A 72,089-nucleotide genomic window follows, 5' to 3' on the forward strand; every position below is an offset into this window, starting at 1 on the left:
CACTGTCAGATGAGGGTATGATTCTTAGCAGTCATCCTTGTGTTTAGAACTATGTATCCAACATAGGTTGAGACATCAACACTATCAGATGAGGGTTGATAAGGTGGATAAGCACTGTCAGATGAGGGCCCCACCGTTCTCTTTTGGGGACACTGTCAGATGAGGGTACCCATAGTTATCCTTACCAGTGGCGCGGTATTGACACCCTTCCAATCAGGGCACAGATTGGACCCCAGCTTAGCTATTCTAGTGCATTTGAGGCATGTCGGTTAAATAACTATTCCCATAGTTTCAGTATCAGTCTCAATAAAAGAACTCAGATAGTTCTTCAGATTTTAGGAATGTTAGATACAGTCAACTCAGTCACAGTATGGAACTCAGATAGTTCCATCAGATTTAAGACTGTCAGACATAGTCACTCATGTTATCAGTTATATCAGTTATCAGAACTCCAGTATCAGTCATGCTGGGTATCAGTAAATTTATGCCATTAGTATATAGATTCAGTTATCATGTTCTCACGATCTCAGTTACTATGTATTCATGTGTGCACTCTCACATTCATATTAGTCAGTCAGTTATTATCATTCATGAATGTAAGCCCCATGTATTCAGCCTATCTCACACGTATACTCAGTACATTCTTTTGTATTGACGTATTTGCGCTATGGAGTTTTCTTTTATGTTACACCATAGGTTCAGCGACACGACTCCCAGATCAGCAGCGTCAGTAGCATTCCAGAGTTCAGAGTTTTAGCAGTGAGTCCTCATTCTCCGAGGACGTGATCTTATTTTATAATATCAGTTCAGTTTTTAGTTGACAGAGTTAGTTGGGGACATGTCCCTTCAACTCCTTAGTCAGACAGTTAGAGGCTTTCAAACAACTATAGTATTTTTTATGTTTTTCAGACTTTAGTATTTCAGTTTTGTTTTGGTATCGAGATACCACTCTATGTCAGACGTTATTGTTATTATTCAGTTATGTTCAGTATTGAACCTTACGGCCTCTCAGTGCATGTTTCTGCATTTTCGTGTCATATTATACAGTATACAGGTACAGATATCAGTCATGGGTTAGCTTGTGGTCCTTCGGGGTCATGAGCACCGTGTAGCGTTCCGGTTCAGATAATCAGGGCGTTACAGAAGCACAAGGAGATTTTACTCTTAGTTGTCAATTGGGGGGTCTGTGGACTTTTGTTTCTCTCCATGGAGCTTTTGTCCTAATAGGTTTCATGTTACGTCAATTTGAGCTTGCTCGATCTGTTCAATTCAGACCTTATAATGCAATCGCATTCTTTGGTCCAATTGTTGATTTTCTTTTTGTATTTCTGATTTATCCACTAGGTCAGTCTAATTGGTTCTTTGCATCTAGTTTTGGTTGCGCACAAAACAAAAGTTAGAAATTTTTTGAAATAAAAAATATTAATTGAGTGACCCGATGAAAAATTAGCTCAGTTAACTTAAACCAAATCACTACAACAAACTGCAACACACACAAAAAAGTCTTCATATACAAATTATTCAGCTAGTTTCTCCATTGACTACATAAATAAATACTTTCAAAAAATAAAATAACTGCACAAAAATATGGCACATTAACTTTCAAACAATCGATAAGATACTATAAAATATTTGTCCCTCAACACAAGTCATCAAGCACAAAGTTTATTCAATATAAAATTAAATGAACAAATATAATAAGTGGCTATTTCCAAATTATTAAATCATGCCATCAAAGACTCTATACAAGAGATTCACCGAAGAATTCTTAAAACCATTTATAAAGATAAGAAAGAATAGAATATTATCTTATATATAATTATTTATTAAAAATATAATAATTATAAATTTTCCACAATCCTAGTTACGGCAGAAAAAAAAAAAAAAGAGCACTATAACGGATAGTTGGGCTTGCTTCCTCATGCATTAGGGGAAGGATAGCTACTGGACAGATTTAATTTTTATAGTAATATTAACCTATCCTAGATTATGTCTTCTTGTCTTTTCAATAGCAAGAAGCCAGTGATAGCAGAAACTTTGTCCTTGTTTCCTTGAAAGACATAGTTGGCAAAGCTATATATTGACAGTGGAACATAGTCTTCTTAATAACAGGCTGCTTGTGTTGATCTTCATCAGTTTTCATAAGTCTTTTTCCTGGTTTATATTGGATGGTCTAGATAGCGTAAAGTGGAATCTTACCTTTCTCAAACTCTAAAATAAAGTTTCTTGGACGCTTTTAAGCCCTTTTTGGTATTAAGAGTAATCTTTGATGAGAAATTATCAACAAAAATGAAAATACAAAAAACTATCAAAAGAAGAGAAATCAATGGCAAATGACAAAATAATTCATATATAATAAAATTCTCTTGATATGAAAAAATGAATAAGTAAATTGAAAAATTTATTTTTAATATAGAAACAAAGTAATAAATAAAACTGAAGAGGACATTAGTGCATTTCCCATCATAGTCAAGCAATGTTAACATATGTCTCTAAGCATATGCTAGGACACTGAATGTTAAAAAGGAAAAATAATCCTTTTTTTTTTTGTGAAGAAAAGTCACGCTAATAACAAAATACCTAATAAAATATTATCTTAAATTTAGGAATTCAAAATACCTAATAAAATATTATCATAAATTTAGGAATCTATCTACAAGTAAAAAACATTTTCTATTTAATGATTATTTTTATATTTTTATAGTTAATATTCAATATTATAAATTGAAGGGAAAAACTGAAAACACAATTTCGTCTAAAGCGCAATCTTCTAATGAAGGATAAAAAAAATTCGAATCATTTTTCTAAGAATCCTAAATCCTTTTGAAACAATACTTTCTTTTTACTACCCAAAGATCCAAAAATATATAAGTATTCCTCCTACTTCAATTTTAAAAGCAAAATACAAATAACAAACACAAAATACTCCCCTTTCCTTTTTCTTAGTTGTCATAGTAAGTAGTAACTAAACGTAGCGAGCATATAAACCAACTGATCCTTTTATATCCACACCGGAGCGTCAATAAATTGGTAAGAATAAACATCAGCTCCACAAAAACTAATGGCTGCTCTTGCTTCATCCTCTCTTCTCCATTCTTCTTTCATCTTTCAACTCTATTTCAACTTCATCATTCTCCCCTCTTCCCCAAATCTCTCTTAAACTCCCTCCTCCTCCTTCTTCGTCTTTGTCTTCTTCTCTCTCTTCCTCTTTCTCCATTTCTCCGTCTTTCCTTGCAATTAATTCAAGGAGTTTTTTCTCCTAATTCCTTGGGTGTTAAGCTTCAGGGTTCTAAAGTAAATGTTATACAAAGTCACATTGTCAAGGACCAACAATCATCTCATTCAAAAATATTAGAGTTGTCCTCAAGGAAACTTTACTGATAGAAATTGTGCAAAAAAAAAGAAAGTACATGTTCCCCATAGTGGACATTTATGTACAAATATGATCTTTGCTTTAATAAATTTAGCAACATAAACATTACTGACAATAAAGTAGTAAGAAGGGGGGCTGGAAAGATGATACCGGTAGAAATTATTATTATTTTTAATCTCACATATAGAACTTAATAAAAGAATGAATACAAAGTTACAATCGGAGAACCAAACAAATTACAAATGGTGAATCAAGTAATCACTTCTACCAATAGCATTTTATAATCTATTGTGATTAGTGATGAACAAAGAAATAACAGAATATTGAAAATATTGAATATAAAACATATACATTCCAAGTTTCAACGGTTAATATAGCCATAAGCAGATGGATCACCTTCAATTTATATAGTAATACTAAAAAAATGTGAAACAAGAAAAAACTCACAAATCCATTTCACAAAACCTCAGCTCTATACGGAACACATCATACTTTTACTCGCATATTCAATTTTAAGGACAAATTAAATAGAGAACACTTCAATTACTATCCTTAGAAATTTTTTCTCAACTTTTCGCAATGTTAGAGTTCATGAATCCAGCTATGTAACTGCAAAATTCTCCAATTTTAATTTATTTGATCATGCAAATGTCTTGTTTGAAATAATTGTGACTGAGCTGAATTTTAACAACTTTGGCATTTGTTTTTAGATTCTAATTATTTCATATACAATACTACTTTGCCATGTAATATTTTTTTAAGGAAGAAATTGACAAATTATAGTTGAAAAAATTTAGAAACACCAAACTCTAATTGTCACGACCCGAGGCTACCCCCTAGTTGCGACAACAATGCTTACGGTCACAAGTGACCACAAGCTAACCCATGAACTAGTTCCTGCTGTGAGCACTAAATAATATACTAATAATGAACATATACGAAAACAACTGAATAAAGCCCTAAGGTTTTAAATACTGAGAATACAACTAAGTACGCAAGATCAAAACATCTGCGAAAAATACTGAAATCCAACTAATAAGTCTGAAAAACTAACTGAATGTCTGAAAAGCCTCTAATTAATTGATTGTCGAGTTGATGGGACAAACCCCCAACTAACTCCAACTGATTGTAATAAAGAGATACTGAAATAACTGAATAAAAGATAAACTTGTCCTCGAAGGATGAGGACTCACCACTGCTGCTGCTGTAACACTGAGCTTATCTAAGTGCAGTCAGGAAATTGAGCGTCCGAACCTATGATATATGACATCATAGTGCGAAGAAAAGTATGCGGTTGGTAATTTGAATGTACTGGTATATGAGATGAGGTGAGGCTATAATTCAAGGATTAATTGTGCATGAAGTAATGACTGACTGAGTAGCATGAAATAGCTGAGTAGGCATTGATGAAATAGCTGAGCAAAATGCATAAGAACTGTAAGATCTGAGATTGCATGACCAAGCATATATTATTTCTGAGATAATCAATAAGCTGAAATCCTGAAATATGATAACTGAATAATTGGTTATCTGTATGCTTTGGTCAAGAAAACCTGAACTGAACTCCATACTGAATACTGAACTAAAATTATGGGAGGTATCATCTAACTGACATGCCCCAATATGAGATAATTGGGGTCCAACCTATACCCCAATTGAAAAGGTGTCAGTAACATGCCATGAGTACTAACATTGGTTTTGTGGATCTACTAAACTGGTGTCTCGAAGGACTAGGAGGTCAGTCCTAAACTGGAGGGTAACCGAGAAAGTCAGTCCTAAACTAGCAGGTGACATCTCAGAGAATGTCAGTCCTAAACTGGCAGGTGACATCTTATAACCCTACGATGGCCACATAGTTTTTAAACTTAGGGACTGCTTCTAAGGACCTAGTCCTAGCTGGCGGGTGAGCCCCTATCCCTAGGTTTGCTTGTTGCTAAATCCTACTCCCAACTGAATTGACACTGATTACTGGACTGAATTAAGCTTAACTGAGCAAACAACTAATCATAAATAACTTGGCTGAATGGAAATGCTCATAGTTTATCTGAAATCATTCTAAAGATACTGAATTTTTGTAAACAACTAGGTATCGGGTGTTCATAACCCACTAGTATTGTATGAAAATAAAAATAAGGACATATGAAAGCTTTGAAAGCATAGTAGGGAATCATTATTCAAAACCCATTACTTTGGCATTTCATCAAACATATAAGAGCCATGAACTTAAACATGGGAATGGGTAAATCATGTGATAATAACATAATTACAATACTAAAACCATGAGTTAGGGATTTAACATGAAAATTTAATCAATTAAACATGTAAAGGCTCATTCTATCAAAACACTTGAGAACACAATACGTAAATAGATATTCATAAGAGCTTCATGGAGATAATTCATCATAATCATGTTAAAATTCATCATTTAAAACATAAAAATGAATTGTTGGACTCCATGGGTGAAAAGAACCCATGGATGAACATCACACATACCTTAAATCTTAAATCTTGAAAGGGAAACACAAATCTGTAAGCTTTCTTGAAAGTTCTTGGATTTGGAAACTTAATTTCTTGGTTTTTTCTTAAAGAAAAGGTTGTTGAATTTGATGAACATGGGGAATAAAGGGTTTCTTTGAGAGGAGAATTGGGGAAAATGGTCATATAATGCCCTAACCGATGTTTTAATTCGTGTTTTTACGAATTGGATTGAAGGTAAAAGACTTATTTGCCCCTCATGAATTAAATTCACAACTAAAATGCAGTTTAAGAGATCACCATGACGTGATGGAGCCTTCACAGCTATAACCATCGCTACGCACCATTATTATGGTGAACTGCTGGAATTGAAATCCAAACACGACCTAATCCTCGTCCAAAAAATCCAAACTCCCCCGAGACATACTCCTTACACCCCTGAACATGAATTAACTCAAAAACCTACATCTTGGGGTCAGGAAGACCAATTTAAAAATCCTCGAAGTTAAGAGGCCAAAAATAAGACTAAGTCCACAACACTTGGTAAAATTTTTAGGATTTAAGCCTCTTATGCTTGCAACTAGGAGCTGAACTAAGCAAAGAAAAGTATGGGGTATTACAATATCTCCCCCATGGGAATATTCATCCTCGAATGAGACTGATTAAGCTAAGAATACTGGGAAAACTGAAATCACATATTGAACATGCATAACTAAGAACATGATTACATGACTGAGCCTGAAACATGATACATGACCAAATATCATTAACTCAACTGATTTCCTGAGTACATGCAATGTCATGAGAATGGTTATAAGGTTAAGATAGAAATGAGAGAGTCATTTTATGAGTAACCAGTGCCTTAGGCTGGATCTGGTTTTGTGTAAAAAAGTTGAGAGGTTTAGAATATGAAAACTCAGGGTAGTATAACAGCTCCCCCTTGGGATTATTCGTCCCTCGATGATACGGACTTGGCTGAAATACTAAGGAAAGACTGAGATGATGCACGAGGCACTTATGAACTGAATCATGACTGAATATCTGAATCATGATGCATGAAGTGAACTGAATTCACAATTAACATGGATGCGAACGTAATATCTCTTGGAATTGCAATATTCATGAAACTTCTAATAGTAAGACTAGATTTAAAAATGGAAGAACCATAGGAACTTGTTGTCTAATTGCTAAACTAAATTGCTAGCTATTCAGACTGAATTATACTAGAAGCTTATACTCAACCGGAGTATTTCTTCAACACTCTTTCTAAGAAGTTATAATAAAAGTAGAAAGCAAATAACTTGGGCATGATCTGAATAAGATATATGCGTAAGGACTCTTAATATTCTTATAACTCTGTAACATGGAGTATAGGCTTATGAAACATAAATTGTAATTGTTATGCATTAGACAAGGCAACTGCTACTCTCAAGCTTAGACATGCTCCTCAAATACTCCCTCAACTATACATTCCACTTTAATACCGTACTTCACTTGAGTTCACTGAGAACGTTCATATGGGCACTGATAACTCTATCTACTGAAGTATAAGCTGAAATGAGTTCTCTCACTATTTACAAGCCTACTCGAATCTACAATGTGCACCCATAACACTGTAATACTAGTCAGAATCGTGAATTCAATACACCCTGTGTTTTCACAACTTCTCATCTCATAAATAATTTTTCTTACCACCTCAACAACTAAATTCAACTTCTTATTAGGAATGCACTAACGCACAATGCACCTATCCACACATATATACAAACATGACATTCAAGCCTAGACTCATAACCACACATGAACTTCTTGGCAAACAACCCATCAAAGTATCTTTTTCGTACTCTCTAGTACCTCTATCATTAACAACTTTCATGCACTATTCTTAAGAAAATCACACACAAAATTTCAACTAACCATGACACATATCAAAAAATAACTTGGCCTCAATCTTACTCCACACTTATAACCCTAGATCAAGCAAGCGTAAACCAATCTTTTCCCCAAACATGAAAAATATACTCTCTCACATCTAAATAACTGTTTATCACCACTGCCATTTCATAAGGAGAGGTCACTGAAAGGTTAGAGCATGAGGACCTGAAGCATGAAAGAATACTATGCATAACTTGTACGCTTAACTGAGACTTGAGAAATAGAGTATCCACGATATGGATTTATTAAAAAGATAAAAACTAAGGATATACATGACATAATCTAAATTTTCATTGATTATTAAGCGTGTAGCATGCGTACTGGAACTAAACATATTGTAAAGAATGAATGCGGGTGTCATGAGCTTCATGACCTGAGTTTGGAGTTCATAAATTTCATAGAATATGATTTGTAAGCTAAGCAAACTAGAACTCCTTATACTAAGAACTGGAAGCGTACATGATTCTATGGAAAGTTCATGAATATGAGTTATGATCACGGGGCTGACATGTAAGGCATCAGTATATATCGTGAGGATTGAAGTACAAAATTTACATTGAGATAAGAATGGTTAGGGCATCTCTCTCACCTTCTAATGTTCTACAACATACTAGCATCACTGCTGGAATTTGAGAGCCTAACTTAGTTACTTATTCTAGCATCTCCCCTTTAGCTATAAGCCATCACTCTAAGTCTGCGGGACCCTTTTGATAAACTCTAAACTGAACTGCAACCACCTTACTCTAAAGTTCAGAATATGACAATACTCATTAGTAATAAATTCACCCTGAAAGACTACACCTGAACGTACAAAACCCGTTGATAATACTCCCTTATGAGATACAACTCTTAACTTTTTAGATCCAATGATCACCACATAATAACTTAAACACTGACTAAAATAGAATCTTCATGAGTATCTCCGTACCATGAGTTCACACTATTGAGAATTTCAGCACTACTTTCTATTAGCTCAATCTTCAAAGATTCAAACTTAGATTCTAGCACTTAATATGGATATCCCCAAACCTTTAATGAACCACACTAACTTCTTTCATAACCTACTAATATCATATCTCTAAACTTATATCTTTATCTAAACCACGAAGATTACCATTACACCAACTTACCCAATATCAATAATATATAATTTTGAATTAACAAACTTCAATTATTCCATACACTATTTCAAGTGTACTGATTCACTTATCATACAACTAACCCCACGGATACAAAATCTACTAAATTTGGATAACACTATCCCCACTTTACTACTGCTAAACTTCTGGGTTCATGCTTCTAACTCTAGATCATATGCTGTCATAGGATTCCAAGAACGGATTTGTAAACATATCTGACCTTAAGCACTGAGGTACTACCCCTCTATTCAATGACTGGTTCATTGAGAAACTGAAACTAAACGACTCTATTCCTGCAATCAATTGAGGAATAACATATGTGGAGCCAATCCATACCTAGAATAACATCAAAATCAGTTATCTCTAACTCCACAAAATCTATTGAAGTAACTTTCTAGGATATTGTGATTGGATAGTTCTTGTATACCTGCCTGGCTATAATAGAGACACCTACTGGAGTACACACTAAGAAGGGTTTTGCTAATGTTTTGGGACTGAAACCGAAATTAACAGCTATATAAGGAGTCACAAAAAATGGAGCTCTGGGATCTAACAAAGCATAAACATGAAGATGAAAGACCTGTAACATACCCGTAACCACATCAGGAGATCTTTCCTGATCATGACAAGACTGGAGTGCATACAATCTATATCGGAGCTTACCACTGGTGGTATTAAAAGTGGTGCCTTGCTAAGTCAAGTGACCTACTGGAGTTGATGACTGATTGGACTGACCTGTTGGGGCAAATCTCTTCCGCTCTGGGAAAGTACTCAACATTTCCTGATCATGTGGCCTGGCTTACCATACCCAAAACATACATCACTTCCAGCTTTACACTCACCCTGATGATTCTTACCATATTTCTCGTAAAGCAGATTAGTACGACTACTGTTTATGCTACCCTGGGCCTAGAGGCTAGAGCTCTATCTCGATTGTCATTCCTGGACTTTGGCACTAGTGCACTAGCTGAAGATGGAGCTGGGGCTGATAATTTTTGGTAGATCTAGGAATGGTTACCACTCTCTAACCTTGACTTAAAACTACCTATTGTTGCCCCCTTATTCTCTTTCTCTTTCTTTATACGCTTTTCCTCCTCACTCTGTTGGGCATGAACCATAAGCCTAGATAGGATAACAACCTATTGATCATTCTGAACAACTACTAAATGAGCTAAGGTAGTGAAAGTAGCTTTAAATTGGAGTGAGAGATATGCTCATTCAGGGGATCTTTTTGAACAGGCAGATGTGCGGGCTACTTCTCATTCCTTCTTCCATTATTTTTTTTGGAAGGCATTGTTTATAGGCAAAATAAAGGATGAGTCAGAAGGAGAGTTTAAATAGAGCTCATGCTCTTTTGCATGACATGAACACTGAAAGAAAGGAAACTTTTCCTAAAATGTCTTGTAGCCTCTTGTCCATAAGTGTGACTGCTTCATACCCATGCGCAAGACTCTACTCAACGAGTCTTTTCAGACTCCCTAGGATACTGTAAAACCTTAAGCTCTGATACCAAGTTTATTTATGACCCGAGGCTACCCCTAGCCGTGACAACAGTGCTTAAAATCACAAGTGACCACAAGATAACCCATGAGCTGGTACCTATTGTGAGTACTGAAAAATATACTGATAATGAACATGGGTGGAAACAACTAAATAAATCCATAAGGTTTTAAATACTGAGAATACAACTGAGTTCACAAGATTGAAATATCTACAAAAAATACTAAAATCTAACTGATAAGTCTAAAAACTAACTCATCACTGTTTGAATGTCTGAAAAGCCTCTAATTTTCTGACTATGGAGTTGATGGGACAAACCCCCAACTAACTCCAACTGATTGTAATAAAGAGATACTAAAATAACTTAATAAAAGATAAACTTACCCTCAAAGGATGAGGACTCACCATGGTTGTTTCTGCTGTAACACTAAACTTATCTAAGACCCGTTCAGGAAATTGAGCATCCAAATCTACGATATTAGACATCATAGAATGAAGAAAAGTGTGTGGTTAGTACTTTGAATGTACCGGTATATGAGATGAGGTTAGGCTTTGACGCAAGGGTTAACCGTGCATGGGGTAATGACTGACTGAATAACATTAAATAATTCAGTAGACATACATGAAATAGCTGAGAAAAATGCATAAGAATAGTAAAATCTGAAAATGCATGTCCAAGCATATATTATTTCTGAGATAATCTGTAAGCTGAAACACTAAAATCTGATAACAAAATAACTGGTAATCTGTATGCTTTGGTCAAGCAAACCTGAACTAAACTCCGTACTAAATACTGAACTGAGATCGTGGGAGGTATAATCTAATCGATATTCACCAATCTGAGTTAGTTAGGATACAATTTGTACCCCAGTTGGAAGGGTGTCAGTACCGTGCCATGAGTACTAACACAGGTTGTGTGGATCTACTAAATTGGTGTCCCGAAGGACTAGGGGCTCTGTCCTAAACTGGCGGGTGACCCCTAAGAGAACGTCAATCCTAAACTGGCGGGTGACATCTCATAACCCTACGCTGGCTATGTAGTTAAGGAACTTAGGGAGTGCTTCTAAGGACCTAGTCCTAGCTGGCGGGTGAGCCTCCATCCCTAGGTTCACTCGGTGCTAAATCTTACTTCCAACTGAACTGATACTGATTACTGGACTGAACTAATCTTTACTGAACAAACAACTAATCATAAATAACTTGACTGAATGGCAATGCTCATAGTTTATCTGAAATCATTCTAAAGATACTAAATTTATGTAAACAACTAGGTGTCGGGTGTTTATAACCCACCAGCACTGAATGAAAATGACAATAAGGACATATGAAAGCTTTGAAAGTATAGTAGGGAATCACTATTCAAAACCCATCACTTTGGTATTTCATCAAACACATGAGAGTCATGAACTTGAACATGGTAAATCATGTGATAATAACATAATTACAATACTAAAACCATGATTTAGGGATTTAACATGAAAATTTCATCATTTAAACATTTAAAGGCTCATTCCATCAAAACACTTGAAAACACAATACGTAAATCGAAATTCATAAGAGCTTCATGGAGATAATTCATCATAAACATGTAAAATTCATCATTTAAAACATAAAAATAGACCGTTGGACTCCATGGGTAAAAAGGGCACAGGGATGAACATCACACATACCTTAAATCTTTAATCTTGAAAGGAAAACACAAATCTTTAAGCTTTCTTGAAGGTTCTTGGATTTAGAAACTTGATTTCTTGGTTTTTTCTTGAAGAGAAGGTAATTGAATTTGATGAACTTGGGAAATGATTAGGGTTTTTTTGAGATAAGAATTGGGGAAAATGGGCATATAATACCCTAACCGACATTTTATTTCATGTTTTTATGAATTGGATTAAGGGAAAAAGACTCAATTTCCCCTTAGAGAATTAAATTCGCAACTGAAATGCGGTTTAAGAGATCACCGCGATGCGATGAAGCCTTCACCGCTATAGCCACCGCAACTTACCACTATCGCAGTGAGCTGCTGGAATCAAAATTCATATATGACCCTATCCTTGTCCGAAAAATCCAAAAATTCTCCGAGATATGCTCCTTATACCCCTGAACATGAATTAACTCAAAAACCTACGTCTCGGGGTCGAGAATACCGATTTAAAATCCTCGAAGTTATGATGCCAAAAATAAGACTAAGTCCCTAACACTTAGTGAAATTTTCAGGCTTTAAGCCTCTTATGCATACAACTAGGAGCCGGACTAAGCTAAGAAAAGTACGGGGGATTACACTAATTGGCTCCTTCTTTGAAACGGCACCCAAATTTCGATTGACATGCAAATGAATCTAAAATCTTAATATCTTTGTTGTGTGTCCAAATTGAGAAATGCTATTTAAACTATTCATAAATACTTGTACATGATACTTATAGTAATCACGTCAATTTTACATTTCTCTCATGACTAAAAGTGATCCGATGATATTTATTTTTTTCCTTTAATGTTGTGCAAATCAAAAACTATATTAAATGCATGAATTTCTGGATTGTTATGGACAAATGTGAAACATGACTGACAAACAACGACAACATACCCACATACCCAATGTAACGTAGGTAGGATAGTGTACATGTAGACTTTACCCCTAATTTTGTGAAGATAGAGAAGTCATTCCTCATACACCTTTGGCTCGAGAAAAATCATTAAAGAAAATCAATCAATAAAAATATATATAAGAATAATACATTATTGAAAAGTAGCAACTGACATTTAAATTGTATAAATAAATATTGGATCTCAAATATTATATCTTACCAAAATAATTTCGAATCCTTGTTGTCATATTTCTTCAAATCAATTTGTTTACAGTAAAGTTTTATTTCTGATCTAGATACAACAACAACAACATCTAAACAAATACTTCACTACCATGTGAGGCAACAAAAAATATTTCTAAATAATCAAATTAATATCGATGAGAATATAACAAAAGGCATCATAAGATGACAACCTTTTAAAAAAAATTTTGGTTAACAACCTTTTCAATATTGGTGAATGTGCAGGTACACGTTAAAGTATAAGAAAAATCTTTCAGGTTTATGTAGGTGATTCTTTCCTGCAAAAAGTTGTGTTTGTTTGTGTATTTGGTCACTCCGGTGTGAGCATATGTATTTGTGACTGTGTGTACGCATATATAATAATGAGAGAGATATAGTGAGGAAGAGCCGCTTACAATATTGATCTTATTGACATCGATAAATCATCTGCATCCTCAGATGATTTAATTTCAGCTGTAGCAAGGTCACTTTGTTTCTTCACGCAAGAAACAATACCATCTGCTTCACGTGGTCCTTTGTAATCTTGAACAATAGGCATCTTGCAGTTTCAAAATATTTGTAAGCAGAATATTCTTTCCCAAAAAAGGAAAGCTAGATCTAAAATAGTAAAAGATCTAAAGTTATGCTATAGCTTCTGTTTTTCTTTTGAAGAGAGATATATAGAAAAATAAAAAACTACATACACAAAAATATAGTAACAAATATTGCCATAAAAAGTGATGAACGTGTTAATGAGTCATGAAATATCTACAATACGATGAAATACTCCGGAGTTGAATTTAATTGGAAGATCTCCACCCGAATCTGCTTTGAATGCATAAACTGATTTGAACTTGTATTTGTCCAGAATATCACGAACCTCCACTTGTTATTGGTCTCATCCACCTAACGACAATGTGAATTCATCGATAGGACCTCTCTCTTTCTTATACAGATGGATTGACCTTGATTTTATGAATTTTGTTGTACGCTCGAAGAGGTTTTTTTTTTTTTTTTTTTGCTTTTTTATTGGATCAAGTGTATTTGAATTGGGAATTTTTTTTTTAAGTAGAATTACTTGACTTTTTTGGTTTGCATGTGATTGACCTTAAATAGAATAGGACTAAATTATAATAAATTTATTATAGGCAATATTTAAATCATAAAAGGCGAAAAGACGATTTTGTTTAAAGAAGACTTTTAATAAAGAACAAAAAGTTCAAATCATTTTTATAAGGGTTTTCACACTTTTAATATATTATAGATTATAGGTTATAGATTATAGATTATAGATATTTATTATTATTATTTTTTGAAAAATATGAAACATAAATATATTTTGAAAGTTGGATTTGGTTAAGTTTATATTAACAAAAACAGCAACATACCCAGTACATTTCCACCAAAAGAGATCAGTTAAGTTTATATTGAAGTATTAAAATTCGTTTGATCATAATCTTTGGAGGTATATTTATTTTAATTTTTTTTTTGAAAACATGGGTATTTTTGAGAAATCAGATTTGATTAAATTAAATTGAATTCTTAAAATATGTTTGATCATAACTTTTTGAAAATATATTTAGTTTTATTGAAAAACATGATTCATGAATATGTTCCGGAAATCGGGTTAAATTCATATTGAAGTTTTAAAATGTGTTTTTTCCCATAGTTTTTGGAAATATATTTTATTTTTATTTTTGAAAAACATTAAATTTTTTGGGAAAATTAACTAAAAAAAATAAATTCGGAAAATCAGATTCAATCACTTTAACATTTGAAGTTTCAAAATGTGTTTGGCCATAGTTTTTAAATTTTTTTTATTTTTGGGGAAAAATATGAAACTTTAAAATTTATAGGAAATTACCTAAAAGAAGTTCAGGAAAGTTACCTAGGAAAAAAAAAGTCAGGAAATCGAATTCAGTTTAACTTATATTTGAAGTTCTAAAATGTATTAAAGTCGTAGTTTTTGGAAGTATTTTAAAAACATGAAATATGATTATTGTCGGGAATCTGGATTCGGTTTAGTTAATATTGTAGTTTTAAAATGTGTTTGGTCATAATTTTTGGAAGTATATTTATTCACTTTTTTTCTGAAAAAACATGAAACATGGATATTTTTGAGAAATTTGATTCGCTTAAGTTTATATTGAAGTTTTAAAATGTGTTTGGTCACAAATTTTTGAAAGAATATTTATTCAACGTTTTTTTTTTTTTTTGAAAAACATGAAACATGGATATATTTTCGATAAATTGGAGTCGATTAAGTTTGTATTGAAGTTTTAGAATTTGGTCATAACTTTTTGAAGTATATTTATTCAACTTTTTATTTTCTTGGAAAGACATGAAACATGGATATTTTGGGAAATGGAATCCGGTTAAGTTTATATATTGAGGTTTTAAAATGTTTGGTCATAATTTCTAGAACTCTATGTATTCATCTTTTAAGAAAAAAGAATATATATGAAACATGGATATTTTTGAAAATTTGATTTGGTTAAGTTTACATTGACATTGTAAAACCTGTTTGGTCTTAATTTTTTGAAAATATATTTATTCATTTATTCTTTTGAAGATAAATGAAATACGACTTATAAAAAAATATTTTTTCAAAAGCTATTAAAAATATTCATAAGTTTGACATAAATTTACAGTTTTATAGAGAACTAGGTAACATATTATCCTAAAATTCACTTACAAAAAAAGATTAGGTTTCAACAAAATGGGAATATTTCTAGCCTAACTTTTAAAAATACAATTTATATCCTTTCTTTCTCTTTTTTCTTTTACGTTTCCTTTTTTTGTTTTTATTTTCTTTCTCATTTTTTCTTTTTTTTTGTTGTATTATATATATTTTTTTGTATTTTCAAAAATATAATTACATCGAGTACAAGTCATGAATGATAATAGATACATCATAACAGTTCATTGTGTTTGTATTCACCACCATTTTTTTTCTTTTTCTTTTCTCTCCTTTTTTTTAATCTTTTTTAGTTCTTGATTTTTTTTCTATTTTCGTTCTCTTTTTTTTGATTCTTCTTTTTCGTTTTTTCTCTCTTCTATCTCTAAATTCTATTTCTCTTTTGTCTTTATTTTTCTTTTTTACTTTTTCTATTTTTCATTTTTTTGTATTTCCTTTCCTTATTTGTATTTTTTTCCCGTTTTCCCCCTTTTTTCTTTTTGTTTTTTTTTTTCTTCTTTTTCTTTTCTTTTCTTTTTTTCTTTCTTTTTGCTTTTTATCTCTTTTTTATCTGTAGCTTCTATTTCTATTTTTTTTCTTTTGTTTTTTTATATTTTTTATTTCTCTTTTTTTATTCTATTTTATATTTTTTTAAAAATATGTTATAAGACCCCTCAAAATTCTAAACTTAACTCAGTCCTTTAGAGAATGAAAAGAGGTTCCAGACTTAGAAAATTCAGTTAAATGTTTACACTTAGAACTATTTTAGCACTCATAATGTGCCGATCTTATTTTACGACCCTTATGACCTTGAAATGTCGATCCTTGGATTGAATCATGATTAGGTGTGTCAGTAGGTCACTTCGAGTGACTTTTGAATTTTTTGAACCTTGTTTGAAACATGTTTGGGAGTCCAAAATAGTGGATTGGTGCGATCTCGATGTGTTGCGTCGCCTATCGCGTTGATAGATATTTTTTCCTAGCTCACAGTGCAAATTTCAGTGAGCCGACGCGATCTCGATGCATCGCATCGACAATCATCGACGCGGCGCGTTGGTTTGCACGCTGCTGGGTACATTTTTAGTAATTAAAAGTCAACATCTAGAGGGATATTTGAGTCATTTTCCCACGTTTATTCATCCCCAAAAACATGAGATTTATTACTCCTAAAGGTTAAATGCATTCACTATTCACAAATTCTCTCAAGAACAAACCCTATCCCCTCAAATTCAAGATTCAAGTCCTAAGAAATTCACGACAACCTTCAGAGAATTGATTACCAAGGTATGTTGGGTGTTCATCCAAGGGTTTTCTTCCACCCTTGAAGTTCAAGAACCTCTTGTAAAATTTAGAGATGATTGTTTCCATGAATTCCATGTTGAGTTAAATTGTATTCATGATTATGATTTTTATTTGGGTTCTAACCCATGATTAATTACAAAATTCATGTGAATTAAATAGCATGTGTGTAGTATTGTGTAGTTTCATATTGGAAACCCTTGAATTTGTGAGTTTGGAATTGTGATCATGATGCTTGCGTATTGACCAGTATTATTTGCATAAACTATACTCCCCAAGTTTTTGATAAAATGTTCATGTGATTTGAGTAGTGAAATCATATCATGTTAACATGTATACAAGTTTTATGCAAGTGCTTGATAAAATGCCTCAAAGAATGAATTGTGACAAAGTGTCTAGTTATGATGCTCTCAGGATTGTGCTATGTTTTACAATTTACGCAATTGAGTCCTCGGGGTATCTAATACCCGACAATCTAGCTGTTTACCTAGAGTTACAATAGTTACAGAATAGTCTCAGTAGTGTCACAAACAGTAGTACTCAGTCCAGATCAATTAGTTAACAAAACTCAGTAAACTCAATTCAGTTTAGTTAAACAGCACGATCAGTAAGAGTTCAGTCAATCCTAGAATAGTCTAGAAATTAGTTCAGTATCTATTCAGTTGGGAGTAGGAATCAGCACCGAGCGAACTCAGGGATGGGGGCATTCCTGTCAGAAAATGGTTTAACCCTTAGTAGTACTCCCTGTATTACAGAACTATGTAACTAACGTAGGTTGAGATATCTTCCTGCCAGACTAGGGTTGATACATCTGGTACAAGTTTTCCTGCCAGCTAAGGTTGATGAAATGTCTTCCTACCAAAGAGTATGAATGAAGGGTGAAAGAAAGATATATAGCAATACACAAAGCGAAGAAATGCATATACAATAAAAACAATGAAGAAAGGGATATACGATAGTGTCATAACTTCATATAGCTAGATTTATATATACATATGCATACACATATACACATGAGGTAATCTCAAAGCATAACCTAAATCATCATATCCTCGTTTAAAGATCTCATTAACATAATATCAGGATTTAATACTATCGAACTCAGGATTTCCAATCTACATGGCTAGACATGATATAATTGTGCCTAATAGTGCATTCATAAGATAGAAGAGGTTGAAGACATACCTCGAATCCCGATACTAGATCAATGACTAATCTATCATAAGCTAGCCATAATAATGATCATAACAATGATAATAACAACATCAATATCAACGTGAATAACCAGCTACTCCGAACAACCAAATACCTAACCGAGCCTATGTGTACCCCATAACTCCATACTCGAAAGGTTCAAACAATATACAACACAAGGCATATTCTTCACCCATATCTATGAAATCGTCTCATACCGGATGATAGACATAGGTGCATACTGGTGATAGCGATGTGCATGCAGAAATAGATGCAAGGTACACAATCACTATCAACAATCTCATTATAAATGTTATCATCATAACCATCATCATCGTGATCAACCTCCAGCCTTACCGTGTATAATATATCATCATAGTATCCTTCGGCCTTGTCGGGTATCAATATATCATCATAGTATCCTTCGGCCTTGCTGGATATTGATATATCATCATACTATCCTTCGGTCTTACCAAGCATCAATATATCATCAAAGTATCCTCTGGCTTTGCCGGACATCAATATATTATCAAAGTATCCTCCAGACTTGCCGGGCATCTATATATCATCCTAATCATCAATGCATAAACATAGGTGTATAATAGGTGCACAGACTCAAGCCAGTATAATCGTAACCATAATCATAACATCGTAAAGATAACTATCTTATCATTATATTCTATCTGGTCATTATTAACTAGCCAAGACTCATTATTATACCGCTAGTTTACTAGTCATCCCATGATCTCTAGTTATCAATCTAATCGATTTTTCAAATAATCATTAATCATGGAACAACAACTAACCATTAATCAATAATTTGTCGAACCTCATGACTAGTCAAGGTTCACCATTAAAACCATAATCTTCATCTATTCACTATTCATCATTTATCAACTAATCATCTTTAATTAACTAACACCAATCAATATCTTATAATCGTTTACCAACTAATCCTCATTATTAACTAGTCCTCATTATTAGCTAGTCAGCATCAGTAACTAGGCATTATTATTAACTAGGCATCATTATCACTAGCATCCCTTATTACCTAGCAATGTTAACCACTTTATCCTCACTTAACAACTAATTGGCATTATAACTTGTTATTAATAGCCGTATATCATTACCATCGATAAACCCATCTTCATAGCTACACATCAACCCTAGTCGTTAGCTACCATATTAATAAGCAAGGCTCACTAACTTACATATTTAGAATTCTAAGCATTAAGTAGTATAGTCGAGATCATAGAGGTCCCTTAACTCAAGGACTAGTTGAAAGCTTTCCTATCGTTAAAGTTTTAGTGAGCATCAAAACTTGAATCAACTTCAATGGACTATAACTCCTTGTATATGACTAACTGGGTAGACTACTATATATCAAATTAAAGATCTTTGAGTCCTCTTTCCAATACCACCAATTTTTCCAAAATACGATATCAGGGCAAAAAGTTATGGCTATTTTACTCCAGTATATCAGCCTAACAACTGAGTGACGATAATTTTGACGACTTGTCAGAATATGTAGTCAGCCTTAGGCAGAAACCCATCAATTTCAGCTCTTAGGTGACAACAAAAGCTAAAGGCTTGTCACAGATCTGACGGCTTGTCAGCCTTGGTCGTCAGCTAAGAATTTTAGCAATTGAGAAGTGATTTTGTAGGGGTATTTTGGTCTTTCCCTCACTCCAAAAACCTTTCACACGAATTAAATCACCTCTTAAGTGTTATTAATCAATCACTATCAGTTTTACAATATCAAAACTTCCTCTTCACTCTCAAAATAAGATCAAATTAGGGTTTTCTCCAAGAACAAGAAATTCAAGAAAATCAAGCCTTAAGTTCAATATCTCCAAGAAAAAAATCAAGATTCGGGTTTCATCTATCAAGATCTAGGTTTCATCTTCCAGATCTTATAATTTAAGGTATGTGAGGTTTATTTTAAAAACTACATGGGTTTGAAAACACTGGAACATAATTTAAAGATTTTCAAGCATGATTTTAGAAAGGGGTTTTGAAATACATAATTTTATTATGCATTATGAATGTTTAAATGCATTGTTGATTTGTCCCTTAGTCCTTTCCCCTAAGTTTATTTACATGTATACGTATATGTATAAAAATTTGAGGTTTAAGATTATTTGAGAGCATAAATTATGGACTCCCTCTCTTGTGATAAATTAAAAATTTTGATTTTGTTGGAAAAGAGTTGAAATGCATGTCTGTGATTTGAAAGATGTTTTCTCAATGTCATAGTATTTGAAACATTGATTTAGAATTATTGAGAGGGAGTCTTGTGATAACTTTGTTTTGTGTTAAAGAGAAGAATTGCATGAGATAGAGACTTTGGACATGACCACCATTGTTTATTAAATTGTTGATAAACACTACAAAAAAACTGTGTTTAGCGACGAAATTTACTGACAGACCAAATTTCGTCACTATGTAGCGACGAATTAGCAACGGAACATTCAATTTGGTCACAGACATTGCAGTCCAATTTTTTGATATGTTCTTAGCAACAAATCAGTGATGGAATTTGATTTTCATCACTAAATAATAGCGGTAAAAATTGGCTCCCAAATTTAGTGACGAATTAGCAATGAATTTTTTGGTCACTATGTTAATTATTTCGTAGCAACGAATTTAGCAACAAACTTTCGTCGGTGCCCTTCATTTTTTTTTAAAAAAAGTGTTTTGTTTAGCGACCAACTATGCCATCGTAAAATATTAATTATAGTTTTCTAATTAATTATTTTTACTATAGAAAAGGGGGGCCTCTAGGTTTTTATTCATTTCCACCCGCCCCCCATCTATATCTCTCTAAAATGAGATACTTTCCCCTCTATACTTATGTGCCTCTCCATTTCTAGATCAAAATTCTTCACTACTCTTGCTTCATTTGTCTTCCTTTTTACTGAATCAGTTTCCGATCTTCAAGTTCTTGGATACGTGCTTCCAATTTGACCTCTATTCAATTGATTAATTCCATTTACATGTAATTTTTGAACTGATCTGCAAGGAAAGATTCTTGATTCGCGACTACTTTTTTTTGGCTTTGATGAAACCAGCTACTTGAGGTATTTTCCTTTTTCTGTTCTTTGTAAGTGCTGTTATGATGTGTGACACTACTACCCTGTCTTGGACTTTATTTTCCATTTAATTCATCCAGTGAGGTGGTTTAGGAAGAAGGGCATCAACCAATAATGTAGAAAGTTTGACTTCTCGTAAAGAATCAACAACTTTGGTTTATTAAGTCATCTTGCTGGTTTCTAGTGCCCCGCTACATGTTGAAATATTTCTATAATGGGTTGTGTTATTTTAAGCTTACTTCAACAAAATCTTGTCTATTTGTATGTTCTGTGACGTAGAGCTATCCTCTGAGGCATTTAACTTTGCCTAGTCCTATGGTAGAAATCCATCTTTGGTAGTTGGAATATGCTTTAGCACTTTTGAGTATTTATTCCTCCAGGGAGGGAAAGATTAGCTTCTTCACATTGTAAGTCTAAAAGCATGCTGGAGGATTGTTTGGATACCGATACAAAAGCATCATAATAATTCCTTTGGACTATGGCTAGTGAGGCAATGTACACTTTTGTCTTATATGGTCGGTTTATTAGTTGAATAGCGAAGTTAGAAGTTGAAACTGGATTGTTTTGAAATATACCCTTGTCCTTTATATATCGGGTATCAATGTGTATGGTTTGAATCATATGTATCAATTTCGTAATTAAACTTAAACAAGTGGTTTTCTTCTTAGGGTAGTCTATAGCAACCAATGCCTCCAAAGTGATGTATTAACTTCTTCTCTAATTATAAGAGGAGCTTTTTGAATCCTTAAGTTAGTCTTGCAATTGTATGAAAATTTAGAGGTACTTCACAAAACACATAATAAAATTATCCAACTGTACTGAAGATAAAAGGTTATTCCATGTTATTTAGCCATCATATGTACATCATATGTTATTTATCCAGCTGTACTGAAGAAAAAAAAGTTATTCCATAATACTTCTATATTCCACGGAAGCTCTAAAATATATAAGGGAAATAGTTTTAACCAATAAATAACCGATTCCTTACAAATGTTTTGTATGTACATCAATGTTGCTTGGATTCTGCAAAAATGTTAACGGGGTGTGTCATATATTCAAATACTTATTTGATATACTTATCTTTCAGGTGTCTTTTTACTGGAATTGGTGTAGTGCAGTTGTAGATTGGTGGTAAAATAAGTGGAGTATTGTATTCAATCAGGTGTATTTTAAAACTTTCTTTCGACTTTTTAATTTTTCTTGGTAAGCTTGTTGGCTTCTCGATTATGTTTGTAACTTAAAATAGATTTATGTATCACTTTTATCTTATTTTAAAGGTAAACTAGTTTTGTTTTCTACTTTAAGAGCATAAGTTTGAATAATTTAGTGAAACTATTTAACTGTCAATTGATTAACTTAATTATGCTTTCTTTGCTAAGTAGTTCTTTATATAGAGCCTGATCATACATTATCGTATTTGTTAATAAACATTTCCAACAAGGTTAATTATTAATTAAGACTAATTATTGTGTTTCTTATTAAGCTGGTTAATTAGCACTGATTATCCTTTTTTTTATTTGAACCTTAATAGGAACATGAATAATCTAGAGCGTAGTTGGATGTATGAGAGGTTAGATGGCCGAGGGGGTTTATACTCTAGATTTGTAACCGGGGTGGATGAATTTATTCAATTCGCATGTTCTCAACCAAATCGTATGAGTGGTGACAAAGTTAGATGTCCATGTACAAAATGTAAGAACTATAAATTCATGGATGTTGAAACTGTTAAATGTCACCTTTATCAATCTGGATTTATTGAGAACTATTTTATTTGGAAGCATCAAGGGAAAAGAGATGATATAAGTGAGACTTCTTATGGTAATGCATTGCATGGTGGTGGTCAACCAATATTCAAAGAGAATCCATACCGACAAATGATTTTGGATGCAACTAGTCCCAACTTTTCTCAGGGTTCAAGCTGGCAATCTTATAGAAATAGTGAACCCGAGTCATCTCATCCTTTTCAACATTTAATGGAGGAATATCCTAATCCCGTTTCCAAAAAATTTTATGATTTGTTAGATACTGCTGATGCAGAATTATATCCCGGTTCATCCCTCTCTCAACTTACAGTTGTCTCTCGAATGTTGAATATTAAAATGGAGAACAATATGTCACAGAGAGGCTATAACCAAATGATGCAATTGCTTAAGGAGTCTTTACCTGAAGATAAAATCGTGCTTGATAACTATTATCAGACGAAGAAGTTAGTGCATAGCTTGGGTTTGCTAGTTGAAAAGATTGATTGTTGTGAATCAGGATGTATGTTGTATTAAGGTGATGATGATGAATACCTTACATCTTGTGAATTTTGTAGCAAGCCAAGGTATAAGCGTTGTGTTGGCTCTCGTAAGAGGAAATTGGTCCCTTTCAAGAGAATGTATTATTTTCCTTTGACTCCGAGATTGCAAAGATTATATGCATCTCATGCTATAGCTGCTAACATGAGATGGCATCATGAGCATAAAAAAAAGGATGGTGTGATGCTCCATCCATCAGATTCTAAGGCTTGGAAGCACTTCAATGAAAGTCATCTCTTTTTTGCCGCTGAACTAAGAAATGTCAGGTTGGGGTTATGTACAGATAGTTTTCAATCATTCAGTCAGTCTAGAAGAAAATATTCTTCGTGGCCAGTGATTGTTACTCCATACAATTTACCTCCAGGAATGTGCATAAAAGAGGCTTATATGTTCTTAACTATCATTGTTCCAGGTCCCAGCAATCCTAAACATAAAATTGATGTTTATCTGCAACCCCTAATTAAGGAGTTGACCTTGTTGTGGGAGACGGGTGTGGAAGCATTTGACATCTCAAAAAGGCAAAACTTTCAATTAAGGGCAGCTTTGATGTGGACAATTAGTGACTTTCCTGCATATTCTATGTTATCGAGATGGAGTACTGCAGGTAAATTAGCATGTCCTTATTGTATGGAGGAAACACAATCTTTTAGATTGCAGCATGGAAGAAAACAATCCTGGTTTGATTGCCACAGAATGTTCCGTGACCAGCACCACCCATTTAGGAGAGTTTGAAAGAACTTTCTTAAAGGCCAGACTGTCAGAAGACCTCCCCCAACAAATAGAACGGGAGAGGAAATTTTGGACCAGATTTGTAATTTAGGGATAAGAAATGTAACAGAGTTAGATGCAAAACAAGTTAATAAAATAATATGTAAGACATGTGGGTGGAAAAAGCAAAGCATTTTTTGGAATTTTCCATACTGGAGTTCTAACATGATTCGACATAATCTTGATGTTATTCATATTGAGAAAAACTTTTTTGATAATGTATTTAACACTGTTCTTAATTTTGATGACAAAACTAAAGATAATCCACAGTCACGGTTAGATATGGCAAAATATTGTGATCGACCTCAATTAGGAAAGGATAGTAATGGCCAATATCCAAAATTTGTCTATACATTAGACAAGGAAGCAAGAGCGATCTTGTTTAATTGGGTGAAATACTTAAAGTTTCCAGATGGGTATGTTTCAAATTTGGGTAGGTTGCCAGACACAAATGCTAAAAGGTTATATGGAATGTAGAGTCACGATTGTCATATGTTCATGCAACGACTAATGCCTATTGCTTTTCGTGAACTACTTCCTAGTAATGTGTGGCAGGCACTTACAGAATTGAGCTTATTTTTTAAGGATCTTACTTCGACCACTCTACGAGTAGATGATATGGTGCGATTAGAGAGAGATATTCCACAAATTTTGTGCAAGTTGGAACGTATATTTACTCCTGGGTTCTTTGACTCAATGAAACATCTTCCTGTGCACCTTCCATATGAAGTAAAGGTTGTTGGACCTATGCAATATCGATGGATGTATCCTTTTGAAAGGTAAATATGTAGCTCTATGTCAAACTTGTGACGGTTAATTAATACATAACCTTCCAAAACATAATGTTACATCTTTTTCTGTATATAGGTATTTGGGAACTCTTGAAAAGATGATTGGGAATAAAGCTAGTATTGAGGGTTCCATTTGTGAAGCGTACTTGATGATGGAGTCAACACAATTATTTTCTCATTATTTTGAACCTCATGTCATGTCACGAAATCATAATGTGGATCGTAATGACGATGGTGGAGTTGTGGAAGATCTTAAAGGAAATCTTTCAATATTCTCCCATCCAGTTCAACTTTGGGGAGAAGCAAAGAAAAGAGATTTAATCTTAGATGAAATCAAGGCGGCTCAAACTTATATTTTACTAAATTGTGAGAAGGTTGAGCCATTTGTGAGGTAACCAAATTCTCTTAATTAATAATAATAAAATCTATTCTTATATCGTGACTTCTCATATATAATTTAATTTGTTGGAATGAAGTATGTACCTGTAACGTTTGGAAGAAGAATTTCCGAATCTCTCTCAAAGAGAAATAGACGAGAGCCTTGAAGAAAATTTCGCTATATGGTTCAAGGGATATGTAAGATTTAAATAAATATTAACTTTCATATAATGATGCATGTACTTAAATTGGCTTCTCATGTTTAACTAGATCTTTGTTTTTTTTTTAAATAGGCTCGGTGCAATCCCATTGAAAATGAATACTTGCGTAATCTTGCTCGTGGACCATTAATAGGAGCTACATCTCATTCAGTTTATTTTGTTAACAGATATAAATTTCACACAGAATGTCATGGTAGCATGAGATCAACAATAAATAGTAGAGTTTGTATCTCGGATCCAAATTTTAGGGATTATTACGGGCGAATAAAAGAGATCATACAAGTGGAATACCGTGAAGCACCTTTAAAGCAAACTGTGTTATTCAAATGCGAATGGTTTAACCCAATAATAGATGTCGGTGTTAAGAAGCATGATCGGTACAAATTGGTTGATATTAACCATCATCGTCGATATAAAAAGTATGAGCCTTTTATTCTTACAATGCAAGCAACGCAAGTATGTTATGTACCTTATCCGAGTAAGAAAAAGGACAAAGAAGATTGGCTAGCTGTATTGAAGGTCAAACCTCAAAATGTTATTGAATTACCAGTTGAGGAAGTGGTGATAACTTCAGAACTGAATGTTCATTTTCAAGTTGAAAAAGTTGAAGTCCATGAGATAGATATGTCTGTTTCTGTAGATGAAGATATTCTATTGCATGATCCAAATGGGGGTGTACTTGAAATGAATGAACCTCTTAATAATGGTTTATTTGAAGAGCATCATGAAATTCAAGATGGATGTACAGAAGAAGAATATGAAACCGAGGAAACTGAGGAGGAGGATGAAGAGGAAGAGTTTGAAGAAGACATAGATAGTGAATAGAACTTGATAAATATCTACTATTTTAGCTTTGTTGTATTTTGTTTTTAGTAAGAAACTACGGAATCTACTATTTTAGCTTTGTTGTAGTTTGTTTTTAGTTCAAAACATAGACTGTGCCAAGTGCTTCAAAAAATGTGTTATTTTAGCTTTGTTGTATGTTGTTTTTACTAATTTTTCTCTAAGATATCATCATTTTATAAGTTTTTGGTTTCCTTTTAATAATCTGCTAATTTTTGCATCATTTTAATTTGATTTTTAATAGTGATAATCTAATGACACCGTTATTTTTTCAGATATGACTTGAGGTGGATATCGTGCCGGCAAGTCCACAGGCAGGAGTAAGGCTGCTAATCGTGCAAAAATTCCTTCTACTCCAGCTCCAGTAAATGAACAGGATGATACAAGTTCCATTCCGACCATGCCACCCGATCAAACACCGGTCATTCCTGAGACATCTCCTGTTTTACCTAACTAAATCAGCCCAACACGCCAGAATATGAATGCTCAAAGCAACACAGTAGTTGAGGCAACATCTAGTCAGAGAAATGTATCTGCTTCAGGAGATTCCAGTTGTAACAATGGACGGACCCTTATTTTTCTGACTTCTTCAGGGTTAGTACCTACTACTTATATGTTTACTATTTTTGTACATAGATGTTGTGTAGTGTTATTGATTTTGAATTTGATGTTGTATAGGTTGGAACCATCTTCCAAATGCTCCAATTCCATTACATTGTCTTTCAAAAGTGAAGGTGATCCTAATGGGGTCAACTGGAAAGGTGTTTCACAAGATTTCAAAGATGGTTATTTTGGAAAATTCAAGGTATGTTTTTTAAGATCATAATCAATAGAAGTTGTTTGAGTTTGCAGCTAACACTTAATTATATTACTTTAAACTGAATTTCAGAAGAATTTTTATTGGGATGCTTCCGTTAGTGAAGTTCTGGTGAAGCAACAATAGATGAAGAAGGCTATATTATGCTACAAGAATTTCATTTCCAATATAAAGAAGCATAGAACTACAATTCAACCGGAATTTGTAAATGACCATGTGTGGGAAAGGTGGATGGAACTTTGGCAAAGTGATGACTGTGTTAAGAAGTCCGAGATAAATTCAAAGAATCAATGTGGTGGACATGAAGTAGCTGCTGGGACACACAATGGTGGCTCTGTCACAGCTGGAGAGCACAAAACTTGTAAGTATATATTTCATAAAAAATTTTCATCAACCCGGAAAGTTATTTTGTTTGGGCTGCTGCTATGGTCTTTTGGCTGTTGACATGCTAGTTTTTCCACTTTATTTTGGTGCTATATGTGATGATCTGGTCTGCTGCTACGTACCTTGAAATAGCTAATTAGTTTTAAGTCGTTACTTTGTTGTTTTAGTAGCTATGGTTGTGTTAGCAAGTAGCTAGTAGTGGTACTACCTTGTTTGGGCTGCAAAATAAGGATATTAAGGCAGATATTTTAACCCTAAAGTATCTGCCTTAATATCCTTTACTTCTATTTAAATGCTATCTACTATTTATATTAATGATGTTTCTTCAATCATCAACTTTTTTTTATTAATTCTATTGGCAGATCTTTTCAATGAAACATATCCTCATTTTGTTCCTAACTGTACTTCATGGTTCCAACCAACAACGTAGCTAGTGTAATCTCACCGTGTGTGTGAGGGTAGTGTATTTGCAATCTTACCTCTATCTATCTTGCAATAAAAAGAATATTTTCTCTGTGGAACATATCTGTTGTTTTCTATTATTGCAGCTGCTACTAGTTTTATACTACTTTTCCAGCAAGCAGCTGTTTTCTAGAACTGCAACATACTATCCAAGAAACCAATAGTTGCTATTTTCCAGAACTGCAGCAGCTGTTTTCTACATGTGCATTCTTATTTGTTACACTAATAGTTGCTGGAAATTGTTACTGCTGCTGTTTTCTGTTATTGCAGCTGCTGCTAGTTTTATCCTATTTTTTCAGCAAGCAGTTGTTGCAGTTTCTCTTGTTTTTCCTCTTTGTTTTGCAACAATTCTTTCCTGCTACTCTCTTCTTTTTCCTTTTTATTTTGCTGCTATACCAACATGTTTGGTGACATTTTTTTTGCTTAGAATAGGGCAAAGAAACTTGGTGGTGTGTCATAATTCTCTTTTGGTATACTGCTAATGTACGTTGGTCTCATTCTAAATACCTAAAAAATCTGTATAGGCTCTTAAAATAGGTCGAGATCCAACTCCAAGCGAGTTACATTTGCACGTCCATACACATAATCATAATAGAAAATCTTTTTTTGGTGAGCGTTTTCGACTTCTACATGTAAGTCCATAACTTACATCTAATGATATGATACTCATCTCTTATTTTTCTTTTGTGTTGACATGAACTTGAGTCTATTTTAATAACTTCACTTGTTACAGGAAAGGTATGAAGAAATTATATGGGAAAAAATACAATGTGAATCTGAAATAGATCAATTGGAGACATATTATGAAGCTGCGGGAGGAGCAAAGAAGAAAAGATTGTTTGGTCTTGGATCTGAAGCTACAAGTTACTTTGGAAAAAACTGTGTGCCTGCAATGCTTCCACATCATCAGTACCACCTTCGATTTCTTTACCGATAACAAATATGGAGGAGTTGGTGAAGCAATTGATTCCAGCCCTTACTACTCATTTTCTTCCGATAGTTATTGAGCGTGTTGGTGGTACTAGGGTACAAGATAGGGCCGTGCTTGATCCTACTCCTACTGATGATAATGATGACGACGTTGATTCGTAGCTTCATATTATTCGTAGTCTATGATCGTTGCACTAATTTTTGATAGACTATTTTGACATTAGTTTATGTTTGATAAAATACTTGAAATTGTGGGTGTTGGACACAATTGTTGTGAATTTTGCTATCTATTTGAATGTTGGATATTTAATCATTTTATAATTTACGTGTTTCAACTATTTTCTTATAAAATTATTAGCGACAAAGAATTAGTGACTAACTTTTTTCGTTGCTACTGAAAAACTTTAGGGACGGATTAATTTAGTTGCTAAAGACGGCTGTAATTAGCGACAAAAAAATTAGTGACTAACATCAGTCGTAGCTACTGAAAAACTTTAGCGATGGAGAAATTTGGTTGCAAAATAAGTAGACCAAATTATGTTGCAACGGATCAACGATAAAATATTCTGTCGTAAATTAAGTCACGACTAAAATGAATTTTGGGAATAGCAATGCTATAGCAACGGAAATGTACGTCAGTAATACCAACAACCAAACTGTTTCATCGCTAATTAGTCACAAATTTTGCGACGGAATTCAATTTTTTATCTCTATGAGGTTAGCAACGAGCAATATAGCAACAAAACAAATTCCGTTGCTATTTCTATTTGCGATGGATTTTCATATGATAGCGACGAATATGGCGTGTCGCTAAATGCTATTTTTTTTTGTAGTGAAAGAGAATTGTTTGTATGGTTTTACATGAATTTTAAAGCATGAGTTCCTTGAACAAATTGTTGTTATGGTGGTCCTGAATTTCATAATTTGAAAATAGAGATATAAATTGCTATAAATGACTCAGAGAATGTGACTTGCAAGTCAATGGTATGACGATACCATATATGTGTATATGCCATGACAGAGTTAAAGATTTCAGAGTATGTTTTCAGAGCATGCATGTTTAATGAACTAAAAATGGGCATAAAGAGGTTTAGGTAGTTACCCGAAGAAGGCATGAGTTCAAATAACTCTTAGCCTGAAACCGTATTTGTCGATACGGGTAGATTATTATTATACTCTGGCGACGGTCGTGTGGCATAGTAGATTCAGAGACTCCGACCCTTGCAGCACACTTAGGTTGGGGGCTTGGCTGCCGAGTTAATGGTAGATCCCATATAGCCCATGGGATTACAGATTGTAGGGTACACCACCTAGCACAGAAGTAAGACAAAGAGTGTCACAGATTTCAGATGTTTTCACTGAGTGTTTTAAAATGCCCATGTGATTTCTTACTATATGATATGTTTATGAACTGCTTTAAATTGCTCTCATATATGTTGAATATAAATGATTATTTTGGATTAGCTCTGTGTACCAGCATATCTGTATTGAACCCCCTGCCCTACCTCTCAGGTTCTGAGGCTTGGTCTAGGGGTCCAGATAAGTAGTAGATAATTCAGACAACAAATCAGATTGTGTAGTGGTGAGTCTTCTCTATTCCAGAGGGCCTGTCCTTTCAGATTATGTTATCTATTACAGTTTTGGTTTACTGGGGCCTTGTCCCAGTTTTCAGATAGTTGTCAGATTTTCATGTAGTAGAGATTTCGCTGACTGTTCCACATGTTGTTAGTGATTTTCGGATTTCATTCCTTATTGTTAAAATTAATCTAGAGTATGACCATGTTTTCATATTAGATCATAATTCTGCATTTTCTTTTATTATATGAATGTTGTGCATGAATGCCAGATAGAGTAGGACGTCCGGGCCTTTATGGTTCGGGATGTCCGTTATGGTCAGGCCCTAGTTCGGATCGTGACACCTTGGTTGTTTCATTATTTTTCATAAAGATCACTTCTTTAGGATTAGCGGTATCATAAGTAGCAAAAGCTTCTTTATCCGCTTTAACATATCTAGTGGCTCCTAAATTATATTACCATTCATTTGGATATCCATCTAGATTGCTTTCAGTGATCATATCACATAGATTTTTAATCTTTCTAGTTGTTTCCAATATGTTTATCTAATCTTTTTTATTGTTCTTATTTATAACTTGACTATTTAGAGGTTTGTGGCGAACATCACTACAATTGTAACACTTGACTTTAAACGTGTTCTTGTTCTGCTCCTTCTCTTGTCAAGAAGACTTCTTCATCTTCTTATTATTTGGAGCATCATCCTTAATAGGATTTGCAACCATCATTGATGATTTCTCATTCAACTTATTATTCTTGTCTATCTTGGAATGACTCACAAGATCTTTCAGGCCATATAATTGATTTTCAATCATTATTTTTTCTAGAATATGAGGATTTATACTTATGAACATTTGCATTTCAAGTTTGGCCAGCCAAAATAACGTCATTTTCTTTCATTCTTTAAAGTTCACACCAAAATATTTTCTTGGATTCTCTGTTGTTTTCATTGCTAGAGCAATATCTGAATGACTTAATGACACAACATCGGTTGCCGTTGGGGCAACACCATTCACAACCAAATCAATTTGTTGTTTAGTTTCATTCGTCATTTTCCTGTCAATCTTTGACATCCACTTTAGTATTTCAGAATACTAAAAATAAAGACTTTAATCTTTAACGAACTTGTTTCTAGTCAATGATGAAGATTTTATATCTTCAAACCATCCACCGAATGAAATTTGAAACTTGACGAAGTTTTTATGACTTCAAATTAGAATCAAATTCAAATAGAGTGAAAACTCATAGATTTTAAATTCTAGAAACCAATACAGAGAGTTTACCGAATTGATGCAAGTTTTATATTCTTCGAACTTAATTCCCACACTAATTTCTCAGTGAAGTTTTTATTTTCTTCTAACCGAGGAAATAGAAATCAAAAAATTTTAGTCTCCACAAAATCAGATCCAATACAAATTAACCAAATACTTAATTTATAAATAGTGATAAAAAAAATTCTTTCACCAAACAAGCATAATAAATAAATATTTTATTCTAATTTCCTTAAAATTATTATTTTTCTCGAATTTGGTAAAATCTGTATTTTTCAATAATAACTTCAAACACATGTTCAAATTAATATATGAACAATCAAATGAAGTTTAAACTCTGTATTTATAACTTTGAACTTTTAACAAAAAGTTCAACCCAACTTATGAACATCAACAAAATGAAGTTCAAACTATTTTTTGGAAAATAGCAAAACCAAATGTTAAGAACTTCAACACAAGTTCAACCAACTTATGAACTATCAAAATGAAGTTTCAAGAACTTTAAACACAAGTTCAAGCAGTTGAGGAACTATCAATATGAAGTTCAAAATATTTACTGAAAAACAGTAATATCAAACAATACAGATTAGTATTAATTCCTTAAGATTGTTGTTCTGGCTGGTACAAATCTATATATTTTCTATACAAACTTTAAATTTAGTTCAAGAACAACATTCAAGAACTACAATGAAGTTCAACATGTTCAAACAGAATTTTAAATGAATGATCAAATGAACTATCAAATCAAGTGTGTTTATCAACTTTTTTAAGAAAGAAGATGAAGCGAAAAATTGTAGAATCAAGTCCACCAAATGCACGGTGTGTTCTTAAGAAATTTATTCCCCTCAAGTACCCGAGGTTATGAAATTTTTCCTCCCAGATTAAAATGACTCTCTTTCTGAAAATAGTGATACCTCAAATTTCCAGAAACTTCGAACACAGTCAACTATTTGATGATCACACAAGAATTTTTGGAAGAAGAAGAAGATTATTTTTCAACTAAAAAATTGTATCTATACCGGAGGAAAAGTTCAGGTATTTATATCCATCAAGTGTCCCTTCAGAAAGAAAGCAATGGTTCATGAAAAGGTACACCCCGTCATAAAGGTGCAACTCTTCGGAAAGTCACAATCTATTGGGAAGGTCATAATCATTCAATCCGAAAGGTGTCTATTCAAATTGCATCCTTTCTTTTAGTGTCTTTCCGAAGAAAAACCACCTTCTAATTTTTCATTCACACCTCTTAATGACACAACAAGATAGAACATAATTTCATCATAGAGATCATTACTAAAAAAGAAAAAAAAATAGCGATGGATAAATTTTATAGCTAGACAGTAAAATTAATCGTTACTTCTATTTAACAACAAATTAGTGATAGATTATCAAAACTACGTTAACTACGAACAACAAGCAATAGATTAGTGACGATACAAGAAAAAATTTCAAAAAAATATCCTATCGTAACATTTTAATCATTCGCTCTTACTATCGATGGATATAACATAATTTCATCGTAGAGATCATTACTAAAAATAGATGTAAGTGACAATTATATTTAATGTAGTGTGTTAAATTTGGACGAATCAAAATAAATTGAATAAATAAATAAGTGAATTGTAATTTATTTATTTGTGTTCATTGCTGACAACGTTAGATGACAGTTTAATATTTAATCTGTAGGATTAAGAGATACATGAGCATATATTGGATTCAAATCTAATATTATCTAATCATCCTGATGATTTTTCAAAAGTTATACTTGCACATTATTTACGTAAATCAACACATAAGGTTAAATCGATTATTGTACTATTTCATTGTCATTACTATTACTTCTTTCGTATGTTATATATGGCTATTTATTTCACATTATTTTGTTGTTGTTACTGTTTCTTTTTTTGTATTTCCTTTTTTTAAACCGCTTTAAAATACTTTATTTAAGCCAGTGATCTATCCGAAATAACCTATCTATCTCTACAAAATAGAATTAAGATCTAGGTACACTCGATCTTTCATGCCTTACTTATAAAATTACACTGAATTTATTATTATTGTATTCCAATAGTATAGAAATTATACATATCATAATCACATACATTCAATTCAGTCTCTCAACAATAAATATTATATCTTACAAGCATTCGAACAATACATTGATAAACAAATTTCATTGAATGCATCAAAGTGGTATAGTATTACTGTTCTTTAGGAAGCAGAGAGAGAAAGACCCCTATCTCTACTTACTCCCCCTCTAATGTCTACACCGGAAATGACTTCCCCTCCGGCTCACCTCATCACTCCACCGGAACCTCCAGACTTAACAATCCAGATGTTTATTGACCCTCCAAAGCATATTCCCTTTGTTGAAATTGTGAAGGATACTATCTCTCAACCCTCCCCATGCTAACCCCCAGATTTCTTCTCCAAATGAAGAGGAAACTTCGAGGGACTAGGGATAAGCCATCCATCTGACCCCCGAGGATAAACAGCGCCTTGGAAATTCTCAATTATTATCAAACTAGTGGGAAAAAAACACAACCACATCTATCTGAAGAAGAAATTAGCAGATCTATGGAAACTGCAAATGGATTTCTATCTTAAAGACCTGGGACTCGAGTATTTTACTGTCAAATTCTACGATGAAACATCGCCGAGACAAGTCATCCAGGAGGGACCTTGGTTCGTAGCTGGGGCATACCTATCAATTAGGATATGGGAGCCAAACTTCATCCCCAAGGAGTCCCGATGATATGAGTCAAATGGTCATCTTAGCTTTCGATGACATCATTCGAAGTCAGTATATGGGGCATCAAGCTTTGGTCACATTGAGGACACGGGATCCTACATGGAGGGGCCGATTTGAGTACACCAAAGAGCAATCCCACGTGTGGAAGATTGCTTGGAGCATTGAAAATTGAGGACTCACGGTTTTGGGCCTTCATTAAGGGTATTTTGTTCACTTAGCTTTGTTCAAGTAACACTCCATGACCACCCCTTTTTATTAAGGGTATATGGTCATTTTATTATGTAATAAGTTAGACTATAAATAGGTTCTATTAGTTCATTTGCTAGTTAGTTTTGAATGATGAATGTATGAAACACTTGAAAATCCTCTTTCTTGAGAGTAGAACACCTTAGTGTAGTCTTAGTTGGGGCTTGGAAAAGCCATCTTTAGTATAGGGCTTAAAAAAGCCAATATTGACCTTTGCTTGGAAACGGTAGATCTTGAAGTGAGTTGATTCCCTTGGAGGTCACCGTAAGAGTGTGGTTTTGATTATTACATTCATTAGGGGTTAGTGTTGAAATACACTTGATTCTTAATTTTTTTAATAATCTTGGTCTCACTATCTATCTTTATTTTCTATGCAATTTCTCGTGTTTGTATTGAATCCGTGTCTTGTTTTATCTTGTGGCATTGTTATCATCTTCATTTCCTTTCTTTAGTTATAGTTTTGGTTTCCAGCTTTGTTTTCCGTACCATTTGGTATCAAAGAATGGCTTGATCTTATTCCTACAAGATCAATCTTGGGCTTGCTTATTAGAAAATTAAAAAAAAAGTGTTAAAAACTGAAAATTCTAGAAAAATAGCAATTTGTCCGTGTTTGTGTTCTTGGCCAAAATTGTGTTCTTGTTGTGTCTTGGCCAAGGTTTGTTTTTTGTGTGACTAGATCTAGTAGTTTTCTTGTTTGTTTTTTTGTTTCTAGTGTTAGTTTTCTTGTCCACTAACACTTTGAGTCTAGATCTAAACTTGAGCTTGAACTTATTGAAAGTTGTTGTTGCGAACATAAGCTTGGCCCATTGTTGTTGACCATTGTTGTGGTGGACTGTTTTGGTCGTGTGGTTTCTCCTTGATGTTCTAAACTTGACTACATGATATTGTTGTTTCTTGGTGGCTTGAGAACTATTTTGTTGAAGTTGTAGTTGTCTTGGCCAAGTGTTGGAGATATTATTATTGTGGATTGGAGTTGGCCGTTGGAATTGTTGTTGTTCTTGAAGATCGTTGTTATTGTTCTTGGTGTGGTTGTTGTTGTTCTTGAAGTTCTTCACCTTTCTTCATATATTGTTAGAACATAAAGTGAATGTTAGATCCTTAAAGATGAAGGAAAAAAGTGTATGTACTTGTTAGTCTTGAAAGACTCTCAACCACCAAAAGACTTTATATCACTTCTCAACCACTTTTCCATGATTTAAGGACCCATGTTTTAAGGAAAAGTACAAGAAAAAGTCAAGTCTTGAAAATTGAAAAAGGCCCCAAGACTTATTTTCCCTCCTAAAACAAATTCCACCAATCCAAATTAATTTTGACCAAGGCTTGAACATTTGAGAATAACCACTTGATAAAACCGAACCAATACGTGGCTGCCATATCATCACTGCTACTGTTCACGCAATATTTTTGAGCTCAAAATTTTAGATTATTAGTTTCATTTTTATTGTCCCTTAGTTTCATTATTGGTTCTAATACTAATTAGCAACTAGTAATCACCTACTTAGTTGTAGATTAGTTGTTGAATCCATTTCTTTCGTGTCTTCGTTATTTATGTGCTTTTCTTATTTTTAACTCATCATAACTTCTTTGTTTCAAGTTAATAAGTAGATTTTGTTTTGTGTCTTGATTCGATCAAACAAGAATCTATTCCGGCCGCTATGTAGAATTGACATCTTATTGACTACCAGAGTATAAGCAACTTTCAATATTCATCGCTCCAAATTGTGAGGATCACAAAAGTGAGTGAATACGAGTGTTGGTGAGGAGATTTTACTACTAATCTTGTTTGTTCATTTTGTAGGTTTAAAAGGTAATATAAGGGGAACATGTCTTCAATAGCCGGGGATTATTGTGACTACAACATGGGAGACTATGATTGTAGTGAGGGATTTTATGGCTACGAAGTTGAGGGAGATTACGGAGGCCATGAAAATAGCCATGATCAAAACTTGGGAAGATTTGAGAGTTACGGTTTTGAGGAAGAAAATAAGGTGAATGAAGTTCCTAGTACTTATGGGGAACTTGGAGATGATGTAGGACCACATGATAGATCTTATAATGATGTTGGGGCATGTGAGGAGTCTTACAATTCTCACTCCGAACCTAGATTTGGTGTTAGGTATAACCCTTTCGTTCGAAAAGCTTATGAGAGCTATGATGAGAGTACACATGAGGAATGTGAAAATTCATATTCTCCACCTTGTATTACTTCTTATCAAGATCAATATAGTGTGAATTGTTATACTAGCTCTAGTGGAGGTTGTCCAACGAGAAGAAGAGGGTATGTATCTCCAAAACCGAGGGGTACTTGTGTGCTTTATAATGTTGATCCAAAAAGGAGTGTACACTTCGAAAAGGCGACCATTTGTGGGATACCAGTATGCCTCGTTGTATTAAATGATAGGTACTATAGTAACTACATCGTTCCATCCATGGTTGACTACTTGGGGTTGTTTCGTGAGCCTTTACTTGTTCCATACTTCTTGGATGGGTTTAAGGTTATCGAGAGGGTAAAGGTTGTATTCTCCCAATTTGAATACCATGAGGAGGTATGGTGCGATATTCTTCCATTGACATACGGTCATGTATGCCTAGGTGCCGATTGGTTTGCACAACATAGAGTTCCAAACGTGCAAAATTGGCCAAATATTGTAAGAGACCAATAGGGGAATCACCTCATGACTTACTTGCTGCCCAAGCCACAAAAAGAAATGACTACCTACTTCAATCCAAATTATTGTGAGAGGCAAAAGATTGAAAGGAGTAAGGGAGTTCAAGATGATAATCCGAGAGTGGAAAAAGGAGAGGTTGTGTGGAGCGAAGTGGGGGGATTACCACCAAACCATGCTAACATTGGTTTTCCTTCTATTTCTAAGGACATTTGTGTAGGTACCAACATGACAAGTGAAGGCAAACAATGGCGAAAGGTAGTTGCTGCCTAAGATTGTGGAGGACCTTCACACCATGACAAAGAAGAATCTACTCAAGGACTTCAAGGTAAAATAGCTAACTCTTACAGTTTCATGCATGTGAATGATAATTGTGTAGCTAGTATCCCATTGAGTGTGAGTTGTAGCTTGCCTATGTATGAGCCTATTATTTCTTTGCCACTTGATAATGATGTACGTGTTGTAAGTGTGGATACACTAGTTGATCCTATTGATGACCGAATTGACTCTTCTTTTAAGATCGATTTATGTCCACCTAGTGTTGAAACCATTGTGTTTAATGAAAGTACACTTTCTTCTGAAATTGGTGTTGATCAACTTATGTGTGAAAATTACCCACCACTTGAGGAAGTGTATGATGTGATTAATGAACCTCAAGTGTGTGATGATGTTGAAAATGTTGATCAAAGGAATACAAGTGAACTCGAGAGCTATTCTTGGGATAATCTTGCACTTGAAATATCTTTAAAACTTGATATTGATCTTTTAGACAGTGATGAATGTGTTTGTTCCAAATTTGTCTGTGAAATAGATCATGCTCACTTTAGATATAATGTTTTTTTTGAAGATGTTATAACCACTCCTAATGAAACTAGTGGTGAAAATAATGGTATAGCTTGCCTTAAAAGCTATAGCTGATATGCTAACCCACTTTGGTGTGGCAACATTCCTCCTAAAGATGGAAATCTCTTCTTAGAAGATGAGAGTACTCTCAAGGGTTAGGGATGTGTGGTCTTGGAAACTAATTGTCCTTTTACTTTGTGTGACTTTATTGTTGAGAGTACTCATGGTGATGATTGTGAAACTAGTAGTGAGTATACACATGAGGGCACCTTAGTAGAAGTCAACTTGAGTGATACATTTCTCTACTCTCTACTTGCTTTGGATAATATGTATGCTATTGTAGAGAGTATGCCATTTAGTTTGGGTAGAGACCACGGGAAAGGGGAGTATTGTCTAGACCCATGCCTATGCCCACTCTTCCCGTTTGACCCCGGTGCCAAATATAGATTTGATGATGATGGTGCACCCAACTTGTCGCTTGGTTTACATTACAAGCAAAGTATCAATTTTGGTGAATTCCATAGCCAAATCCTTTGTGCATTTTTCATTAATTATTTAATATTTAGTTCAAAGGATCCTTGTTTATATTCTAAATATGTACAACCTTGGCATGTTAAGGTGATTTGTCGTGCTAACCCTAACCCTCATGCTATGAGGAGTTTGTATTTGTGTGTTCTTTCTTTGTTTTTGCAAGGTTTGGATTTGAGGTCGAATCTTTTTCAAGAAGGGAAGGATGATACGAGTAAAATGGCCACCTTAGCTTTCGATGACATCATTCGAAGTCAATACGTGGGGAATCAAGCTTTAGTCGCATTGAGGACAGGGGATCCTACATGGAGGGGCCGATTTGAGTACACCAAAGAGCAATCCCATGTGTGGAAGATTTCTTGGAGCATTGAAAATTGAGGACTCACGATTTTGGGCCTTCGTTAAGGACATTTTGTTCACTTAGCCTTGTCCAAGTAACACTCCATGACCACCCCTTTTCATTAAGGGTATTATGTTTATTTTGTTATGTAATAAGTTAGACTATAAATAGGTTCTATTAGTTCATTTGCTAGTTAGTTTTGAATGATGAATGTATGAAACACTTGAAAATCCTCTTTCTTGAGAGTAGACCACCTTAGTGTAGTCTTAGTTAGGGCTTAGAAAACCCATCCTTAGTATAGGGCTTGGAAAAGCCAATATTGACCTTCACTTGGAAACGGTAGATCTTGAAGTGAGTTGATTCCCTTGGCGGTCACCGTAAGAGTGTGGTTTTGATTATTACATTCATTAGGGGTTAGTGTTGAAATACACTTGGTTCTTAATCTTGTAATAATCTTGGTCTCACTATCTATCTTTATTTTATATGCAATTTCTCGTGCTTGTGTTGAATCTTGTTTTGTTTCATCTTGTGTCATTGTTATCATCTTTATCTCCTTTCTTTAGTTATAGTTTTAGTTTCTAGCTTTGTTTTCTGTATCACAAATTGAATCCACTGCAATCTGGATTAGATTACACCAGTTGCCCACTGATTCTTATGATGCCTCTCTGCTTCAAAGAGTGGGGAAAAACATTGGACGGTTGTTAAAAGTCGATGCTTGTACTTCTACCACACTTCGAGGGAGATATGCTCGGATCTGTGTCCAAGTTTCGATGGACACACCTCAAATATCCTCTGTGATAATATGTACCCATAAGTAACAAATTCATTATGAGGGGGAAGGTTTTCCGTGCAAATGGTGCGGAAGAATGGGCCACACGAAGGAACGATGCATAACCTCACAAGTTACACAGACTCCTAAGCAGACTCAATCCCCATTACCTAAGAAGAATTCAGCCAACAAATGGAACATGGTGTCTCTTAATCAAAGAAGAAAGGGTCATCAAAGACAAGGTACCCAACAGAATCATACCACCAAGGTAAAAACGATCTATGCCCCCTCAGGTAAGTTCCTCGAATCCCATAATTCTAACTAGTCTAAGTCTGGCCACCAAGGCTCTCCGTCCGGTAGCGGCAAGGGTAAGGGAAAATTGCTATTCCACAAAGATGATAATCTCAGTGGGTCGGGTCATCAAACAATTAACGAGACTGGGTCCATGGACCAGTCAATCTAATCCAAACAAAGTGCCCAATCCCAAAATAGAAAAAGGCTCTTTGGAGAGAGGGTCAATTTTCTTTGGACCTAAATAACTTATAGCCTAAAAATCAAACCATTACTCAGCCCAACGTGCTTAAATCAACCCCTCATCCCAAAATGTTGAACTCTAACTTAAGCAGTTATACATCGAGGAAAGAGCCAGTAAGGACTAATGCCTATTCTCTCTCCTACTTTTCATCTGGAACCCAAACGCCAGTAGTCCAAACTAGCATTTTTTCGGCTCCCATCAGTTACTCCACTATCACTTCCAAGAGTGTTGCATTAAATGCACACAATAAGTGAAATGATAGGAGCTACAATGTTAATCCAAAAGACTCTCCTAAAGATACTATATCATCTTGTAGTTACACTTCAACTCCTGTTGAAACTAGTAATTCTATAAAATACCTACCTATGAACCACCTCAATCAAAGTCCTCTAGTCCCGGTCATCTTCACCACCAAGACTTAGGAGTTGAGCCATCATCCAATATCTTGGTTAGAGATATGGCTATCTTAATAGGTTATACCCTTAAAGTTAAAATTGAATGGGCAACCACTTATAATACTGATTCAAAACCCTCAATACTTAGCACAACTAGCAATGAAGGGTCTGAATCAGGGCCTTCTCCAATATGGCCAGAATGTATGGATGACAACACTCTTGAGCATGGTCAACCAGCCTCGACAAATCCCCATCAACCCTTCCACAATCCCGGAGGAGCTGAACAACAGGGCCCCGAGCCTTTCTGTCACGATCCGAACCAAAGCCCTGGCCGTGACGGACATCCCAAACCATGAAGGCCCGAGTATCCCTTCTAACTTGGAATCATAGACACCATTCATATCCTAAGAGGAAATGCGGAAATTCATAACAAAATAGAATCGTGGTCAACTTTTATTTCAAACTATTCAATACTGAAATGAGTTCATAAAGATCAAAATTATCTAATACTAGTCTGTGAAATCTCTACTAACTGAAAATAAACTCTATCTGAAGACTGGGACAAGGACCCAGATGGACCATGAATCAAAATAAAATAACAATAACTTGTACATTAGGACTTTTGGAATAAGGGAGGCTCACCAACTGCAAATTTCTGACCAATCAATCTACGGCTTAACGGGCCCCCGGCACTGAGCCTAAGATCCTGAAATATAAGGGGTCAATACAGATGTACTTATATAAAACATAAGTGAGAACAATTCATAAAATATTTTAAATATAATAAATGAAAACACATAGGCACTCTTCATAGACTTTGAAACATTTCTTTGAAACCACGAGTCACACTTTGTCTTACTTTTGAGCTAGGTGGCACACCCTACAAGCCTGATATTCCACGGGCTATATGAAATCCACCATTGACTCGACGGGTAAGCTACCAACCCAAGTTTGTCGCAGGAGTTAGAGTGTCTGAGTCTGATACGCCACAAGGCACTAGGCCAACATATAATCCCTCTGGGGACATAATAACCCGTATTGGCAAAGCACGGTTTCGGGCAATGAGTTTTCGGAATTCGTGCCTTCTTCGAGTAACCACCTAATACCTCTTAAGCCCATTTTTAACCCTTTTTGAACATGATTCTTTCAAAACTCAGATTTTGAAAATCTAATTGAAATCTAACTTCTATTCTGTTCTAAGTCTGTTATGACATTTTCTGATTTTGGTATCGTCACACCAAGACTTGCAAGTCGTATGTCTAAGCCATAAAATAATATGGATTAGTTCCTTCAATTCAATAGATTCAATTGACCACCAAAACTATTTAACAATACAAGAGAGTTCTTATTTTAGAAACATATTTCAAACTATGCAGGGATTCTCTCTTTTCAACATTTCACAAACATGTGGTGGTCAAATATTTTCTAACAAACCATGCAATCTCTTTGAAGCACCACTTTCATTTATATTAACAAGAATCACCCTCTCTTCAGTTCATATCCAAAATCAAGGCTTAACAATAGTTAATACATTTGAATCATGCTTCTCAATATGTAATTGAATAATTCATTATATATGAAAACAAGAGGCTTTACAATAAGAGAGGGATTTTAATTGTTCATTCTCTCAATTCAACATTAGAACTCAAAAATGCATACATACTTATATATGAGTGCAAAACTAATATAGGAGAAGGTCTCAAGACCAAAACATTATCATAAAAAGGATTTCACAATGTACAATTGTAAATGTAAATTTGAAAGCCATTGCAAATTCATGATTTCTCAACATTTAAACATTATCAAAATGATTTCACCTTGCGTATGTAATTTAGGAAAAGCCCACGTACCTTAATTGATGAAGAATTCCCTAAAGATTGAACCTTTAAGATTGAATGAGCAAACCCTAGTTGGTTTTTTTCCTCTTGTATTTTAGAAGATAAATTAGGGGCTTTTGAGGAGGAAATAACCTACATTAGGGTTGAAATTCATCAATAGATGTTTAGGGACTGTTATAGGATATGAAAGGACCGTATTTCCCTTAAATAAAACTAAAATGGAGCTTTTACACTGTTCTTCCCAAGGTGGGCGACGCACAGCCCATGGCACAAGCCAGGATGGGCGACGTATAGCCCATGACATAGCCTTAAGTGGGTGTCGCATGCCCTATCACATAGTATAGACAGTGTCTTATTCAAACATTCATAACCTTTTACTCTGGACTCAGATTGACAAACGGTCCATGGCGTTGGAAAGAATATTTGAAGGGCTTTAATTTGATATATAGTAGGCCCTCTAACTCATTATATACAAGAAGTTATGGTCAATGACAGTTGACCCAAGTTGAGACAGTCATCAAAACTTAATCTATAGAAGAGTTTTCAACTCGTGTTTAAGTTAGGGGATTTTTAGTAAAACCCCACAAAAATCATCCATGCGTTATCTCATGGTAATATGCTCTTAGAGTTAAATTACTAAAATTGTGTCAAAGAAACTTAGTCTCATTTTTAATTCCAAAGTAAGTAAAGTTTAAACCATATATAATTTCCCTAGTTTCAACTTTTTATCATATGTTAAATTGAATAAGCTTTCCGTTAATATAAGATTCGCCCAAATCCAATACCCGGGCAAGAAGTTATGGCTAATTTAAGTTCCAGTTGTAAAACACCGTCATTTTGGTGCTTAGAGCATCGCAGAGGGGGCCTATTTAGAAATTGTCAAATTCTAGTAGGGTAGCGTGATTGTGGTGCATCGCGCTAAAGTTTCAGGTCCCAACCAGTGGGACAATGCGATGGATCCACATCGCAGTGACCTTAAGAATCCCATTCATTAATTTCCAGTGAGCCACCGCGATTGTGGCACGTCGCGGTGGCCCATGAAATCAGGCTCCCAGTTATATTTTTATTCCATCTCATAAAGGGTATATTGGATATTTTTTATCCCCTTATCAGCCTAAACCCGAGATTTAATCCCAAAGACACCAGAATACATTCACAATCATCCAAATTACTCAAGAATACTCTCTAGGGTTTCAAACTAAAAACCTAAATAACTCAAGATTTAACCATGGGTTTTCAAGATTGATTGAAGATTTGAAATTCCCAAATCGTAGGATTCAAGAATCATCCATCAAATTTCTAAATTGAGGTACGCGGGGTTTATCCTAAAAATGCATGGGCTTGTTGAAAACACTCAATTATGAGTTAAAGATTATAAAGCATGAATTTGTTAAAGGGGTTTAAAATCCATGATTTTTATTATTCTTTATGCATGTTAATGATATTTTTGTTTTGGCCTTTAGGTCTCATCCCCTTAAATTGATTTACAAGTAAATGTATATGTATGAAATTGAAATTTAAGATTTGTTTGAGAGCACAGATTATGAAGTCCCTCTCTTGTGATAAATTCAAGTTTATGATCTTATTGTGAATGATTTGAAATGCATGATTTATGGTTTTGAAATTAGTTTTCTCAATACCTTAGTGTTTGAGCATGATTTAGAGATGATGAGAGGGAGCTTCTTGATATAATTACACCCTTGTTTTAAATAAGAAAGAGTTGCATGTGATTGAGAAATTTGACATGGCCACCTTGTATTATTGAACTGCTTGACAAATAGAGTGCCTTGCATGTGTTTACATGAGGTTTGATAAAGAGTTTATTTGAATTGATTTATTGATATGGTGGTCACAAACTTATGTTTTGAAAACATATATTAGTATATGATATTAATGGCTCAGAGACGTGACTTGCAAGTCAATGGTATGACGATACTATAATCATGTATGCCATAACAAAGTGTGTTTTCAAAATATATTTTCAGAGAATGCATGCTTTAAAGAGTTAAAATGGGCATAAAGAGGGTTAGGTGGTTACCCGAAGTGGGCTTTAGTTCAAGTAACTCTTAGCCTAAAACCATGATTTGCCGATCTAGGTTTATTATTTTACGCTGGCGACGACCGTGTGGCGTAGCAGAGTCAGAGACTCCAACCCTTGTGGCATACGTGGGTTGGAGGCTTCCCCGCCGAGTCAATGACAGATTTCATATAGCTCGTGGAATTTCAGAGTTGTAGGGTATACCACCTAGCCCAGAAGTTAAATGAAGAGTGTCACAGAGTTCAGATGATTTTACAGAGTCTTTCGAAAATACCCATGAGATTTCTTTCTATATGATATGTTTATGAATTGTTTTAAATTGCTCTCATAAATGTTGAATATAAATTTGTATTTTGGATCTGCTCTGCGTACCATTACATCTGTATTGACCCCCTACCTCCCAAGTTCGGAGGCTCAGTTCAAGGGTCCGGCTAATCAGTAGAGTATTCTAGAGAGAAGTGATTTGTTCAGTGGTGAGCCTTTTTTGTTTCAGAAGGCCTGTTATTTCAGATTATGTTATTCCATTGGTTTGGTCTACTGGGGGCCTTGTCCCAGTTTTCAGAATAGTTTTGAGATGTAGTAGATATTTTCAGATCTTATTCAGATGTTTTGAATTGTAACTTTCATTCTCATATCTTGAAACTCAGAGTTAATGACCATGTTTCCGTATCAGATTGTATTTTCGTATATTCTCTTATTATATAAATGTTGTGCATGACTACCATATAGAGTAGAACGTTCGGGCCTTCATGGTTCGGGATGTCCGTCACGGCCAGGCCCTAGTTCGGGTCATGACATTTTTGTGACCTCAATTCATATTCAAAGGTATTCACACACTATAGGATTGATCATCACACATTTATTAACAAAGAATCATTAGGTTTTGATCCATACGTCTAGAAAAGATGGTTCAAACAATAGCCCGAAAGTGCGGGGTGTTACATTATCTCCCTCTTGGGATCATTCATCCCTGAAGATGGGTAGGGACTTTTTGAAACTCTAAAAGTGTAGAATAATGAATGTAACACGCATTGAACATTTTTCCTCAACAAAATGTGCGAAGGCGTCAAACGAGCTTCATGATAACCCTTAGGGGAACGTGTAAGTACGAAACATCAGGTAATGAAACTTTACATAGGGATGATCTTGAACATGAGTTCCATGATTCATTATCATCACAACCTAAGGTATGAGTTTATTTGGTGATCATAGTCCTGATTTACATTTATACTAATCATGAAATAGGATTTCGCGGAAGATAGGAATAGAAACATTCTCTACCTTACAAGGTACCACGAATAGACTTAAAATTAGAGGCACTAATCGTCTACACCCCAAAAAAATAAATAGCATACTTCACACTCTCCAACTTACAATTCTCCAATCACATATCTAGCGACAAGAATTTGAGTCCCACTACTTAGTACTTCAATGTTGAAGCCTAACTCGGAGTTAAAAGGTGCTAACTTAAGCTACGGGACCCTGTACTTTACATCCCCTTAAGAATATTTCTTCACCTTATCACTACCATCAAACACCCTCGGGTTTTAATTTAGAGAGTACTAACCACATAGCACATAGGTTTATGTTTTCAGCAATCACAACATTCAAGCCTAATCATTACTACACCCACTACATGGATCTCCACACTAAGACCAACAATTTCAACCACTCTCACAAATATTTTTGCCACATTTCTCCTTCTTTGCTATTTCTCACAACAAAAGTTCATCTCCTTCTTTTCTCTTCTACTATAACCTTAGCTCAAGAAATCATATCCAAAAATTTTCACCTTCAACAATATTTACTCCCCTACCTAAAACATCACCACGCTTCCACAACCACTATCATACTAACATACGGAGGGTCATTCAGGAACCCGAACATAAACGTCATGAATGGAAGTAACACTGTTAGAGCATAACTTATACTTATTGCACTACTAAAGGAGGGACATGAAATAAAGATACGATAGAATAGACATAAAGTGCTTCATATTTCAAGTGTATGGCTCGTAATTAGAGAGATGCTCTAGCATAATCACAACATAGCACGAGTACTTAGGATAGACCATAGCGGGAAACACGAGTGCTTACATCATGAGTTGTATAACATAAGTTTGGAATTCATGAAGTCAACGATTGGGACAAGGACTTCTACTCGAAGCTATTGCTCCTTATTTGCAGAGCCAAAAAAGTCATGAGTTCGCACAACTGTATCATTTTGGTTAATCCTGACATAAAAATGAATCGGTAACATATGAAAGTATAGTTCCTTAGAACCAAGCATGATTTGGGACACAGGTTTATGGTTCATGAGTAACATATCATAGAGCTTGGATACTTGAAATATTGGATCACTGAGGGACATTATTTCTTCTATTTTGGAGGTCGGAACATGACATGAATTAAATCGAGATCTCAAACCTTAGACATAGATAAGACTTGAATACATAGGACATTGTTAGATGTCCATTCAAATCAAAGTAGGAGGAGCTTTCTTGAATAAGGATTGATTTATCATGATTCGTACTTGAAACTTGACACCACAAGAAAATTCGGGAACTGCTTTAATTCGTCATCTCCCCCTTAGATCAAAGTCACACATCTGAACTTAAGGACATATCTTCTTATCAAATCTATACCCACAACTTTCAACAGAAAGGGGTATCACTATGCACATAAACGCTAGACTCCCTTCAATAATTTTAATGTAGAGACACAAAATCCTTTCTAGGACATCCCCTTCAGGGACACTAATCATAACTTCCTCTAACCCCCAAAGTCATCGACTTGTGACTAACATTACCATGGCATGCACATCTATGCTTCTAAACACTCAACATTCCATCTTCAACTCCTTAGAATACTAGCATTACACCTCTAACCATATAACCTTCCAACTTAACAACATTCGGAAAACTATACAAAAGGTGCATATTGCCTACCTATATTTCCTCAATTTATCTCTAAAGAACACCATACAACAACTTCCCAGACTTTTCCATACTACAAATAAAATCAAGAACGAAATCTAGGTACACGCGAGACTTATACCATAAAATCTTACCTAACACCACACTACCAAGGGGGTGCAACTTATTCTTATATGCTTACGCCCTTATCCACTTATTGACACCATTACAATTCATCATTTTAACACTAGTCCTCATGTACACATATGCCTCACGATTACCACTTAAACTTTTCATAAATTATCAACCTTGGCTTTTTCACAAATATCATCAAGCCCTACTAATTCTTTCCGACAAAACATACATCTTTAATCCTAAGCTGCTATCCTCACCACCACAATCCACATCTAAAGTTCAAGCCTATTGTCTAGCACCAATCATGTAACACCGATGAAGCATGCCGCATGTTATACTATCCTATCAAATAGAAATATCAACTTATGTCTATTATTTTACATGACTACGATCCAAAAGTTCATCCTCTCCAAGACATTACTACAACACCTCTAAATTTACTACATACCTTCTTACATGTAATACTAATTTACAAGTACTAGAGAAAAAAACAATCAAAGGGGGTAAAGCCACATAATAAATATAGTCGATCTTAATCTTATAATATAACCCATTTAAATCTTATCAACGTATTCTAATCTCTCACATTATATTTATTTACCCAAGCATACATTTAGACTACCTTTAAATTCCACTTACACTAATGAGTCTCTACCCATAATTTATTAACTAATCTACCCCTCTCTATTCAAACCTATAAATGCTTTATACAACCACAATAACTATCCATTCTAAGATCCTTTCCTATTACTAATAATTAATAAGCATAGCCAACCACTTCCTCAACAGACTACCACACAATCCACAACTATGCTACCATACTAGTCTATCACTATAAAATGGAAACTCACTCCTCAATCCACGATCATACAACTAAAACTATTTATTTATACAAAAGTCACCCTCACTCTAACTGCTAAACTTGTGACTTTATGTCAATAACTTCTGGACTATCTCACTACCAATGGGTCATGACACTTTAACATATACTACTACTCGGGTGAAAATACAATTCCATTATTCTACTACACATCATTACCCTTATGCATGACATCTGCAACATGAATTTTGAAAAGAGATTGAATATACTTCGGACCTCAGGCTGAAAAGCTTGATTTCATCAAGATAAAGGTATACACTTGAATCAATAAACCTTGAATCACTAATGGACTCCTCTTAAGTCCTTGTGCTATCGCATAACTTTATGGATAACTCAATTAGAGAGAACCACCTCACTGGGAGAGCTAGGCTCTTAGACTTATATCGTCTAGACAATGAGGCATGGCTCATGAAAATTAGAATAAGGAATTTGGATAACTTTATTATGGACGGTGTTATAGCATAATCTGGAGTATGAAAGAATAAGAAACAACTCCTAAATTCCCAATAGCCTCCTGATTATAAGTGTGGTGCACAACACACCCATAAGTAAGACTCTACTAGACACGATTTTGCAGACACTCTAGGACCATGAACCACGCTCTGATACCAAGTTTGTCACGATCCAAACCGAGGCCCTGGCTATGACAGACATCCCAAACCATGAAGGCCCGAGCGCCCCTTCTAACTTGTAATCATATACATCATTCATATACTAAGAGAAAGTACGAAAATACATAACAAAATAGAATCATGGTCAACTTTTATTTCAAACTACTCAATACTGAAATGATTTCATAAAGATCAAAAACATCCAACACTTGTCTGCGAAATCTCTACTAACTGAAAATAATCTCTGTCTGAAGACTGTGACAAGGCACCTAGCAGGACCATGAATCAAAATAAAATAACAATGATTTATACATTAGGCCTTCTAGAATAAGGGAGGCATAACAACTGCAAATTTCTAACCAATCAATCTATGGCTTAGCGGGCCCCCGGGACTGAGCCTAAGATCCTGAAATATAGTGGGTCAAAATAGATGTACTAGTACACAAAGAAATCCAAAATAATGTATTTATATATAACATAAGTGAGAGAAATTCATAAAATATTTTACATATGATATATGAAAACACATGGACACACTTCATAGACTTGGAAACATTTCTTTGAAACCACGACTCACTCTTTGTCTTACTTCTGAGCTAGGTGGTACACCCTACTAGTCCGATATCCCATGGGCTATATGGAATTCACCATTAACTCGGCGGGTAAGCCCCCAACCCAAGTATGCTGCAGGGGCTGGAATGTCTAATTCTGATACGCGATAGGGCACTAGGCCAGCGTATAATTCCTCTGGGGGACATAATAACCCGTATCGACAACACACGATTTTGGGCAATTAGTTTTCTAAACTCGTGCCTTCTTCGGGTAATCACCTAACATCTCTTAAGCCTCTTTTTAACCCTTTTTTAACATGCATCTTTCAAAACTCAAATTCTAAAAATCTAATTGAAATCTAACTTCTATTCTGTTCTAAGTCTATTATAGCATTGTCTAATTTTGGTATCGTCATACCAAGACTTGAAAGTCGTATGTCTAAGCCAAATAATAATATGCATTAGTTCCTTCAATCCAATCAATTCAATTGACCACCAAAAATATTTAACAATGTAAAAGAGTTCTTATTTTCAAACTATGCAGAGATTCTCTCTTTCCAACATTTCAGCAAACATGTGATAGTCAAGTATTTTGTAACAAACCATACAATCTCTTTGAATCAACACTTTTCATTTATATTAACAAGAATCACCCTCTCTTCAGTTCATATCCAAAATCAAGGCTTAACAATAGTAAAGACATTTGAATCATGATTCTCAATATGCAATTGAATAATTCATAACATATAAAAACTAGAGGCTTTACAACTAGAGAGGGATTTTAATTGTTCATGCTCTCAATTCAATATAGAACTCAAAAATGTATACATACTTATATACGAGTATAAATCTAATTTAGGGGAAGGTCTCATGACCAAAACATTATAATAAAAAGGATTTCACAATGCACAATTATAAATGTAAATTCGAAACCCATTGTAAATTCATGATTTCTGAACATTTAAACATTATCAAAATGATTTCACTATGCCCGTGTAGTTTAGGAAAATCCCACATGCCTTATTTGATGAAGAATTTGAGAAAGATTGAACCTTTAAGCTTGAATGTGCAAACCCCAGTTAGTTTTTCTCTTCTTGTATTTTAGAGGATGAATTTGGGGTTTTTGAGGAGTAAATAACGTATATTAGGGTTGAAATTCTTCTATAGATGTTTAGGGACTGTTATGGGGCATAAAAGGACCGCATTGCCCTTAAATAGCACTAAAATGGAGATCTTACATTGTTCCTCCCAAGGTGGGCGATGCACAGCCCATGGCATAGCCTTAAGTGGGCATCGCATGCCCCATCGCATAGTCTAGACAGTGTCTCATTCAAATACTTATAACTTTTTACACCGGACTCAGATTGACGAACGGTCGGTGGAGTTAGAAAGAATATTTGAAGGGCTTTAATTTGATATATAGTAGGCCCTTTAACTCGTTAAACACAAGAATTTATGATCAATGGAAGTTGACCCAAGTTGAGACATTCATCAAAACTTAATCAATAGAAGAGTTTTCAACTCATTTTTAAGTTAGGGATTTTTGTGACCTCAATTCATATTCAAAGGTATTCACACACTATAGGATTGGCCATAACACATTTATTAACAAAGAATCATTGGGTTTGGGTCTATACGCCTAGAAAAGATGGTCCAAAATTTAGCTCGAAAGTGTGGGGTATTATACTTCCCTTCTTTCCTCCAAGGATGTCAGACCTACTGAAGAAAGGACCATCTTTTGTAAAGAAGTCCTGGGATCACGCAATACTACCAAACCTCATTACCTCTTATGCCCCTTCCTCTCTCTAAATAGAAGTAGAAATGTTGGAGAAATCCAAAACTATAGAGGCTCTCCAAGAGAACAACAGGGAAATAGAAAAGTTGTTGGCATCTTTAAAGGGGACAAATGCCGAAGTGGTTCTACTAGGAAGACCCATCACTCAAACATTCGAGGACCTTATCAGTGAGTTACTGATTGTCCTCCTTCCTCCGGAGCTAACCAAGTTTGACTTAGAGATTAAAATACCAGGCCTGGACATCTTTTATTCCTCCAAAATAACTCCAACATCCAAGAATAAGAAAGAAACAATGACCCCCTTCCCCAATCTGTGGACAAGGGGGAAGGAATATTGGAGACACCACAACACCCTAATCTTCCTCCAATGGTAACCTCAATAATATGGAATGTTAGAAGGGCTAATAAAGAAAAGTTTAGGAGGCACTTCCAGTCTATGGTCAATATCCACAAGCCCTCTATTCTAGCTTTGTTACAGATCAGAATGGCTGATTATAAGGCCATTGCTGAGACTTTGGGTTTCAATAGTCAAATCTAATTTTCTGTCATTGGCAACTCAGGGGGTATAGTCATTATGTGGGATAACTCATCTCTTAGCATCCAGGACATTGCTATTCTCCCTCAGGCCATCCATGTGACTATTAACGCACCTAATTCCCATTTCTTTTGGTTTTTTTACTTCCATCTATGCTAGTAATAATTATGAGATGATATAGAACCTTTGGGCTAACCTGAGACTAGTTCTCAGAGTCCATTGGTGACTCCCCTTGGATTATAGAAGGGGACTTTAATGAAGTCCTTAAAGCCTCAGAGGAGATTGGGGGAAATGGTATTAATATCACTAGAGCCACCTTCTTCTCTAACTGCCTTAACCATTGTAAGTTGATTGATTTGAGTTTTAAAGGTAGCAAATTCACCTGGACTAATAAAAGATACATAAATATAAAAGATCTCATTCCAGAAAGACTAGATAGAATTCTAGCCAATGAGTTTTTGATCTATCTCTTTCCAGATACCTTTGTCACTCCCTTACCCGAAACCTGCTCAGACCATTGCCCTCTGCTAGTCAGTTTGGATAAGACTCCTTGTATTTAAGACAGACCCTTTAGAATTGAGTCAATATGTTATTCCTACCCCATCTTTCCTCAAATAGTTTAAGACACCTTTGTCTAGGGCACCCCCTCTCTAAGGCCATTCCATATTTTAAAAGCACTGTGCAACTTTGGAATAAGGAAGTTTTAGGTAATATTTTCCACCAAAAGAGAAAGATACTTTCTAGGTTAGTAGGTATCCAAAAATCTACTTCCTACTACTCTAGTTTCTTTCTGCAATATCTTGGAAAGAGTCTCACCAAGGAATTCATCTCTATCCTTAGACATGAGCATGAATTCTAGAGACACAAATCTAAGATTAACTGGTTGGTTGAGGGTGATGCCAATACCAATTTTTTCCATACCTATACTCTCAATAGGGGAAGAAGGAACATGATTAATGCTATTAAGGAATATGGTAATTAGATACACCCCTCCTACCCTCCATCTAGGAAATCAAAGACCATATTCTCTTCTTCTATAGGAACCTCTTCAGTACTGAGCATCGTTTCTCTCACATAGCTCTCGAGGGGAACCCCTCCTCCAGGGGTTCAATTAGTAGAGAGGACCATGATATTCTAGATAGTATTCCTTCTTCTAGGAAATTAAGAATACTATCTTCTCCTTTAAGCCTTACAAAACTCCTGGACCTGATGGTCTTCACCCTTTCTTCTACCAAAAGTACTGGGACACTCTGGGTCATCCTGTTACCCAGTTCTGTGTCAACACTTTTAATTTTGTTCGCATGGAGCCCATGGTTAACTTTACCTACCTTTGTCTCATTCCTAAATTCCAGAATGCTATCAATCTTAGGAACTTCAAACCTATTGGGCTTTGCAACACTCAATACAAGATTATTACTAAGGTTATAAGTAGGATATTGAGGACCTTTCTAGCTACCATTATCATCCATAGACAAAGTAGCTTCCTCCCTAATAGAGTAACATCAGACAATGCCATTAATGTCTAAGAGGTTATCACTCAATTGCAAAGGATGAAAGGAAAGAAGGCTAATATAGTCTTAAAAATTGACTTAGAGAAAGATTTTTATAGGTTAGAATGGTCTTTCATAAGACAAGGCCTCTACTTTTTTAACATCGCCCCAAAGATCACTTCCCTTATTATGTCTTGTATATCCTCTTCCTCTATTTCTATTCTTGTCAATGAGGGAAGAACTAAATTCTTCTCCCCTACCAGGGAAATCAGACAAGGAAACCCCATCTCTTCCTACATTTTTATAATATATATGGAGCTTCTATTAAGGAGGATTGATTATGAGTTTGATACCCTCAACTGGCACCCTATTTTCATTAGTAAGAGGGGTCCTAAGATTTCTCACTTTTTTATTTGCAGATAACCTCACCCTTTTTTCAAAAGTTTATGACAATAATGCTACCACTATCATCAGAGTCCTTAACTCTTTCAGCCTCCTTTCTGGCTAAAAGAACAATCCTAGCAAATCCAAAGTGGTATTTTTTAAAAACTGCCCCCAGGTTAAATACCAAATGGTTAACATCCTCTCTATCCACGCTAGAGAGTCCTTTGGGAAGTATCTTGGCTTCCCCATCTTCTATTCCAAGCCCTACAACAGTGATTTCCACTTCATTATTAACAATTTAAGTAACAAGCTGGCTGGGTGAAAGACCAAGTTCATGAATTTCTCTGGCATTACCACCTAGCAAAATCTTCTCTCAGTAGTATCCCCACCCATGTTATGCAGTACATCTCTATCCCCAGCAAAATCCTTTCTTTAATTGATAGGGTTCAAATTAATTTTATCTAGGGATCTACCTTAGACAAGAGAAGGATGCATATCGTAAGTTGGGACACCATAATCAGACCAAAAAAGGATAGGGGTTATGTCTCTATAAAGATAAGTTTAAGAATAAAACTATGCTCATCGGGCTAGCCTGGAGATTCTCCCAAAGTAATGATTTCCTCTGGAACCAAATGATCAGGGCTAAGTATGGCAATCTCTATTTAACCTGTAGACCTATATCCTCCAGGACCTAGAAAAATATTACTCAAGGCTGGAAAAATTGCCTTCAAAGAGCCCATTGGATAGTTCATAATGGGGATGGTATCAATTTCTGGTATGATAGATGGATTTCCAACCTTGAACCTCTGAGGAATATGATTGAGGGCCCTCTTAGTTTGGACCAGTCTAGGAAAAGAGTCTTTAAGGTTTGGAAGGAGGGTGGGTAGGATTTCTCTAGTTTATCTTTCCAACTCCCTATTCATATTATCAATGGTATTCAGAACTCTTTCCACCATAACTCTAAGCTTCAAAAGGATAAACTGATCTAGAGTTTAAGCAGTTATGGCCTATACTCTAGTAGAAGTGCTTACACCCTCATTACTAAGTTCTATAAGGCTCCTTGGATCACCATGGGCACCAACTTTGGTTGGATTTGGAAAATTCCTTGCCCCCTTTAGATTAAGTCCTTCTTTGGCTGGCCCAACACAATAGGCTTCCAACAAAAGCTATTCTCCATAGAATGGGTATCCTCACCACCCCAAATTACAACATTTGCAATCAGCCTTTGGAGGATATCACCCACCTCCTTTTTGAATACCAATCACTCATGATTTCTGAAATAAGCTCCTAGCCAAAAACTATGGAGGGTTCACTATGTCCATCAAGGATCTCTATCTTGAGAAATGGTGCTCTACTTGGTCTACCCTTAGACACAAAAAGTTTGATCTCTTCTTGTACTGGCATACCATAATCCCCTTCACTCTCTGGTCCATCCGGAAGAATAGGAACCATAACTCTTTTGAAAAGAAGAAGCAAAAACCCTCTTTCTCTCAGACTTATGCCGAAGCTATTGAGTATAGCCTTAAAATGAGCAGATCTTGTGCGGATTTCACCCTTACTAAGATCTCAGTATGTTGGTCCCCCACCCACCCATAACTATTATAAACTGAACACCGATGGCTCTTGCCTAGGTATTCCTGGTAAAAGGGGGGTTGGAGGTCTGATTCGTAATGCCTTAGAGAGTTGGGTTCTGGTGTTTTCAAAGAGCTTCCAATAGGTCATTAACAACCAAATGGATTTGTTAGCCCTTAGGGAAGGCCTTAAATTAGTTGAGGAGCATCAACTCCTCCTAGTGGAGATCAACATTGACTCCATGGAAGTTATTTCTATGCTTCATTCGGGCAACTTACGTTATGATACGATCATTGATGAATGCAGGTTAAGACTAGAAAGAATCGAAAGCCACCGGTGGTCCACTATTTTAGAGAGAAGAATGGGGTAGCTGACACCTTGGTAAAGAAAGGAGCTGATTCTGCAGTGGAATTAGGTACAATAATTTTTGAAGTTCCACCAATGTGTGCGCAAAAACCGTTATGAGCAGACGTCGCCGGAACTCTTTCTGCTAGGAAAATCAGACTATCTACAAACTCTATTGAGGGGAATGCCCCCAAGTCTTTTGTACTCAACCCAGATTAACCAGGTATTTCCCTTAAATGGGTTTTCTGTTAATTAATGCATTCCCTTTAACCAAAAAAAAAAGAGAGATAAACAAATTTCACTTTTGATTTTAAATACTAAAAGAGAGAAATACATATATTATACGGAATAAATTCAAAGTTTAATAATCCATATTTATCTGGTCATTCCTCCATGAATTTCTGGGGCCATTGTCCTTTATTTTGGTTATCCATATTTGCCTGCCAACCTATATATTTGTTGTAACAAAAAAAAAAGATTAGTTTCTCAACAATTTAAGATAAAGAAAATAAAATATTTCTTTTGCATTATTTTACATAAAGATGTTTGACTGAATAAGTAGTAGTTTAAAAAAGGAAAAAGATTTTTTATACATACCAAATATAGTATCAAACATATACAATTGACATTGTTATTGATTCAAGAGCATGCTATTAAAATGTTTTATTTCTCTTGTACAACTTATAAAATTTTTTAGACCAAAAGATATTATATACGTAAGATGGCAATCAAATATTTTATGTATAATAAGATTGATTAATAGAGTCTATCTATCGCCTTTAATAGAAAATGGTTTATCCTTAAAGTGACACTTTCTAATATAAATTTAAATTAGTAGAATTCAAAGCAGATATCGAACACTAAGCATGAATCAGATAAAAAAAAAAGAGGAAGGTTGTTTACCAATAGGCATGTCAAACCCTTTTTAGATAATTGTACAACTTATGAGATCTATGAGTTATTATAAACGTTTGACGATAATCAAATATTTTATCATTGATTAATAGAGTCTATCACCTTTAATAGAAAGCGGTTTACACTCAAAGTAAAACATTCTAATATGAATTCAAATTAGTCAAATCCAAAACAGATATCGAACACCAAGCGTGAACCAGATTAAAAGGAAAAAGAGGAATGTTGTTTGTTTACCAATAAACATGTCAAATCCACGATGTTTGATAGAAAATAGTTTATTCTCAAAGTGACACTTTCTAATATGAATTCAAATTGGTCAAACCCAAAAGAGATACCGGACACCCAGCATGAAAAAAAAAAAAGGAATGTTGTTTGTTTGCCAATAGACATGTCAAATCCACGATGTTTGATTGAAAATGGTTTACCCTTTAAGTGACACTTTCTAATATGAATTTAAATTAGTTGAATTCAAAACAGATATCGAACACCGTGTGAACCAGATTTAAAAAAAAAAAGAGGAATGTTGTTTGTTTACCAATAGACATGTCAAATCCATGATGTTTGATAGAAAATAGTTTACCCTTTAAATAACACTCTATAACATGAATTCAGATTAGTCGAATCCAAAACAGATATCAAATACCAAGCGTGAATCAGATAAAAAAAAGAGGTAATGTTGTTTGTTTACCAATAGACATGTCAAATCCATGATATTTAATAGAAAACAGTTTACCCTTAAAGTGACACTTTTTAATATGAATTCAAATTAGTTAAACCACAAATAGATATCGAACACCCGAAGTGAGTCAGATTAAAAAAAAAGGAATGTTGTTTGTTTACCAATAGACATGTCAAATCCACGATGTTTGATAGAAAATAGTTTACCTTAAAGTGACACTTTCGAATATGAATACAAATTAGTCTAACTCAAAACAGATATCGAACACCAAGCGTGAACCAAATAAAAAAAGAAAGAGGAATGTTGTTTATTTACCAATAAAAATGTTAAATTCACGATGTTTGATAGAAAATAAAGTGACACTTTCTAATATGAATACAAATTAGTCGAACTCTAAATAGATATCAAACACCTAGCATAAACCATATAAAACGAAGAAGAATGTTGTTTGTTAACTAATAGACATGTCAAATATAATTCACGATGTTTGATAGAAAATGATTTACCCTCAAAGTGACACTTTCTAGCATGAATTAAAATTAGTCGAATCCAAAGCAGATATCAAACATCAAGCGTGAACCATATAAAAAGAAAGAGGTAATGTTGTTTGTTTACCAATAGACATGTCAAATCCACGATGTTTGATAGAAAATAGTTTATCCTTAGAGTGACACTTTCTAATATGAATTCAGATTAATCGAACCCAAAACAGATACTGAACACCAAACGCAAACCAGATTAAAAAAAAAAAGAATGTTGTTTGTTTACCAATAATATGTCAAATCCATGATGTTTGATAGAAAATGGTTTACCCTTAAAGTGACACTTTCAAATATGAAATCAAATTAGTCGAAATCAACACAGATATCGAACACCAAGCGTGAACCAAATTATAAAAAAAAAAGAGGAATATTGTTTGTTTACCAGTAGACATGTCAAATCCACTATGTTTGATAGAAAACGATTTACCCTCAAAGTGACTCTTTTTAATATGAATTCAAATTGGTCAAATCAAAACAGATATTGAACATCAAGCATAAACCAAATAAAAGAAAATGAAGAGGAATGTTTTTTGTTTACCAATAGACATGTCAAATTCACGATGTTTCATAGAAAATTATTTACCCTCAAAGTAACACTTTCTAATATGAATTCAAATTAGTCAAACTCAAAATAGATATCGAACATCAAATGTGAACCAGATAAAAATAAAGAAGAGTGTTATTTTTTTACCAATAGACATGTCAAATCCACGATGTTTAAGATCACGATATTCTTGGCACAAAGCACAAGCTTCACAAAAAAATGAAGAAAACGATCCGCACAAGGACTTTCTGGCAACATGTGTTATTTTCTCATTTTTGTATGAAGAAACATGAGAAAATTGAAGGAAAGGTGTCTTTTAAGTCTTGAATGAAGGATTGGTGACATTGACCAACAGATAGGGTCAAACATCATTAGGAAACTTGATTAAGTTAATTGTGGACTTGATTAATATTTTCAAAACTTTCTAATCTTTTTAAAAATACAAATCAACCCAACCCACACCCCTCTTCAATCCTAATCAACCACACTCTCTCTCCAGCTTCTCCCAACCAACAATTTTACAAAATTTTTCCCTTAAACCTCCGACGATAAATAGTCGGACGAGTTCCTTTTCGACTTTCAACCGTCAATCGACATGAATACTTCTCCGGTGGCAACAAGTTTGAGTTCTTCGTCCTCCCATTTTCTTTTACACAGGTAAAAAATTATGAAGAAACAGAGAAACTTGAGCCAACTACTCTTCTGGTATTGAAATATGAACTGAATAAAACCCTAATTTCTGGTATTTCTGCATTTCTTCTTCTCGTTGTTGTACTATTGATTCAAATTTGATGGTGATTTTTTATCACAGTTGATGTTCTTAGTGTGTATATGTATGTGTGATTGTTGGTGTTGCTGGGTTGATTTGTTGTTTGTCTTGGTAGAAATGGTATTGCAATAGTTGAAACATCTGATGTAACAGATGAAACATATGATACAACAAATGAAAATCTGATGCAACTATGAAAATCTGATGCAACAAGTGAACAATCTAACAGATCATTCATCTGTTGCGACAGACGACTCTTCTATTTGAAAGAAATCTAAACAATACTGATCCAACAAATAACTGATTAGTGATCTATTTTTATTCTTTCCAACGGTTTACTCTTAATTTTACAATAGATTAGGACTGTTTTTATTCTTTCCAATGATTTACTCATACAGGTCGATTATCTGTTGCAACAGATAACATACCTGGTGTAACAAATTAGTGATCCATTTTTATTCTTTCCAAAGATTTACTCATCCGTTGCAACAGGTCGGTTATATGTTGCAATAGATAAAATACCTAGTGCAACAGATTAGTGATCTATTTTTATTATTTCCAACGGATTACTCATCCATTGCAACAGGTCAGTTATGTGTTGCATCACATAAAATATCAGGTGTAATAGATAGTGCTATTTTTATGGTTCCTATGTATTATTCATCCATTACAATAGGTCGGTTATATGTTGCAACAGATAACATACCTGGTGCAACAGATTAGTTATCTGTTGAAACTGTTGTATTACTGTTATGCATTAATCAATTATAATCTATATTATGTTCCTGTTAATTTAAGATAACATGGCTCCCAAAATAAAATAAATCCAATCAAGTCCAAGTAAAGGAACAAGTTCAGTAGCTCAGCTACATCCACCACTCTATGAGCTTGCTTTACAAGTGTTATCTCAATCAGGAGCAGAAGCTAATGAACACGGGGAGGAGGAATTTTTCAAAAGAGATGATCCAAATGCTAATAGACCTTCCATCGAAGATTTGGTTAAAACCTTCAGCATTGATTGTTACCCTGTGAGAATGCAGTGCGATGGTGCCACAGATTTCACGGGTGATCTCGTGGTTAAGTCAGTCATGGGAAAGTCTTTCGACGCCTTCAGAAAAATACTTCGAGAACAAAAATTGAATTCTTATTTTAGGGAAATCTGCTTTGGGAAATATCTTGATTTACCGGAGGACAACAATGCTCATTTCCAGATAAAAATGGTATATGATCTTCTCAAGCGCAGGTTTATGTATGAAAACAAAGATAAGATGGATGAGGTGTGGATAAATTACTGTGGCATGCCTGTTTGTTTTGGTTGGGAGGAGTTTGCCATAGTTACTGGACTAAAATGTTATCCTCCTTCTCCTTCTCAAGTTATACCTACTCTGACCCCAAAAAAGCACCCCCTACATTCAAAAAAGGAAAAGGCAAGTCGAGTGATCGTGATGATCTGGTGTCCATTATTGGTCCAAGCTTCAAAAACAAAAATCTGATTGAAGTGTTGAAAGGTAAGGAATTTCAAACAAGCACAAGCAATCATTGTTCTAGGTTTTATTTGTACATAATGTTCTTTGGGCGAGAGACGTTACAACAACATAAGCCTCGATTTAATAAATCTCTCCGAGGATCTTTAGGCATTTAACAACTATCGTTGGGGTTATAAAAGCTTTAAAATGACTTCCGAATATTTGTTGACTCCGTTAATGCCAAAAATAGTCAACTTATATGGTTTTCCATGGGCCTTCATGGTAAATATTTCTTTTATCATGATATGATTCATCATTTTTTATTTAATAATGCTTTTAATTTATTGGTGTTATGTTATAGGCTTGGGAATTTGAAGTCATTCCTTATTTGAGACAACAAGTGAACTACCAGGAAGAAGTTTCCTATCTAAGAATTCTGAGATGGTTGTCGGCTAAAACCGATAAAAATGCAAAATTTCTTGATCTTTTCAATCCCCCAAGGAAGCAGTAAGTCCAATTCTAATCAAGTTTTTGATTTAATTAATGATTAAATGATTTCATCATCATTCTTAATATATATACCAATTTATTTTAGATTGTCCATCCGTGGCTTGTTTCGACCAACCAAGAGTTGAAGATGTCATTTTTTCTTACTTTACGGTTTGTGCAAACTTTATCGGACCCTAAGGTCATTGATGGAATAAAAATGAAATTTTTTGGAGCAACAACCATCACAAGAAAAATAATTTTGGAGGGTGGGGCTAATGATGCTCCTCTTACAGTTTTTGAAACAACAAGCCATTATGATTATGATCATAATGGTTATATAGATTTTTCTCCATATTGTGCCGCATCTAGCAAATTTTCTTCATGCAAATGTCAAGACTGCAAGGCGAAACACGATGGAGTGATTAATGTTATTAATGCACTAACTGCTTTTATAAAGAAAATAATATCTAAGAGGGGTGTCATTCTATCAAAGAGAGCTTTATATCCAGACACTCCACTAGAGATCAAAGCGGCTAAGAGGAGAAGGAAAGACACTTACAAGGCATCATCAATCATAAAAGAAAACAAGATTTCAATGCCTCTGTCTTTGTCTTGCACTGATGTTCAGTGCGCAAGGGCCACAGAAGAGCAGCATGAGCTGAAGAAGGTGAATGTACATCATCTTTTCCAAAAACAAACAAGCACATATCTGTTTCAACAGATGAGTCTTATGTTGTAACAGATGGGTCATCTGTTCGAAATTATCATACTGCTCTGATTTACCTGTTTAAATTTGTCCCAACAGATAATCCATCTAATGCAACATAAGAATCATCTGTTGTAACAGATGGAAAATTTGTTGTATATCTTTACTTAGTATTGACAATTCTGGCTTTTTAGGTGGATGTCACAGCTACTGCCGAAGAGCATAATATGACAGTTAATAATCCATCAACTTCTTTCAAAAATAAAGAAAAAGTGGAGCCTGTCAGTTTAGGAGAACGAAAGAATCACCCGTTTGAAGGGTTCAACATCTCAGACGAGGCTCCAAAAAAACTAATACAGTTGATCAACGATTATTCAGAATGGATTGCCGATGGGCTGTTAAATCTTCATGCCGGTAGGTACATAAATCAATTTTATGGATATTGGTTTATACAATTCTTATTGTAAGAACCTGACATTAACACACATAAATCATCATGCATAAAACAAAATGACGAGTGCTACAAAGTGAACAAATCGAGTCTTAGTTTTGATATGTTCGACTTTGTTGTTGCACATTTTGGAATGAAGAATTGGTTTTATTTGATGTCACAGCCCCAAACTTGCTGGAATGATGAGGTTTAAAGGTCATACATATTAGTATTAATTAATACTTTATTTAATTGCATCTGTGTATTGATTTTTGTGTCACGTAATCCAAAATGTTTGATAATATATGCAGCACATCGATGGCATTTTTTACTACCTCCGAATGAAGGCTAAGTTGCAAACACAAGAGCAATACAGATACACAACAGGCAATTGTTTGTACAAAGTGTACATCAATAATGCCTACGATAGGTATTGTAAACAGCAGCCGGAAGTTATCCAAAATGAGGAATGCTTAATCAACATCATCAAAGATTTTAGTATTCCGACTGGCTTACCTTGGCATTTGGTTGACGAAGTGTACATCCCAATCAATTGTGGTGATGAATTCCATTGGGTGTTGGTTTCCGTCGTTCTAAAAGAGAGGCGCATCCGAGTTTATGACTCGATGTCGCAAAGGAGATGTTCTGGGTCGTCGTCTAAGGTACAAAAGCTAGCCAAAATATTGCCTACTTACCTTGATATGAGTGGCTTTTTGGATCAAAAGGTTCGTATTGATTGGTCGACAATTAAAGCATACCGGGATAAAATGGCTAATCTATTTGATGTACAATATGTTGACAGAATTGCTCAACAAACCATTGGTAGCCTATAAGTTTAAGTTTCATGATTTAGTTTCATTTCACAAATTTTACAATGCTTGCATGAACTGCAAGATATGGATTATCTATTTTTTTATGACGCAGGGATTGCGGTCCTTTTGTTGCCGCCTATGCCGAGTATTTGAGCGATGGATTACAAGTACCAAATGATGAACTTGATGTCAGATTACTCCACAAAAGATATGTTGCTCTTTTATGGAAATATGGAGAAGTGAAAGCTCAGAAGCCATACGCAACCGATGTTAAAGATCCACGACGACCAAACCCGAATTCCATAGCACTGGATGAAGAACAACTTGTCCACATTGATTAGATCTTTATAGATCGAGTATGTTAATGTAATAACCTATCCTCCTTTGTTTAACTTGATTTATTTGTAGAGTAGATCGTTTGTACTCATAATGATTTTTTTTACATTTCATTTATTTGTTGAGTAATTTTATTTCATGTAATTTTTGAAGGCTTTGATTTATTTTATTCGGTCTATGAATATATAATTAATTCTGAGTTTTGAACATGTTAGTTAAAATGGAGTACTAGATTCAAATATTGCAACAGATAATACATCTGCTGCAACAAACAACATATCTTATCAGACAGATTTAGATATATGTTACAACATGAGATGCAACACGTAGGTTATCTTCTGGAAATTATATAACAGGTCTTTCTACTTTTATTTGCTCCAACAGATTATCGATCAGTTGCAATAGATAAGTTATATGTTACAACAGATCGTAAATCTGTTGTGATAGATAGATGGGGATCATCTGCATAACGCAACAGATGACCAACCTATTCCAACAGATAATCAATCTATCACAACAGGTACTATATCTGTTACAACAGATATAAAATCTGTTGCATTATAAAAATTCAACTTTGCCAGACATAAAAATTATTGCCCCTATATGTATAGTGAATTGGCTTGAAATGAAAATTTGTTATCGTGTTCGTCTCTTTCTTTGTACATGTTTTTTTATACAAAGTCTCCAACCATTTAGTTAGTACCCCATATGCCCAGACCCATTGCATCTTTCCCACAATGGTGTCGCACACACCGGTCATTTGTATGCCGATCAGCAAACACTCCATGTATGCAAGCGAGTACTGCCCGCACGCTGCACCGGTTATATTTTTTGGGAGCTGGATGTTCTTATTTCGACCTTCAAAAACCCATGATTCCTTCGCCAAGACTTCAACCAGCAAATGATCCATCAGCTTACTCTGCGTCAACAACTTGGGCAACAACTTTAAGAGTGGCTGCATATGGGTTAAAAATGTCTTCTCACTGAAAAAAGGTAAGTTGCAGTCATAAACCTTAATCTTTCTCTCGTATAGTAGTATCTCAACATTGAGAAAATGGGTGGCATCCACGTTCATGAATGCAAGGATTTTCTTTGCCTTAGTCCAGCTCTTGCCGTGTGGATATGGCCTTTTCATCCCATTGGAACGTAGAAACTAACTGATCAAATCCCATGCCATCGAAATCAGCTAGATTACGAAGATCAGCGTACCTATCTTTGAAATTATTGTAGAAGTTGAGGTCCATTATCCTATCAGTAGCATCATAAGTATCTGGGTACGCTAATTGCCTGCCCCTCATGAGGTTGAGAATTTCATCAGCATACTGAGGTATAAGAAGATAATTTTTAAATAGGTTAGTAATTGTAAAGAAAAAAACACAGTGGAAAGAATCCGATGCAGAGAGTTCTCTGAATCATTTCACAGATTACCCAGCTAACGCAACTTATGCAACAGATGTGTATTATGTTGCAACAGAATACCAAGTTGTTGCAACAGATTACATATCTGCTACGTAGATTCTTCTTCATGGAGTAGATTGGAAGGGTAGGTTAGCAAAAGTAAACTTACCTTGTCCTCGTACCCCACACACATATTTGTCATATTCGAAAAGTCTTTGGCGGCAAATGAATGCATGGTGTATTTTTTTTAAACCTTCATCTTGATGAATTCTTCCAGTTCCTTCTTCTTCTCCTTGCCAAGCACTGCAAATATGTCCACCTTCTTTGGCGGCCCCTGAACTTCAACAACTATTGGAGCGGGGGAAGTTGCATTTTTTGCTGATTTCAAAACGAAGAGAATTTGTCTAATTTTTATTCTCTTCCTCCTAACCTCTACTGTAGGAGTGCATGGCTCCCTCACCTCGTTGGATGGTATGACACCCCTCCTGGATTTCAACTCCTAGACAGCTTCAATAATAGCCTCTAGCTTGTCAAGGATTTTATCCTCTCTGTCCTTGCATACTTTCCATTTATAATGAGAACATGAGGGTGAGAAGGTGTGAGAGGAACCACTGTAACGGTGAGAGGGACCGGTGTAGGGGTGAGAGCTAGGACCTATGCATGGGGTGTTTTCAAATATATTTATTTTTTGCTGAGCACCAACATTCTCATAATCATGACTGGCAGTAGAAGCAGAAGCAGGATGGCTACCACCATCACAAACAACTCCACCAGCAACACCCCCAGAAGAAGCACCCAGATCTGTTGCAGTTTGAGTTAGGTCATGAAGAGCTTCAATATTAGACTGACCTTCCCTAACTGCTCTTCTTATGAATGTTTCTCCATCCAATTCCTTCGTTATTAACTCCACCGTTGGGTCTTCTTTTGTATCAACAAGACCCAGAGTAAGAAAAAAAGTCATCCCCAGCTCATCATGGTAGGCACGATCCAAGGATGCACAACCTATAAAAAACGACAAGAGAAATTTAAATCATATAATAATAATTTACAGTCAGTTGGGTTACATGGGGATCAGGTTATGTTAACACAGCCAACTTATGCAATAGACGATCTAGCTACCGTAACAACTGATCTATATGTTTAAACAGATTAATAATATATTACATCATAATACCCATTTGTTGCATAATTTACAGTAGATGGGTAATCTGTTGAGTAGGGTTCAGAGAACAGAGCAACATATGGTTAATCTGTTGCGAAATATGGATCATCTATTGCAACAAATTACCCATTGCACCAGTTGAAGTTGATGGGTAATCTCTTGCAACAGATGGAACACCTGTTTCAATATCTTTCTTTGAGGCAAATTATTTTAGTTGAAAGAAGACGTACTGCATCATCCGGAGGGTTAAAGAGATCATCCTCGTTAACATTTTTTTTGTTGCTCTCTACTGCAGCCAACCACCTAAGGATCCTTGGATAAGAAACCTTATCCGGATAATCCGTGAAATGTTTTTGGAGGGGAGGAATTGTTTCACATACCCAAGCCTAAAAATTGTAAACAGGAAGCAAGCGAAAAAAAATTCACAAGTATATTCACTATAAATTAATGAATGAGTAAAAATATTGATCAATTTTACCATGAAAGCCCAAGAAAATACGTATAATGTGGTCGTCTTTGGCTTTATCTCTTTCAGTAAATATTTGACAGTCAAGTAGTAGCTGTCGTAGCCCCAGGGATAGTCATTGAATCGCCCAAAATCATCAGCAAGCCCCAACAAATCATGTTCTATGACTTTCTTGACGTCTCTTGCTAATAAAACAGAATGGACAAACCAAACTAAGCACAATTTCTCCCTGTAGTGCTTTGGTATGTCTTTATTCTTGAGATCCGCTATCAAATCCTTCACTTTGTAGCTAGGTCCAACAATGCCCAACAACCCATCTTTTTTTTACCTTGCATTTGTTGGACTCTTTGTGGGATGTTTTCTTCATGGCAAGTTCTTCTGGACGATCGCATCTCAAGCCCGTCACAATGGCAAACTCTTTTAATCCAAAACAAACCTGCAGCCACAATAGTTGATCCAGACTTCATCCATCTTAATTCCGCCCTCCTTCGGACCTCCATCATCCCTCATATACATGATCCTGCGCTTAAGAAGGCCATATACCATGATCATTGGGAAATAGAGAGGGTGGGGCCCAGACAGCTCAAGAAAGTGTGCAAAGTAGCTCTTCTTAAAAAGTCCATCTATTTTTTCCTTCTTCATAATACTCCTAAGCTCGTCAAAAGGTTTCCCTAACTAACATTTAAGTACAAGTTCACCAAATACTGCATTATGGTTATTCATCGGCATCGCAACTCAAAACTTGCCAATACTAATGGTTTTAACAGAATCATGCTGGAATTTCAATATTATTTCACGCCCCATTGGTGAGAAGGAGTTATCACTTTCCTCGGCTTCATTTTGCCCTGACTAAGATTGTTCTGGAAGTTTCTCTGAATCTATCTGTACTCTAGCCTTTTTTGTTTGGTGATCGAAAGTTGATCCACTTTCTCCACTTTCTGTTTCTTTTTTTTTGGGAGACATCTTTTAACTACAAACAAAAGAAAAATAAAAAATACATTGCATTTGATGTCTGCATAATTTTTTTCAAAAAGATAAGACAAATTTCAATAAATTATTCTTACCACATAACCAAAAAAAATACTCCAACAGACAACCCATCAGTAGGAATAGATGGGGAAACCGAATCTGATTGAAGACCTATTTAATATCTCCCCACAGATATTCCAACTGTTGCAATAGGTGGAGAAATTTCAATAAATTATTCTCTGCCACATTACAAGAAAATAATCCAATGGATAACCCATCAGTTGGAACAGATGGAGAATCTGTTTGAAGACCTATTTAATATCTCATTACAGATCTTCCACCCATTGCAACATATGGACCACTACCACCACAACCAATGCCACGACCAATGCCACCAAGACCACCACTAATGCCACCAATACCAACACCAAGACCACCAAGACCACCGCCAAAAAATACAAATACCAACATCACCAACAACAGCCACCAACAACACCACAAACATCATCCAACAATACCACGATAGTCAACAAAATACTGAGAGAAAAACTAGGGGTTTCTCGGGTGCTTCCTACTTTTTTAGCATCAAAACTCAAAATTGTTAACTCATTCTCAAAGATAATACAACTAAAAGTCTTATTTTTTATCATTAACTAAAAAGCCCTATTTTTTAGAATAAAGAACAAATGTAGAACTCTTCTCGAACTCTGTTACATGCGAAGATAGAGAAAACAATGGATACAAACGGGAATGAAGTTGAAAAAAACAACTATATGAAGTCGTAAATGGGAAGAAAATCGACCTATTTTGAAGGGTTGAGCAATATGTTGAGTAGTTGTTGTTTGTATTATTTGTATTGTTGAGGGGGAGAGGACACCCCGAGAGAGAGAGAGAGAAGAGAGAGAACTTAAGATTTGAAATGAAAATTTTTTCGTGCAAATGGATGATTTATATAGTTTGATTTATAATTTTGGAAAAGAATGACAAGTTTTGAAATTGCTAATTTGGTCCGAATTGATCTAAATTAATTTTAAAAATTTTAAAAGATATAGTTTTTAAAACATTGAGTTCATGAGAACTCATTTCTACTTAGAGTGATCGATCGACGACTCGGATTGGGATGAACGCAATACCAGCGCCATGCAATTGCAAAGACTCGATTGGATTTGTAGTTGACCCTGCGAGCTCATTCATTCATCCCTAGTTACACCTAAATCAACTTAGGTACTATCACTATCATAACTTTGAGTTGATGAGAAATCATTTTAACTGAGAGTGATCGATCAACGACTCGAGTCGGGATGAACACAATACCAATGCCATGCAATTGCAAAGACTTGATTGAATTTGTAGTTGACCCTACGATCTCAGTCATTCGTCCCTAGTTCCACCTAAATCAACTTAGGTACTGTCACTATCCTAACATTGAGTTGATGAGAACTCATTTCAACTAAGAGTGATCGATCGACGACTCGGGTCGGGATGAACGCAATACCAATGCCATGCAATTGTAAAGACTCGATTGGATTTGTAGTTGACCCTGCGAGCTCACTCATTCATCCCTAGTTCCACCTAAATCAACTTAGGTACTATCACTATCCTAACATTGAGTTGATGAGAATTCATTTCAACTCAGAGTGATTGATCGACGACTCAAGTCGGTATGAACGCAATACCAATGTCATGCAATTGCAAAGACTCGATTGGATTTGTAGTTGACCCTGCGAGCTCATTCATTTATCCCTTGTTTCACCTAAATCAATTGCTTTAAAATCTATTACAACAAATGACTAAGCTGTTGAAAATTTTCAAATAGGTACACATATGTTGCAACAGATGACATATCTGATTTAATTATTAAATAGATATTTGCATCTGTTGTGACAGATGACTGAACAGTTGGAAATTTTCAAAAAAATATTTATATCTGTTGAAGTAGATGACATATCTGATTTTATTAATTAACAAATGAATAGTTTCATCTGTTGTCACAGATGACTGAGCTTTTGGGATTTTTAAATAGATATTTATATCTATTGTAACAGATGACTGAGCTGTTCAGATTTCTAAACAGATATTTATATATGTTGCAACAGATGACATATCTGTTTGAAAATCTTTTTATTTCTTTTAATTTTAAAGCAAGAAGCTTCTGGTCCGAGTAGATAATATCAAGCAGTAGTACTTACTACTAAAGGCGGTAAAAAATGTTTCTTGGATATCTCAAAAGTGAGTTCATTGAGCAGTCTTGTCTTGTCTTTTCAATTTCAGTAGTCTTAGTCTTCCTCGTGCCCCTCAAATTATTAATGAATATTAATTAATGAATAGTGAAAACCACCACGTCTACGTACACAATACATCTATAGAAATTATCTTATCTCTTCCTTCAGCTGCAGTTTATTTTATTCAACTCTCATCTTTTTCTCTCTCCTCTTTAGGGTCACAGTCTTTTTTCTCTCTTTTATCTTCTTTTCTCAAAAATATCTTTTCGAAGCTAAACCCATCCATATCTTTCCTTGACTTAAATTTCTATTTTCATCCCCTTTTTGATATTAAGGTATGGTTCATTATTGCTCTTTTATTCTCGTCTTCTTCTTTGCATGTTATTTATATCTATTTTATTATTTAATTACTATTTACCCATATCATATTTATTAAAAAATTTTAAGGAACTTGTAAGTGTTGAATAAACAATTCAAGAATTTTTATTACAATATAAGAAAAAAGTCATCTGTTGGGAGAAGTTTAAAAGTCTTGTTGGCAGTATCATTTTTTTTGTATGTATTTTGTTTGTTTCATTATTGTTGATGCAGTTATTAATGTTGTTGGTGGGGTTGAAATTGTTGGAACTTGTGATATTATTGATGGTTCTGGCACAAAGGATGTTGCTTCTTTGTTGTTGATGATGTTGTTGGAACAAATGTTGTTTCTTTTTTATTGATGTTTATGCTGTTGTTGATATTGCAACAGATGGAGAAACTATTGGAACAAATAAAACCACCAGAAAGGTTGTTTTGATGTATTCCATCAGATTCCACATCTGTTGTAACAGACTTTACATCTGTTGCAACAGACTCCACATTTGTTGCAACAGACTCCACATCTGATGCAATAAATGGATAATGTTCTTTTTGTGACATCAATTTTTTCCTCTTCTTTGTAGATATAAGGAACTGACAGTTGATCAATTTTTGACGGACTATCTCAAGAGGCTGCAGTAAAGATGGGATAGGAGAAATAAGCTACTTGTAGATGGAACCATTTCATATATGGGAGGTATGTATTACTGATAATGTTATCGTGGAAACACACATAGAGTGCACTGATTTTGTGAATGATGTTTTTACTGATTAGTCATAGATCGTTCATACAAGGTATCTGCAATTTTACAGTTAAGCTTGGTAGGTCCGAACTGATAAAGCTGATGGACCATGAATATGGTTCTGATAGCCTGTTAAGATTTAATGTTGGTTGTTGCTCATGTTTATTTGTCAATCATTGTGAAGGCATCTAATTTTTATGTCATTGTAAAGAGATTCAATAGCGATTGGACTAACTTTTAGGGTGCATTGGACCCTTATAGGGCCTTCGAAGCTTAGCATTGCATCTAATAAGAATGGAAAACCAATATATTTATTACCCTGGCCAAAATTTATATGGATGGGTTGCTCGCTTGGGGTGATGATTTTATGCCAGAATGTGCGGTAGGAGAATGCTTTTGAAGGAAAATAGGTGGTTGATGGAAGACTATATCATCTGAGAGCTAATTGAAGAATAGACATAGGGTAGAAAGTAACATCTAACGAATCTGGCCGGTGGAATTATCTTAACAGATGCGAGATCTGAATCAAGTACAAATATAAAAGTGTATCCGATAATGTAATTTCATCTATCGTATCTCTGAAAAAAATAATGCAGATGGACACTTTGCTAGGGAGCTGCGTGATCGGGATTATCACCTAGATAGAAAATAAGAGAAGACCAACAAAGAATCCTCATGGGCATCGAGGGTAGAAATAATTTAC

At 34.9% G+C, this 72,089-nt stretch overlaps 2 protein-coding genes and 1 pseudogene across 2 annotated transcripts; 2 read left to right on the forward strand and 1 right to left on the reverse strand.

Moving 5' to 3' along the window:
• Positions 1 to 23,194: 23,194 nt before the first annotated feature.
• On the forward strand, positions 23,195 to 24,517 carry LOC124897622. Its single transcript, XM_047410648.1, has 2 exons — positions 23,195 to 23,691; positions 23,803 to 24,517. Exons 1-2 carry the CDS (start codon positions 23,195 to 23,197, stop codon positions 24,515 to 24,517), a joined length of 1,212 nt encoding a protein of 403 aa, XP_047266604.1.
• Positions 24,518 to 27,729: 3,212 nt separating this feature from the next.
• On the forward strand, positions 27,730 to 29,541 carry LOC124897625. Its single transcript, XM_047410655.1, has 5 exons — positions 27,730 to 27,964; positions 28,720 to 28,856; positions 28,974 to 29,081; positions 29,183 to 29,312; positions 29,360 to 29,541. Exons 1-5 carry the CDS (start codon positions 27,730 to 27,732, stop codon positions 29,539 to 29,541), a joined length of 792 nt encoding a protein of 263 aa, XP_047266611.1.
• Positions 29,542 to 56,756: 27,215 nt separating this feature from the next.
• Positions 56,757 to 72,089, reverse strand: part of LOC107854530 — a 22,373-nt pseudogene continuing 7,040 nt past the window's right edge.

Source organism: Capsicum annuum, chromosome 1, assembly GCF_002878395.1.
Source record: "Capsicum annuum cultivar UCD-10X-F1 chromosome 1, UCD10Xv1.1, whole genome shotgun sequence".
In the NCBI taxonomy this organism is placed as follows: Eukaryota; Viridiplantae; Streptophyta; class Magnoliopsida; order Solanales; family Solanaceae; genus Capsicum; species Capsicum annuum.

Excerpts from the sequence above, each read along its gene's own strand:
- LOC124897625 (XM_047410655.1), top strand. The coding sequence starts at position 27,730 with ATGAAGAAGGCTATATTATGCTACAAGAATTTCATTTCCAATATAAAG. Across the intron at positions 29,082-29,182 it reads AGCGTTTTCGACTTCTACAT|GAAAGGTATGAAGAAATTAT; the intron begins GTAAGTCCATAA and ends CACTTGTTACAG. Across the intron at positions 29,313-29,359 it reads TCTTGGATCTGAAGCTACAA|TACCACCTTCGATTTCTTTA; the intron begins GTTACTTTGGAA and ends CCACATCATCAG.
- LOC124897622 (XM_047410648.1), top strand. The coding sequence starts at position 23,195 with ATGGATGTTGAAACTGTTAAATGTCACCTTTATCAATCTGGATTTATT. Across the intron at positions 23,692-23,802 it reads AACTATTATCAGACGAAGAA|CAAGCCAAGGTATAAGCGTT; the intron begins GTTAGTGCATAG and ends TGAATTTTGTAG.